A 72,089-nucleotide genomic window follows, 5' to 3' on the forward strand; every position below is an offset into this window, starting at 1 on the left:
GTACATACCCAGGACTAACACACACATTCCACACATGTACAAACACACATGCATGCATACACACACACACACACACACACACACACACACACAAACAGAAATTAAAAACCATATGCTAAAATCGTTGTGATTCAGTGAAGACAATATTAAGAGGAACATTTATAAATATGAATCATAACTCTGTCTTGAAAAACTGTGGATACAATCTAGCACTGATTATAAGTCAAAACTTGTGTTTACTATTAGTTAATGAATTGTTTGCTAGGGGACTTTTGAAAGAGGTACTAATTTCTACGGGATTTAAAAGGGCACCGAACAAGTTTGTAAGTGTTCTCCATCCTTGATTATGAGAAGCCACAACTTACTGCACATATCTATTAAAATTAATTGATATTTTTATATGTAATTCATCATAATACATAATTTTAGTAGAAAAACTGCAATACTACAATAACCATGCAATAAAATAATTACCATAACTTATTTAATAAAGCATCTGAAACATCTATTACTAATCTCATAGAGTTGACAAAAAAAATCCTGCTCTTAGTGGTTTTGAAGTTATTTCAAATGAATGTGTTAAAAGTATGTCTTCATTTACTAAAAAATTAAGACTTTTAGAATATAATAAAGCCTATGAAATGAGCAATTGTCTATCATCATAGTTTATGTATACATGCCCATTATTAATTCATCTTTCTATAGTGTCTAGGATTCAATATCACTATTATAAATATATTTATATTTGTTTAATATAGTTTCTCCATAATATGTTTTATCATAAAAATATTATGAATAATGTTATAACAAATAAGGTAACATACTTTTATAACAAATATATTTTTCCTCACTCATCAATATGGTTGATGTATTCTATAAACAAATAATTTTTGAAAATAATTAAATCACTTCTAAAAGATATGACTTTCATAAAACTGGTTAGGTCCTAGATGTATCCAGATAAAAAATTCATAAAAAATATAATATGTCCTACATTCCAATGTTTAAATTTGTATGCATTCTATTTTGTCTTCCCTTTGGGAAAAACTGAGATATATATATATATATATATATATATATATATATATATATACATATATGTATATATATATATGTATCATCCAATGCACAGTGATTATTCTATATACTTATTGTTTGAGTGGAAGTGTACATTGAAATCCCTCACTGGTATCAGCATTCTATGACTTTAAATCTAACTCTTGGATAAAAGAGAAACAATATGCTACGTGGTTCATCATACTTTAAGAAGCACCCAAGAATTTATGTGCAAGCCTAGACCTTCTAAATTATTGCAAGAAACGGCTCGTCATAAATCCTATAAATGTTTCCTCTGATTTTCAGTCTTTGCTAGTGGCTGCCATAATCCTAACAATTTCTATAAGTTACAGTGGCTTCATTTTTTATTTTCTCTAACCCAAATCTCAAAAGTGTTATGTTGCTGTAGTTTAGCAACAAATGGTACCCCATATCCTCCCTTTACCCATAATCTCTTCATGAGTGGTAATTACTTTGAGAAACATTTAACATAACCCATTATTTTTCTGTCCTTAGGACTGTACAAGGTATCTATCTAAATATCAAATGTATAACTCTTCCAAAAGGATATATAGAAAAAGTACTGCATTTAATCAGAAAATTAATATGACCAGGTTTTCTTTCCTTTCTATTTGAATTAGGAGGGGACATTTTTGTTGGATAATGATAAAATTATGTGGTTAGTTTCGGCAAACATTTTCCTAAATAATTTACAATGATGAGTAATTGTTATGATTTAATTTCATAAAACATGTACATATGTGTGACTGGGAGAATTTGTAGGACTACTTCATAATTTTCTATGATACAATAAAAGAAAATGGAATCATTACTGCAGAGTTAATTGTTGCACAAGGCATGACTAAAGGTCCAAGAGACGAAAGACATAGAAGTTTATAGAAAATCTTTTTATTGTCTGAATATGAAATGAGAAAGGAAAAAAAAATAAAAAAAACTAGATGCTACTGGCAAATCACTGTAGGTTTAGATACTAGGAGGCTGAGATCTGAGAATCCCGGAGTTCTCAGTTTGCAGCCAGCCCCAGTGGATCAGATGATAATGATAAAGTACCAATATTAAGCTAAAAAGCCCAGCAAAAGTACAAGGCCCTGACTTCAAGCCGAAGTAGAAGCACTAACAATTTTTAGTAAGAATTCATTCATAATAATAATGATATAAAACAAATATTATATTATCATTTTATATGATGTATATTATATACATTATATAATGTATATATTATGTAATGATAATATGATGTATGTAAGATATTATGTTTGTATATAATATTGTATATTGCATATACTCTATTATAATATATTATAATATGTACTATAACAGTATATGTTAATATTAGCTATTGTATATCATGTATGATATATAATAGATATCATATGTTATACATTATATTATATGATGTATAGTTATATATAATGTGTTATATATTATATACAATATGTAATGTTATATTATATAATGTGCAATATATAATATACATTATATTATATTATAATATAGTTATGCTATATTATAATTCTATTATTATATATCATATGGTATATTATATCATATTATATATGTGTTGCAATTATTATAACTGTATTATAATAATTATTATTATACTGAAGAAGCTGAGTCCTGGTGACCCGCATATGCAATTGTAGCTATTCAGGAGTCTAAGATTTTAGGATCACTGTTTGAAAACAGCCGAGGCAAGAAAATTTATGAGACTCTTATCTGCAGTTAACTACCAAAAAAACCTCAAGGACAATGTCACTTCCTGAGTCCAACACCCAGTATTGAGACACAAGAGAGAGACAGAGACAGAGACTTAAATAAATACAGAGAGACAGAGAGGAGAAAAAAGTATAGTTTTCTTAAGTGTAGTGACATATGAAAATTACTGACTTGACAACTGTTTGATAGAATCAACTGTTTCTATATTCTATTGTTACCATAACAATAAGACAATAACAGGAAATAACCCATGTACCTAAATGGATAGTTATCTCAATTTCTCTACAGAACATGATTTTTTAAAGCCAGACCAATGATCTAAAAATCACGGCCTTAGTCCACTATGCTTTCAACAACAAGATAAATGATACAACTTTACATATTCATTGAGTAGTTGAAATTAGAATACAATGTGTAGTGGTATTTCAGAATATCTATTAACAATATTCTTTATTCCATTAGAATAGAAAGAGGTAACAAAAATCTCATTACTATTTTAGGCACATTCATATAGTATTCTAGATGGCATAATAACTTAATATGTATATTTCTATACCATTCACTACATAGAAAATAGATCCTCTACAATCTCTCTTTCAAAACTGAATGTTAATTGATAGCCTCATCACACACACTGGAGAAGAAAGCCATTTATACCATGTTAATCTACTTTCCAAAAAGAAGATTTTTACATGATATCTTTGATAGGGGAATTTTCTCAAAGCAATTTGTCAAGTTGAATATGACCCTCCAGCCTAAGTGAAAATATCTAGTTGTTATTCATGAGAAGAAGCATATCAGTTTAACAAGGTTGGCTTATTATAGTAGAATGGCAATTCTAGATTTCATTGTATTACTTTCATATACATGTGTATATTGACATTTTCCCTGAGAATATTTTATTCATGAATGAGCTAAATTTTGAATTAATGAAACTATCTGACAATTAAGTTGCACTACTCATGGTTGCAATGCATACTTAAAGTAATTACTTTTCTAAAGAATAATGCAACAGGCTATATATGCTGTTGGTAGTAAATGGAGTAAATAGGCTTTGTGTAATAATTTTATACTAGAATGCTATTATGACAAATTTTAAGATTCAGATACACTGGTTCTTGCATTTATAAATGTATGTGTACACATGTATATCTATGTTTATAATGTATATGAGTATTTCTAACATTGTTTTGCAGATGATAAAAATAACTTTGGAAGACTTTAAACACTTGTGTAAGATTCCTTTTTTTTCTTTTTCTATTTTTTATTGTGGAAATGCATTACAGAGGGGTTACATACATGGGCAAGATAATGAATGCATTTCTTATCAAGCATTGTAGCCTCCTCCTTTGTTTCCCCTACCCATCCCTTCCCATCGTTCCTCCCCACCCTCCAACACAATTCCCCCCATCAACGTTGTAAAGGTCATTTTCGACATAACGACTTGTACATCTCATTGTAGCAATGGGTCCACCTGTATCCCTATTTAAATTATTTGTTTTCCCCCTTCCCTTCCACAAATTATACCGACATCAAATGGAGTGAAAGCAGGGATTATATTGTGGGGGAGGTGACATTGCCCCATTTGTTAGTAAATGGAAAGGCTTGGAAAAAATTATATTAAGTGAAGTAATCCAGGCCCAAAGAAACATAAGTCCCATGGTTTCTCTCATTTGCAATATCTAGTATATGTCTGAGTCAAGCAGAAAAGTTCAGATAAGTTAGGGAAATGAACCCTAAGATATCTATTTAAATGTACTTTTTTTCTTTCATGTGATTATTTGTCTAAGATCCTTAAAGAGAAATATTAAGGTCTATACAAAAGAGGAAAAAATGGGTGGTGCTCTGGTTGCTGATATCTATAATCCTAACTACTTGTGAAATTCAGATATGCGGATTAAGGACCAAGCCATTACAAGTAGCAAAACCCACGAGATTCTTACCTCTAAGCAAGCACTAGAAAGCCAAAAGTTGAGTTGAAGCTCATAGAGTTAATGTCTTTAGCAAAAATGTCTTTTTTCTCAAGTCTTAGGCGAAATGCTCTGGGATAGTGCCTAGGCCCTCAATTTAAGCCCAGAACTGGCACATATATACATATATATGCACACACACACACACACACAAACACACACACACACACGCAGAGGCAGGAAGAAACATCTCACTCTTTAGAGCATTCTGATTCTACCATACCACAAATATTTTTCCATGTCTGCCATTTAAAGAGCTTAAATTATGATCTAACATCCATGATGGTGATACTTAAGAGTACTTTCTATTTCCCTGGCATTGTTCTAAATTATGTTCCATCTATCAATGGACAATCCTAGTAATAACCCTGATACAAAGATTCTGTGATTACTTTCAGTAAAAACTAAGAAAAATATAAATGACTAAATTTAGAAAATTACTGAAGTTATCACAGCAGATAACTGGTTTCAGAATGCAGTTTTAGAGAATTACTCGATTTTATCCAAGTGTCTTACTTGTATGATCTAGATCGTATCAATATTGTCCTTCAGAATGTCCTAGATTAAGTTGGTGACTTAAGATTCCTCTTAACCAACTACCTGGCACTGCCCAGTTGATAACTTGGACTTCCTCATGTTAAACCATTCAAAGTTGCAATAATTTCATATATGTGGCCCTTTATTTCATAGGCCAAGTTTCCATGGTCCAATGATCAAAGGAAGTAGCATTGTTCATGGTTAATCATAGATAATTCCAGTAATAATATTTTTATTTCCTGTGTTGCCTCTTTAAGCTCTGCTCTTATACTATTTCCAAAGTTACGAGTGCTTCACAGGGGGACACAAATACTATTCAACCAGAAATCAAACCTTTCTCTGTGAAATGTGAACACCTCCTACCTCTACAGCTGGTGAAGAACAAAGTTATGATACTGGTTTTGGTTATCCTGGATACTGAAAAAAATTGGACCATTGCTACATAAAAGTGACAATGAATATCGAGTATGGTATTGCTTAATACCACAGTGTCTTGTAATTAGAGGCAGTGGAAAAATTATGACTACATAATCAAAGACATGACAAGATAATTATGGGCACTACTATAAACCCGGATTGAAGATCATCTCCAAAATAAAGAAAACGTGACTAGCTTTCACATTTCGGATTTTAAAAGTGAATAGAAGGCTGATGCATTAAAACATGGTCTCCAGGTTTTGATGCTATTGCCAGTTGTAAAGATCTTAGAGAAATGGGACCTACTGGGAAGTTCTCAGTCATGGGGATTTTGTCTTGTCCATTCCTTGCTCTCTTTTGCTTCTTAATATTCAGAGAAGTGTGCTTGCTCTGTCATGTACTGCTTTCACAATGTACAAGAAATGTTACAAGTTAGCCAAAACTCTGTGGTAAAAAACCTTTTCATCTTAATTTAATCATATTAGTTAGGAAATTTTATTACATTAGTAGAAAAAATCTAGTACAACATCAGAAGTTCTTGTGAGGACAAGGTGCATATGAAATGATTAGAAGAATAAGGAAGTAATTCTAAATAGTAATTAAAGCCAGGTGGCTAGTTGTGAGTTTTGATGAATACATATCTGGAAATGTTATAGTGATTTTTCTTAATATATTTAGATTATGTACATATTTATGAGAGAGAAAATCTGATATTTTATTTTATTTCCATTCTTAAGACTTTATAACCAAAAATGGTATTAGAATAGATTATTTTGTTCCATGTGATTTCAGTTATGGAACTATCAAGAAATATGACTTTCATAAAAGACATGAAGAAAAGAATTAAGAAGTTTGCAGTTATAGGTATGACAGGCATATGTTGGGTGGAAGTAAGACTTTCCTATTATCTTTATTTGGATAATATGGTGGGAAGTCTTAATTATCAAATTTCTTGGATTGAGGAAAACCTAGGAGATTGATAAATAATTCTGGGTGGTTTGGGGTAGACACGTTCAGAGACAATTACATGACAAAGGCTCTCACCTAAGGACTGCTTTGATGGTTTTGTAGCCTGATGAAACTGTTGGGAAGCCGTGCTGAGTTGGATGTTGGACCATTAGAAGTGGCTCACTATTGCATGTTCTCAGGGCGATGTACATCTTGCCCTGGCTCCATCTTATGTTCTTTTTCTGTGCTTCCAGGCCTACATCATGAAAGCTGCTCTCTTCTTTCTCATTCTTCCTTCAATGATGAACTGAAGCTTGTGAAAACATGAGAAAAATAAATCTACCTGAATTAATTTGATTATGTCCAAAACAAGCAGGCAGGGCGCTAAAACAGATCACATTGATATGTATGGGTGATATATGTATAGGTGTCAAGTTGGTAAGAAAAGAACAGTGGCATGAGTTTTATGTGTCCATGTGCATAAGCAATATTACCTTTCTGTTCAATTAAGCACTACTAATCTTGGTGCTGATGTGAAGGCATTTTTTTAAAGATGTGGATAACACATACAATCAATTGACTTTAAGTAAAGTAGATTACCATGCTTAAACCTGACCTCATCCATTTAGTTGATAGGTCTTAATTATAAAACTGAAATTTCCCTAGGGAATTATGGTCAAGAATGAAACATCAGTGCCTGGCCAGCAATTTCTGCCTTGAAACAGCTTGCACTACAGATTGAAGACTGGCCAAACTGCACAATTTACACCAGCTGATTATGTACATTCATATATATGCCTGTATGAACTAAAAAAAATTAGATACACACTCACACACTAGTCATAGAATTAGTCCTCTTTTCTATAAGTTCTACATCTATGGATTCAACTGAGAGCAGATAGAATATCATTATAAAATAAATTATTTCTTTACTAAGCATGATTATTATCAATAATCTCTAAGTAATAGAGAATAACAATGAATACAATTTGCACTTTATTAGATATTATAAATAACACGGAGATTATTTACAGTATGCAGGGCTGTGTTCACAAGTAATAAGTGAATACATCACTGTGTTGTATAATGCAATGGATTTTAATATCCAGAGGGTTTCCTGGAACCAATGTCCCCTGGATATCAAGGACCATCTATGTATAGATAATCTCCTACTAGCTGTTGTCAGCTAGAGAACCTTAACTGATACATACTTGAAGAAACAATGATAAACATAATATCCATCCATTAACTGAGATTTGTAGCCTAAAATGGGCAAGGAAATGTGATATGAATTTCTTAACTTCCGTTTATCCACCCCTGGTCTCTGCAGGATACAATCATGCTTCACATGGTTTTGCTCAGTGGGTAACATCTCTCTCCTGAATCAAAGTATTGCTATATTCATTCTAACTTCCTCTATGTGCTATTTGTAGAAAAGACTGACATGTAGAATTTGGGATCAAAAACCATTATCTCACTAGGAAAAAAAATGTTCATCGTAAGGATCTCTTCAGAGACTCCATCTTAGATCTGCTCTCTCTGCGTGTGTCCCTCTTCTGGTTATTCTAAATGAACTGTTCTGTATGGTGCATCTCTCCTATAGTTCTTACGTGATGACTTATTTTCCACTGATTCAGTTAGTCCAAGTTTTTTTTAATTTATTTTTAATTTTTTGTGAACATACTGTACAGAAGTGTTACAATTACATGGGCAAGATATTGAGTACATTTCTTATCAAGCATTGCAGCCTCCTCCTTTGTTTACCCTTCACATCCCTTCCAAACCTCCCCCATTCCCCGCTCCTCTACCCAATTCCCCCCTCCCATCCCCACCAAAGTTGTAAAGTTCGTTTTCAACATGACAACTTGTACTTCGAATTGTTGCAATGGGTCCACCTGTATCCTTGACGACTTGTTTTTCCCCATCTCTTCCAAAAATTAAAACGACATCAAATATATTGAAAGCAGGGGTTATACTGTGCGGGAGGGACATACAAAGCAACAAAGAAATAATCTTATTAATGAGTTAGAAACAAATGCATGAAAGAAAAAAAACATTTAAATACATATCTAAGGGTTCATTTTCCTAACATCACATTATGTGACCTTTTCCGCTTTAATCATACAAATACTAGATATTGCAAATAAGGGAAACCATGGGACCTATGTTTCTTTGGGCTTGGCTTACTTCACTTAATATAATTTTTTCCAAGTCTTTCCATTGCCTAACAAATGGGGCAATGTCATTCTTTCTGATGGAGGCATAGAATTCCATTGTGTATATATACACCACATTTTCTTGGTCCATTCATCTATTGAGGGGCCTCTGGGTTGGATCCATATCTAGGCTATGGTAAATAATGCTGCAATAAACATAGTTGTGCTGGTAGCTTTTGTGAGGTCTTGTTTGAAAAAATTTGGGTAAATGCCCAGAAGTGGTATTGCTGGGTCATAGGGGAGCTCTATGTGAAGTCTTTTGAGGAACCTCCATACTGCTTTCCAAAGTGGTTGAACAAAATTACACTCCCACCAACAATAAAATAAGGTTCCCTTCTGTCCACATCCCCTCCAGCATCTGTTGTTGTTAGAATTCTTGATTACAGCCATTCTAACTGTGGTGAGGTGTTATCTCAATGTTGTTTTGACTTGCATTTCTTTTATGGCTAGGGAGGTTGAGCATTTCTTCATGAGTCTATTGGCCATCCTTCTTTCCTCTTCAGAGAAGTTTCTCTTCAAGTCTTTAGCCCACTTATTTATTGGTCAGTTGTTTTGTGAGGATTTGTTGATGGGGGATTCAACTTTTTGAGTTCCAAGTATATTTTCAATATGAGACCCTTGTCCATTGTATGGCTGGTGAAGATCTTCTCCCAATCTGTGGGCTTTCTATTGATCTTGCTAGCTATATTCTTTGCCATGCAGAAGCTCTGCAACTTCATGCAATCCCATTTGTCCAACCTTTCTTTGATTGGTTTTGTTTCCATCTCTCTATTCAGAAAATTTCGGCCTGAGTCAAGGAGACCTAGGGTTTCTCCTATTCCATCCTGTAATGTTTTCAGAATGTCTGCTTTGACTGCAAGTTCTTTGATCCATTTGGAGTTGATTCTGGTGCAGGGTGATATATAAGGATCTAGCTTTAGTTTTCTACAAGTAGTTAAGCAATTTTGCTTTTTTTTAACTGAAGAGGCTGTCTTTCTTCCATTCTACTATTTTAGCTCCCTTATCGAAGATTAGTTGACATTAGGTCTGTAGGTTCATTTCTGGGTTTTCAATTCTATTCCATTGGTCCTGAGGTCTGTTCTTATGCGAGTAACAAGCAAATTCCAAACTCATTCTTCAAGGAAATGGAAGAGGCAATCCAAAAATTCATATGGAACAATAAAAGACCCCGAATAACAAAAACGCTCCTCAACAGAAAGAACACTGCTGGTGGAATATCAATACCAAATTTGAAACTCTACTATAAAGACTTAGTCCACGTTTTGAATTGTTGACCCAACTAAGCCTTTTATTTTAAGTAATAGCATCTTCCTTCAATTGCTTACAGAATACTAGTTTCTTATAGAATACTAATTGCTGTATCATTCTATATCAAAGCTAAGTGTATTTTATGCTATTTTTCTTAGTGAGTGAGCCATGTAATCATGTCTAGGAATTTTTAAAACATGACACTCTCCTTACTTATTTAAGTATTGACTTTCCAATAAATCAAAAGCTTGCTCTTACAAGCTGTAATTCAGTTTTCTTTTCTTATTTATTGTGAGAATACCGTACAGAGGAGATACAATTACATGGGCAAGATAATGAGTACATTTCATATCAAGCATTGTTGCCTCCTCTTTGTTTCCCCTTCCCATACTCCCCTCCCACCTCCACCTGATCCTCCCCTCATCCTCCATCAAAGTTGTAAAGGTCGTTTTTTCACATAACGACGTTATATCTAATTTTTGTAATGGGTCTACCTATATCCCTAGTTAAGCGATTTGTTTTTTTCTTTTCCCTCCACAAATTATACCAACATCAAATACAGTGAAAGCATGGATTATAACGGGGGGAGTGATATACAAAGTAACATAGAAATCATCTTATAAATATGTTAGAAACAATTGCATGAAAGGAAAAAAAAACAAAAAATCATTTGAATCTTATCTTGGGGTTCATTTCCCTAACATCAACTTATCTGACCTTTTCTGCTTGACTCAGACATATACTAGTTATTGCAAATAAGGGAAACCATGGGACCTATGTTTCTTTGGCCCTGGCTTACTTCACTTAATATAATTTTTTCCAAGTCTTTCCATTTCCGAAGAAATTAGGAGAACATCTTCACTAGCCATACAACAGACAAGGGTCTCAGATCTAAAATATACCTGGAACTTAAAAAATTAACTCTCCCCAAAACAAATCTTCAAAGAAACAACTGCCCAATAAAAAAGTGGTCTAAAGAGTTAAAGAGAAACTTCTCTGAAGAAGAAAGACAGGTAGCCAATAGACACATGAAGAAATGTTCAACCTCTCTAGACATAAAAGAAATGCAAATCAAAACAACTTTGAGATTCCACCTCATTCCATGTAGGATGGCGATAATCAAGAACTCTAATAACAACAGATGCTGGAGGGGATGTGGACAGAAGGGAACCTTACTGCATTGTTGGTGGTCGTGTAAACTTGTTCAACCACTTCGGAAAGCAGTATGGGGGTTCCTCAATAGACTCCACATAGAGCTCCCCTATGACCCAGCAATCCCACTTTTGGGCATTTACCCAAATGATCACAAATAAGACCACACTAAAGTTACCAGCATGACTATGTTTATTGCAGCTTTATTTACCATAGCTAAGATATGGAACCAACCCCGATGCCCTTCAGTGGATGAATGGATCAAGAAAATGTGGTTTATATTCATAATGGAATTCAATTTTCTTTTCTCTCTTATACTTGCAATGTCAATGTCCTTATTTTCATGTTGTAACAGTGCTATTTCTTCAAATATTTCAGTTTATATAGTAGTCATGTTATTTAAAGCATACATTAAAAGTGCTTCCCATATAAGAGACACTATGAATTAATTTATTTGAGTAACTACTACAAAGAGAAATTATTTAAAAAAGCAAGCTGAGCTATGAAGCATTACATGAAAAAATATCTAATTAATCAGTTTGAAGCATAGCCCATTGGAACTACAGTCAGTAAATATTTAAGACAATTATCATTAAAATAGAAAAATTTTCTACTACTTCAAAAATATTGTATAAATAGAGCTTTTGTTGGTAGTAAATTAAATCTATATAGGTAGACTAATTAAGGATATCAGAACATAATATGCTGATAACAATGTGGAAGACTAGGACAGACATGTACTGAGTTGCCAGAAGAAAATTACGTAAAATTCAAATGACTAATTAGATTTTCCTGTCCCACAGAAAAAAATAGAGCTAGAACAAACATCAGTCAACTATAGAGACATTTTTTAAGAACATTCCAAAAAATAAAACAAAAATAGGTTTTTAGCTTTATTATTCTTCTCTTAACTAAGAACAAATTGTCCCTGAGAGAAATGTATTGACTAAACATGCTCTACCCTTTCATAAATTAATACTCCTAGGATATCAGTTTGTCAGAATGAGAAAATAAACATGCATGTATGTGTAAAGGATTATTAAGGATAATGACCATGATGGAATCATAATTACACTTACAAGGAGACTTCACCTAATCCTTCCTCTTGGAAAAACAAAGGTGTTCTAATGATAATAAAATTTATCTACTTAATTTGAAAAGGAGACATGGATGATGGTGAACAGAAGGTTGACATGTAAAGAACTTAGAAAGATGCCACATTTACAAATACTCAAATTCAGTGTTTCACAAGAGACTCTAAGGACAATGTTCTTATTTTTAACACACAACAGCATGCCAAATGTCATAGAAGTGATGTCTGTACTTAATAAATCTTCCATTGCATATACACATCCTTCTAATAATAGATGCAGTTCTGAAAATTAGCATTCTAAAGACTTGCTGGGTAACAGTTTGCATGATGGACTTATTGATAGTAATAACTGGATCGGTGCCAATTCATTACCGGATTATATTTAATTCAGTATAATAATATTAAATTGTACGTGTGTAGAAATGATTTGCTATAAAAAGAAAAAGAATTGTGATTAAACATGTAAAGCTTTGAGGTAAGGTTAACGAGTTTAATCCTTATGTTTATTTTCAGTCCAAATATCGCAAGACCTAAGAACATCATGGTTAAAGCCACCTATATTTGTCACCCTCCTAAGGTCACAATTTTGAGAGAGATATACAGACCCGGACACAAAGAGACTCAGGACACTTAGAAAGGTACAGCAAATCAGGTCCAGTTGCAATATGCTTTTACGGTTAAGAGTGCCAATTTGAAGCCTGAACTTTTGTTTTTATTTTTTATTTATTTTATTTTATTTTATCTTTTTATTGTGAAAATAATGTACAGAGGGTTTACAATTACATGGTCAAAATAATGAGTATATTTCTTATCAATTATTGTAGCCTCCTCCTTTGGTTCACTTTCCCATCCCTTCCCATCCTCCCCCCGACCCCCCCCCGTCCAATCCTCCCCACTACCCGTTAATCGCACCAAAGTTGTAAAGTTCATTTTTTGATATAATGACCTGTACATCGCATTGTTGCATTGAGTACACCTGTATCCCTATTTAAATGATTTGTTTTTCCCCTTCCCCTTCGCAAATCATACCGAAATCAAGTACAGGGAAAACAGGGGTTATACTGTGGGGGAGGAACATGCAAAGCAACAAAGAAATAATCTTGTAAATGTGTTAGAAACAACCGCATGAAAGAAAAAAAAAACATTTGAATACATATCTGTGGGCTCATTTCCCTAACATCACCTTATCTGAACTTTTCTGCTTGACTGAGACATACACTAGATATTGGAAATAATGGAAACCATCGGACCTATGTTTCTTTGGGCCTGGCTTACTTCACTTAATATAATTTTTTCCAAGTCTTTCCATTTCCTAACAAATGAGGCAATGTCATTCTTTCTGATGGAGGCATAGAATTCCCTTGTGTATATATAGCACATTTTCTTGATCCATTCATTTACTGAGGGGCATCTGGGTTGGTTCCATATCTTATCTATAGTAAATAGTGCTGCAGTAAACATAGTCGTTCTGGTAGCTTTAGTGTGGTCTTGTTTGTAAACATTTGGGTTAATGGTCAAAAGTGGGATTGCTGGATCATAGGGGAGCTCTATGTGAAGTCTTTTGAGGAACCTCCATACTACTTTCCAAAGTGGTTGAACAAGTTTACATTCCCACCTACAATCCAGGAAGATTCCCTTCTGTCCACATCCCCTCCAGCTTCTGTTGTTTTTAGAGTTCTTGATGTTAGCCATTCTAGCTGGAGTGAGGTGGTATCTCAATGTCCTTATGAATTGCATTTCTTTTATGGCTAGGGAGGTTGAGCATTCTTCATGTGTATATTGGCCATCCTTCTTTCCTCTTCAGAGAAGTTTCTCTTTAAGTCTTTTTTGTGTGTGTGTGTCTTTTTTTGTGTTTGTGTATATACTGTACAGAGGGGTTACAATTACATGGGCAGGATAATGCGTACATTTCTTACCAAGCATTGCAAACTCCTCCTTTGTTGACCCTTCACATCCCTTCCCAGCCTCCTCCCTCCCCCACCCAGTCCCAATCCTTCTCCCCCCCTCCCTCACCCACCCCGCACCAACGTTGTAAAGCTCATTTTGGACATGACAACTTATACTTCTCATTCTTGCAACAGGTCCACCTGTATTGTTAAACGACTTCTTATTCCCCATCTCCTCCACAAGTTATACTGACATCAAATATAATGAAAGCAGGGGTTATACTGTGGGGGAGGGACAAACAAAGCAAAAAAGAAATAATCTTATAAATGCGTTAGAAACACATGCATAAAAGAAAAAAACATTAAAATTCATATCTAAGGGTTCATTTTCTTAACATCACATTATCTGATCTTTTCCGCTTGACTCATACATATACTAGATATTGCAAATAAAGGAAACCATGGGGCCTATGTTTCTTTGGGCCTGGCTTACTTCGTTTAATATAATTTTTCCAAGGCTTTCCATTTCCTAACAAATGGGGCAATGTCATTCTTACTGATGGAGGCATAGAATTCCATTGTGTATATATACCACATTTTCTTGATCCATTCATCTACTCTGGGGCATCTGGGTGAAAGACTTAAAGAGAAACTTCTCTGAAGAAGAAAGAAGGATGGCCAATAGACACATGAAGAAATGCTCAACTTCCCTAGCCATAAAATAAATGCAAATCAAAACAACATTGTGATACCACCTCACTGCAATTAGAATGGCAAAAATCAAGAACTCTAACAACAACAGATGCTGGAGGGGATGTGGACAGAATGGAACCTTACTTCATTGTTGGTGGGAATGTAAACTTTTTCAACCACTTTGGAAAGCACTATGGAGGTCTCTTTTAGTCTTTAGCCCACTTATTTATTGCCTTTTCTGTATGCCAACAATGAGAAAAGTGTGGCTGAAATTAGGAAAGCAAGTCCATTCATAATAGCCCCACAAAAACCTAGGAATTTACTCATCCCAAAAATGAAGGTCCTCTATTATAAAAACTTTAAAAACTTGAAAAATGAAATCAATCTGAACTTAGAATGTGGCAAAAACTCCCATGCTCCTGGATTGGAAAGACCAACATCATGAAAATGGCAATGCTTCCCAAGGCTATCTACAAATTCAATGCGATACCTATCAAATTCCAATCTCATTCTTCAAGGAAATAATAGAGGCAATTCAAAAATTCATATGGAACAATTAAAGACCCCAAATAGCAAAAATGATCCTCAACAGGAAGAACACTGCTGGAGGACTATTTATACCAAATTTCAAACTCTACTACAAAGCCATAGTAAATCAAAACAGCTTGGTACTGGCACAAGAACAGACCTCAGGACCAATGGAATAGAATTGAAAACCCAGAAATGAACCTACAGACCTATAGCCATCTAATCTTCGATAAGGAAGCTAAAAACATAGAATGGAAGAAAGACAGCCTCTTCAGTAAATGGTGCTGGCAAAATTGGCTAACTACTTGCAGAAAACTAAAACTAGATCCTTATATATCACCCTGCACCAGAACCAACTCCAAATGGACCAAAGACCTCGGAGCCAAAGCCGACATTCTGAAAACATTACAGGATGGATTAGGAGAAACCATAGGTCTCCTTGGCACAGGCTGAAATTTTCTTAATAGAGACCAGGAAACACAACAAATGTGTTGTTGGACAAATGGGATTGCATGAAGTTGCAGAGCTTCTGCACGGCAAAGGACATAGCTAGCAAGATCAATAGAAAGCCCACGGAATGGTAGAAGATCTTTACTAGCCATACAATGGACAAGGGTTTGATATCTAAAATATACCTGGAACTCAATAAATTTAATCCCCCAACAACAAATCTTCAATGATCATTTGTTTTTAATTTGGCAGTTTGTGAACTGACCAGGCTGCATTTTATACGAACTATTATTTCTTTTTAAGAATTTGAGGATCAAATTTAGCCCAGGGTAACAGAATGCAGCCCAGAATACTGCCTTACCTAGAGGAATGACTGAAGGAAATCTGCCATCAGCAAATTCCCCACACATTCCCAAACAGTGGGAAGAGTCTAGAAATGTATTTCAAACACACTACATTTGCTCCAGTGGATAGATTACAAAACTGGAGATCACTTCGTTTTACCATTTTTTCCTTAACAAATGCTTTAGTTTTCTTATCATTTAACTTCTGTTAAAAACTCTACATGAACTGAATACCAGATACTCACTAGGCTGAAGTCTGTGGATCATAGTTAGAAGCCAGCCTAGGCAAGAAATAAATCACATACACACAAAACAAAACAAATAAACCCGGAACTGGAGCTGCGGTTCAAGTGCTAGAGCATTGGCCTTGAGCAAAAATATTTTGGTAGGTGCTGGGAATGTGGCTTAGTGGTAGAATGCTTGCCTACCATGCATGAAGACCTGGTTTCGATTCCTCAGTACAACATAAACAGAAAAGGCTGCAGGTGATGCTCTGACTCAAGTGCTAGAGGGCTAGCCTTGAGAAAAAGAAGCTAAGGGATTGTGCCCAAGCCCTGAGTTCAAGTCCCAACCTGTCAAAAAAAATGCTTTCAGACAGCACCTAGTCTCTGAGTTCAAGCCCAAAGACCAGCATGAAAAAAAGACAAAAACGTCATTTCTACATAAACAAGATATCTATGTCCTAGGGTGCAAAATATTATTGCAGCAGCTCACAACTATCTAACATTATTATTAACAGGTTTTGTGAATTATTTTTCCTTCTTTAATAGAGTCAGGCTTCCAGTCGTTTTCCCTCTCTCCATTGTCAAGAAATCGGGGAAAGGTTGAGCTACAGAGACTAAATTTTAGACAATTGTATATGAAAGTTGAGGACTCTTTTTCTTCTTCACAATCACACCTTTCAGGGAAAATGTGGTAGAATTGGAAAAAAAAATAATAACAACCAAATGAAAAGCTAAGTTCTTACATTCTCTTACTTCAGATCAATCATAATGTAGATTTTCTACACTGAGAAAGGTATGAAAAAAGAGGCAATCATCTCTGTGACATCACTTAAACCAGCATTGTCATTTCTAAGAGAAATAGTCCATCTATTCTCCATTGCAAGCACTATAGAAGAAATAGAGATTTTTTACACAGAGATGGAGGGCAAACCATAAGGATAGGGAACAACAGAGCTCACAGAACATGTTTACATAACATGGTTCTCATTGTGAGTACTTTAGCATCTGAATTGTATATAACTACATCTTTAAGAAATTAAGTCATGGTTACACCTATTTTAAATGATTGTTGGTAAAATATTTGATCACTAATTTTCCAGTTGATCAACTGGCCAAATTTTAACTGCATCAATTATAGGTAAAAGTTGCAGCAGAGCAAACAAAATATTGCTATTATTTCATCATTTGAGCATAGCTTGTTCTTCATATTAACCAATGGTGATCAAGTACACAATTTTTCAATAAAATAAAATTTATTCTTAACCACACCCCCTCCTAACTACATCAAGCATAGGCTGCTACTCTATAACGACACAAAAATATGGCATACACCACCCAAATTAATGAACCTATTCTGTAACAAAACAAAACTTTTTTCTTTTTTTATTGTGAAAATACTGTACAGAGGGGTTACAATTACCTGGGCAAGACAATGAGTACATTATTTATCAAGCATTGGAGGCTCCTCCTTTGTTTCCCCTTCCCATCCTGTCCCATCCTCCCCCTGCCCCCCAAACCTCCCCACTCCTCCCACCCCCTCCCACCAGAGTTGTAAAGTTCGCTTTCGACAAATCTCATTGTTGCAATGGGTCCACCTGTATCCCTATTTAAAGGATTTGACAAAACAGAATTTTTAATTTGCATTCTATATTCCAATAGTTCAGGATAATTATGAGAGGAGAAGACAGAGATTTCTTTTTCACATTACAAGCTGTAGCCTTTGAGATTTGGGGATATTTAAAAATACTGAAACCTTGGAAGAATCTTTTAATATTTTTAGTACTATTTTGAAGTTTTCTCCAGGCACCAGTACCAAAAGATAAAGAATAAAATCTTAGTTCAATAAAAGGCACATCACAAATCTTTGTAAAACCCATGAAAAATACATTTCAAAAGAAAGAGAAGCTCCAGTCATCCCATAAGTATATACTAGAGGCTTCTGTTGTTTTTGTGGTTTCCTCAAGTGAGAAAGTTAAGAGAAATATAGGAATTGAAGTTATGAAAGCAGCTCAAAATATAATTCGGATGACTTCATGAAGGAAAATGGCATCAGAATCATATAGTTCATCCAATACAGTTGCACTACAGATATCAGATAATAGAAATACAACATTTAAATAATAACAGATATTTTCTCTTTTTTATCTTGCTTTCTTCCTAATAAGGAATTAGTATAGATTTTTGTAATTTTTACCCACACAAATTAAATTATTCAATGAAAAACTTAGCTTAAATAACTCCAAGTGTTCACACAATACATAAATTAGTGTTTAGTAGGTGATATCATCCAACACAAAGACAATTTTATAATAAATTACTGAATACCTCCTGTCACTTTTTGCACAGTTATATAAAAAACATACCTGCAACACAGCATCCTGAAGTCAGCTGTTTATGTTGGGATTACAGGGCTGCATGTGGTTGAGTATCAGCACAGCTGCCCAATTTGTAACAGAGAGTAATCTACCATATGTGTCTAGTCAGAAACATATCAAAATTCAACAACTGAAGTAAAATTACTCCTCAAGGTGTGCCCCTTTCAAACTTTTGTAAACTTCAACAATACAATGTGCACCATCATAAGACAGGAAGCACGTATATTTAATTGTATACAATGTGTATCAGTATTATTTATAAACATATAGTTCAAATGTGTTTCTATCAATACAAAATAGATAAAATTCACACAAATATATATGTTAATAATATATTCATTTATATTATATACAACTGTGTGTATATTATATATTTATATACTGGTAAACTTTATTATCAAGTAAATTGCAAGACTCAAGGTATTCACATACAAACAAGAAGTGGAAACATGGGTTATTGTTTTTGTTGTTGTTGGTTGCGATTGTTTTTCTTTTTATTGGGGCCAATGGGAGGGTGCAGAAATCGGGAAAAGAAACGTGAACAAATGCAACCACTCTTCAGTATACACTATGTGGAAAATACATTATGTAAATTCTCTGCAGGGATAGGAGGGAGAAACTTAGAAAATCAAAGGAAGGGGTGACATTTCCAAAAAAGTAATGTACTCATTACCTCACTAATAATGGCAATGAAATTATATTTTAAAATACCTAACTTAAAAGCACACAAATTATCAGAGACCTCGAAAGAGAATGTCTTCAAATTACATAATCACACAAGAAAAATATGTTTCCAAGAAGTACAGAGCATACTCTTCATGAAAATTTTTTCATAAGAATATTTTCTATTTTGCATTTGGGTGGTGTATTCAACGAACTTGTTGAATCTGCATTGACATATCATTGTTAATCAAAATCTATAGTTTAAATTAGGATTCACTCTACGTGTTGTACATTCCATTGGTTTTTAAATTTAATTTTACTTGATTCTTTATTTTGCCTAATCAAGACATGAACACACCAAGATATTAATACTGAGAGATGGAATGTATGTGTCTACAATCCCACTCAATACCTCTCTAAAACTACACTGAAACCAGTATAATTTGTGATTTCATAAGTAAATAAGCAGATCACTGAGGCTGCCAGCAAATCAAGATATCTTGGAATATTATGGGGTTATTATACCCAATCTATGAGTCTATGAACACATGCTGAGATAATGATACACCTAAGGCATTGATTACATAGAATCAGTTCTAGGCAAAACTAATGTCAGTGATAGTTTAGTTTTCCTTCGTTCTTTCTTTCTTGGTGGCTAAGGGCTTCCCTGAACTCTGCTCTCATTTAGAAATAATCCAGACCATTTTATAGTTTATAATAATATTTATTAATCAGAACCAACATCATAATGACATCAGCAAAATGAGTCTGAAAAATAATGTGTTAATATGTATTAATGTCTTGCAGTTTTGTTCTTCTATATAATATAGCTTGCTTTTGAGATGATTTTCTATATTTCAATTTTAAGTGTACAGAATGAATATGGCAGCAGCAATTTCATGCGAAGCTTAAATGAATGAGTTTCTCAGTAATCTAAGCCTCTTAGCACTTCTTCTAATCGTATACTTTGGAAAGGACTAAGAAATACACTTCCATTTTTGGGAAGCTAAAATGTTGACCTTTTAGTTACATCTAAAACTTTGAGACAACACCAGGTATGTATTCTGAGTTGTATCAGTATTCACCAGTGATTCAAACATCTAAAACAATACAATTAAGAGTTCTCTTTCTGAGCTATTTATACGAGGTAGAAGAATCTTTGAAATGTATATGTTGGTTTGTGTATAAATATACATTCATGAATTCATATATTATCTATAAGTTCTACAATGAAAATTCATAGCACACTAAAATGATACAATTGAGGTATAAATATGTATTATATATTTCACATATATCCTAATTTATCCTTGGGATAGTAATAAAACAACTAAACTCTAGTAAACAAAGTAAATATATTGATTAATGTTAGATTTTTCTCCTTTTCATTAACCTGGTCTTGAGTTTGTTTCTACTTTTTTAATTATGGAAATGGTTAATTTTCTTTCCAAGTCTTCAATTATTTAGTTTAAATCACGTACTTTTATTTTGAAATCAAACAGATGTCATTATTTTAGATGTCATCATGGTTATTTCTCTTTTTTAACATTTTCTTTAACTCCACTGTACAATTCAAAGATTTAGAGATGTCTAGTGCTTCTTCTGCTGGTTCATGAGTCAAAACACACCCATGACAGTGTTTCTGACCCTGGTCTCCGTGATGATTTCATTAGAGATCAGTGCACTAGGCCTCTCCAGCTCTGTTTTCTGCACTGGCTTCCTGACAAAGCAACTGCTCATTGGCGATCTTCTATCCCCAAGTTTCTGATTTGTGCCTCAATTTCAAATGGATCCTTTTCAAATAACAGGAAGATAATGATGGCTCTTGCATCACACAAATGCCGTAGAAGGAACATCTAGGTCCTGACACTGTAAGTATTCTGTGATTCCTGTTACAAGTGTCATTCTTTTCTCAGGGCTTCTTGCTTCTTTGGCTATAGGAATAGCTTCAGTGTTCTCTCTCTCTCTCTCTCTCTCTCTCTCTCTCTCTCTCTCTCTCTCTCTCTCTCTCTCTCTGTATCTTTTTTCTCTGTATATCTCCCTCCCTCCCTCTCTCCCTCCCTCACTCCCTCCCTCCCTCCCTCCCTCCCTCCTTCCTTCCTTCCTTCCTTCCTTCCTTCCTTCCTTCCTTCCTTCCTTCCTTCCTTCCTTCCTTCCTTCTTTCCTTCCTTCCTTCCTTCCTTCCTCGCCTTTTTTTCTTCTTTCTTCCCTTGCCTGTATCTGTATCTGGGCTTAAACTCAGGGCCTGTGCTCACACATGGCCTTCCTTGCTTATGGATGATGGTCTACCAATTTATTCCCCTTTTTAATTATTTCTAAATGAAGTATTATAGACTTTACTGTGTGGCTCGTTTTATTTTTTTAATATTATTTTATTTCATTTGAGAACATACTGTACAGAGGGGCTACAATTACATGGGCAGGATAATGCATACATTTCTTACCAAGCATTGCAGCCTCCTCCTTTGTTTACCCTTCACCTCCCTTCCCAGCCTCCCCCCTCCCCCCACCCAATTATACCCCCCTCCCCCCCACACCGACATTGTAAAGCTGGTTTTGACATGACATTTTGTACTTCTCATTGTTGCAACAGGTCCACCTGAATCCTTAAACGACTTGTTTGCCCCCATCTCCTCCACATGTTATACTGACATCAAATATAGTGAAAGCGGGGGTTACACTGTGGGGGAGGGACATACAAAGCAGCAAAGAAATAATCTTATAAATGCATTAGAAACATATGCATGAAAAAAACGAAAACATTAAAATACATATTTAAGGGTTCATTTTCCTAACATCACATTATCCGACCTTTTCTGCTTGACTCATACCTATACTAGAATTTGCAAATAAGGGAAACCATGGGACCTATGCTTCTTTGGGCCTGGCTTACTTCACTTAATATAATTTTTTCCAACACTTTCCATTTCCTAACAAATGGGGCAATGTCATTCTTTCTGATGGAGGCATAGAATTCCATTGTGTATATACCACATTTTCTTGATCCATTCATCTACTGAGGAGCATCTGGGTTGGTTCCATATCTTAGCTATGTTAAATAATGCTGCAATAAACATAGTTGTGCTGGTAGTTTTAGTGTGGTCTTGTTTGTAAACATTTGGGTAAATGCCCAAAAGTGGGATTGCTGGATCATAGGGGAGATCTATGTGAAGTCTTTTGAGGAACCTCCATACTGCTTTCCAAAGTGGTTGAACAAGTTTACATTCCCACCAACAATGAAGTAAGGTTCCTTTCTGTCCACATCCCTTCCAGCATCTGTTGTTGTTACAGTTCTTGATTTTTGCTGTTCTAACTGGAGTGAGGTGATATCTCAATGTTGTTTTGATTTGCATTTCTTTTATGACTAGGGATGTTGAACATTTCTTCATGTGTCTATTGGCCATCCTTCTTTCTTCTTCAGAGAAGCTTCTCTTTAAGTCTTTCGCCCACTTATTTATTGGGCAGTTGTTTCTTTGAGGATTTGTTGTTGGGTGGTTTAATTTTTTGAGTTCCAAGTATATTTTAGATATGAGACCCTTGTCCGTTGTATGGCTAGTAAAGATCTTCTCCCAATCAGTGGGCTTTCTATTGATCTTGCTAGCTATGTCATTTGCCCTGCAGAAGCTCTGCAATCTTATGCAATCCCATTTGTCCAACCTTTCTTTGATTTGTTGTGCTTCCGGGTCTCTATTCAGAAAATTTCGGCCTGAGCCAAGGAGACCTAAGGTTTCTCCTATTCCATCCTGTAATGTTTTCAGAGTGTCTGCTTTGACTTCAAGGTCTTTGATCCATTTGGAGTTGATTCTGGTGCAGGGTGATATATAAGGATCTAGCTTTAGTTTTCTACATGTAGTTAACCAATTTTGCCAGCACCATTTACTGAAGAGGCTGTCTTTCTTCCATTCTATTGTTTTAGCTTCCTTATCGAAGATTAGATGGCTATAGGTCTGTAGGTTCATTTCTGGGTTTCAATTCTATTCCATTGGTCCTGAGGTCTGTTCTTCTGCCAATACCAAGCTGTTTTGATTACTATGGCTTTATAGTAGAGTTTGAAATTTGGTATTGATATTCCTCCAGCAGTGTTCTTTCCGTTGAGGAGCGTTTTTGCTATTCGGGGTCTTTTATTGTTCCATATGAATTTTTGGATTGCCTCCTCTATTTCCTTGAAGAATGAGGGTGGAATTTTGATAGGTATCGCGTTGAATTTGTAGATAGCCTTGGGAAGTATTGCCATTTTCACGATGTTAATCTTGCTAATCCAGGAGCATGGGAGGTTTTGCCATATTTTAAGTTCTGTGTTGATTTCCCTTTTCAAGATTTTAAAGTTTTCATCATAGAGATCCTTCACTTCTTTGGTTAAGTTAATTCCTAGGTATTTTATTTTTTGTGGGGCTATTACAAATGGAGTTGCTTTCCTAATTTCAGCCACACTTTTCTCATTGTTGGCATATAGAAAAGCCATTGATTGTTTTGAATTACCATTCTTCCAATCTCAGCCTCCTGAGTAGTGAGGATTATAGATGTGATCCACCAATGCAGGGCTCTCATCTTTGGATTAAGTAGAGAAGATAATACAAGTACAAATGCAATAGAATAATGAATTTCAGATTCAGTCTAAAAATCCATAAAAATATATGCACATATGCTTTCATATATACTTAAGAACCTTAAGATATTAACAAAAAAAGCCTGTATGTGAGGATCATGGAAACATGAAACATATTTTCTTTACCTTTAGTCAGTAATTTTTCAAGGTTTCTAAATAGATAACATACTACAAATATTTCAACATTTCACTATCATAACTAAACCTCTTCATCTCAGCTCCTCTATGTTACCATAATTAAAACATATGTGGGCTATTTATGAGCAATATAGGTGTATTTTTTATGATTATATAGGTTCGAATAGCTCAGTTGCTATCAAATGCTGATCTGGCTTCTGGGGGCAGGTTCCTTGTTTCTTTCTTAGACGATGCCTCTTCATTCATCCTCATGTGGGAAATGGGTCAATGCTGTATCTTCCTTCCCATGTAAAAAGAGGTGCTCCCCCTCCTTTCTTTATTTAAAGCACAAACTCCATTCAAGAAGCTGGAATTTTCATAATTTAATGACTTTTCCCCAAATTCAGCCTCCTTTCACTTTCACAATGAGGGTTTGTTTTCACCCTATGTTTTGGAGGTAAACATTCACACTATTCTATACATTTTTAGAGAGCAATGCATATGATAAATATAAATAGATCAAACAAAGATTGATAAAGACCTAAGCATTCAAAATCTCTTCAAGCTATCAGGAGCCACATGGTATTAATATAGAATTTAATAGCAATTTGTATAACCACTGGGGTTACAGATTGCTAGGATAAAAAGCCATAATAGCATAAAAAATTACAACATGCAAGCCAAAGGATCTGGAAGTTCATTTCTGAAAACCTAGTTACTCAAGAAGCTGAGATCTTAAGTTGCAGTTGGTAGCCAGCCTGGTCAGGAAAAATCAGGGGACTGTCTCCTATAAACTACCACAAAAGCCATAAATAAAGCTGTGGCTCATGTAGAATGCTAGAAGCTCAAGGACAGCATCCAAACAGGATGTTCAAGCCCCAGGAGTGGGAAAAAATGTAACATGCAGCACAAAGGTAGAAGGTTGTAAGCAACTCTGTAAATTTACTGCAACTTAAAAGGTTCTCTAAGTCACTCTATCAGTTTCCTGATTGGATCCACAAAAGTGAGTAGTCATGTGATGTTCACATTTTTTTATCCTTAGTCATTTGTTTCAATTTCCAAATTTGATTAGACTAGATTTTATTGAAAAACCAGAATTAGAAAGAATTAAAGTCATAGAAAAATGTGGACAGACACACAAAGAAAGTAATGCAAAGAACTGTCCATATTTCCAAGCAATTAAGGATCTTGCAACATCCCCAACATCCCCAGCCAAACAAAGAAGAATGATGACAGTGTAGGAATGGTAACACTGTACCTGTGCTCTCTTAGTATGCCCCGTAGGGCTTAATTAAACTGACAAAGTTGATAGATTAGTAGGACAAATACAAACAAATTTAAATGCTATGTGACCTGGATTAAAAAAAAATAAAGTAACAGAGCACACATGCTTTCATATGAAGTGAAGAGAAGAAGTTATATAAAATGAAAATAAATGAATGATATGGACAGTAAAGAGAAGATAGTAGTTTTGTTTGTTGTTGTTGTTGTTGTTTTTGCCAGTCCTGGGGTTGAAGTCAGGGCCTGAGCACTATCACTGGAGCTCCTTTTGCTTAAGGCTAGCACTTAAGCCAAAGCACCACCTCTGGCTTTTTCTGTTGATGTGGTACTGAGAAATCGAACCCAGGGCTTCATACATGCTTGACAAGCCTCTACCACTAAGCCACCTTCTCATCCCCAAAAGTAGTTTTAACAAATTCCCCCCACCCCAGAATTTTCATTTCCGTCACTCCAGGTCTAAGAGTTTGTTTTTATTATTTTATTTTATTTTTCTGTTCTGGGATTGCAATTTTTTCATGGGAGTTTTTAATCTCCTGGCTTTGGAAGAAGGGTGTTGGGTGTTTATCTGCTATGGCATGTAGCTTTTCTGACAACAATCATAAAACCCACCAAAGCAGCATATTTGGGGGAAGGGGGTGTGTTCTTCTTCCTTCCATCAACATCTATGAAGATACTCCAACTTCTTTCCTCCGAAGGAGTCATAACAATTATGATTGTTATCAGAGAATTTCAACGCATTTCTTTATTTTTTTATCTTTGAAATAAGACTTCTTTTTTTAATACATTTTTTATTGTGAAAATACCATACACAGGGGTTACAATTACATGGGCAAGGTAATGAGTACATTTTTTATCAAGCATTGTTGCTTCTTCCTTTGTTTCCCCTTCCCATCCCTTCCCATCTCCCCTCCCCCAACCCACCCCTGTTCCCCGCTACCCCCTTCCCCTCCCCAGCCAAAGTTGTAAAGTTTGTTTTTCAACATAACATCTTTTACATCTCTTTGTTGCAATGGGTCTACCTGTATCCCTATTTAAACAATTTGTTTTTTTCCCTTCCCCTCCACAAAGTATACCAACATCAAATACAGTGAAAACAGGGGTTATATCATGAGGGAGGGACATACTGTTTCTCTTCAGAACATATAAATCTTTGGCCTTTTCATACATTCTTTATTGTAAAAAAAAATGTACAGAGGGGTTACAGTTACATGAGCAAGGTAATTAGTACATTTTCTAACAAGCATTGTTACTTCTTTATTTGGGGGCAATACTGGAATTGGAACACAGCACCACACACTTGCTGGGCACGTTCTCTGCCAATTGAACGATACTTTGTTTCCTTTTGTCATAATTTTTGTCGTTTTTTAGAGTGTCATGTGCTTTTTACCTGAGCAGACATCTGATGATTAGCCTCCTACTGACACCTCTAAGGTAGCTGGGGTTGCACCAGCAAGCTGTTGTCCCAAGCCACAGAATTTATACAACCATTAAACATACTTTGGATTTTCCTAATTTGATCATAACATAATGGAAATTGTAAGGTATGTTTTGTGAGATCCAGCTACCTTTCCTAAACAACTGCTTTGAGATTCATTTATGTTACATAGATTTATTTCTGGTCTATCATAATAGATTTGTATGTCCTTTTATGAAATTATATTGGCTTGGTTATAGTAGCTTGTAATATATATCTTAAATCAGAAATGTGGCCTTTATTCTGATACAAAAAGTTTAGCTTAAATATGACTCCTTTTGAAGAATTTACTCCATCCAATTACACTCCTGCATATACAATTGTTCAGTCAGCTTGATTCTGTACATATACATATACCCCCATGTATGTGTTTATATGGGAGTTTGTATTATGCATTCACAAAAACACAAAAATCCACATGTGATGGACTGGGAAAAGGGCTCAGCGGTAGAGTGCTTGTCTTGCATGCATGGGGACCTGGGTTCAATTCCTCAGCACCACATAAGCAAAAAGAAAAAAGCCAGAAGTGGTGCTGTGGCTCAATTGGTAGAGCAGTAGCCTTGAGCTAAAGAGCTGAGGGACAGCGCCCAGGACCAGAGTTCAGGCCCCACGACTGGACCCCCCCCAAAAAAAAAAATTCACATGTGAGAGAAAATATGCTTGGGCCTGAATTATTTCACTCAAATCCACATGTGAGAGAAAATATGCTTGGGCCTGAATTATTTCACTCAGTATATTTTCCAGATATCTTTTCACTGCAAAAGACATAATTATGTTCTTACCTAATGGTTGCAGAAAATTCCAGTGTGTGTGTGTGTGTGTGTGTGTGTGTGTGTGTGTGTGTGTGTGTGTGTGTGTGTGTGTGTGTGTGTGAGAGAGAGAGAGAGACATTTGGGGTTAGATGAGGGGTTTGTGGAGGGAGAGATGGATTAATAATAAAGGAAACAGGAAAAATACAGTCAGAATACTCAATGTACATATGCAGTAAAGCAAATGGGAAATGGGAAATGAGTGGTTACATGTGGGATTGTCGAGAATGGTAGCAGAGGTAAGTGATCAGGAAGCACTGGAGAGGGCTGGGATGTAGCTCAGAGGCAAAGCACTTGCTCAGCAAGTGCAACATCCTGGTTCAAATAATTTCAAAATATTAAAAATAGTCGGGCACTGGTGGTTCACGCCTGTACTCTTAGCTACTCAGGATGCTGAGATCTGAAAATCACTGTTCATAGCCAGCCTGGGCAGGAAATTCCTTGAGACTCTTCTCTCCAATAAACCACTAGAAAACTGGAAGTGGTGCTGTGACTTTAGCAGTATAGTGCTTGCCTTGAGCTGAAGAGTGAAAGGACAGTTCCCAAGGCCAGATATATATCAAACTAATGCTCCCTGGCTTGGAATTCGTGCCGTTTTTTTTCTGCCAGGCCTGGGAATTGAACTCAGAGACTGGGTAACTCTTATGCACTGTGGGGGACAAGGAAACTCACCCTCTTTGAAGACAAGTAATTCAGGCCTGTTCCCTATGCCTGAATTCAATCCCTAGCCCTGTTAAAGTAATATTCATCCACATTTGAAATAATTAATATCTACATACTTATGTTTATTGAAATTGCTTTGAGTGTATTTATTTTAATTTTTTATTGATTCATTATTTTTGTTGACTATTATTTCACTTATGTATTAAATTGACTATATCTTATGAGAACTATACAGATTTGCATATGTATTATGTATCTTAATTCAGACCCAGGACATTCACTGAAATTCTATATTATATCATCCCATGCTTAGAAAAACAGAAAGAATACACCAACCAAAGTCTAATTTATCCCTAGGCACCCCAGTGACTCACATCTGTAATCCCAGCTACTCAGGAGGTGAGAAGTAGAAGATGAAGTTTTAAAGCCAATCCAGGCAGCAGAGCCTGAGAGACATCATCTCTAATTAACTGGCAAAAATCCAGGCTACAAGTATGGCTGAAGTGTTAGAAAATCAGCTATGAACAACCAAGCCAAGAAAGAGCAAGCTGAGTTCAATTGCGGGGAGAGGGGGGTAGGGGATAAAGGGGAGAGAAATCCTCCAAAAACAGAGAACTAAACAACACACAAATCCCACCTAATTTATGGTACCAACAAACAGAAAAAAATATCAAGCTTGTGCAGTTGTATAAATTTACATGAGCACATATGCTATTAGGTATACTTCAAAGCCATGTTTTTAATAATATATGTATATATAAAAATTAATAATGTATATATATGAATAAACTAAGAAACCAGCCAATGAACAAATACTTCTGAATTAGGGCCTTTATATTTATATTAGTGTGACTATAAATTATTTGTACTAAAAGTATATTCCAAGTTTCTTTCTGCAGAATCAATCTTAAAATGTTTCTTCATGCACCAGGCGTCAGTGGCTTATGCCTATAATACTAGCTACTCAGGAGGCTGAGATCTGAGGATGGCAGTTCAAGGCCAGCCCCTGCAGGAAAATCCGTGAGACTCTTATCTCCAATAAACCACTAGAAAACTGGAAGTGGCGCTGTGGCTCAAGCTGTAGAGTGCTCGCATAGAGCTATAGAGTGCAGGGATAATGCCCAATCAGAGTTCAAGCCTCACCACAGACAAAAAAAAATAATACAGAAGTTTGTTCATACAAAATTCTAACATTCTGAGCTTTTGGAAACTTTTCTTCCAAGGTCTTATGCTGTTCAGGCAACTACTCCAATACTGAGCTACATCTCATTAGCAATGTTTTGTTTTTCATTTTACAATCCAGTTTATTCCCAAAATGCTTACAAGTACTACTGTCCTCACAGAAGTGAGTTTATATTCAGAAACTCAACCTTTTGTGGTATGAAGACTCCCCTAGTGTCTTTCGTGGTAGGCACTGAGGAAAACTCACACGACACAATTGCAGACATTTTATAATTATAGAAATAATTCTAAATAGAAATAACATAAACTATTGGGCACGGGTGGTTCATGCCTGTAATCCTAGCTACTCAAGAGGCTGAGATCTGAGGTCTTTGAGACTCTTATCTCCAATAAACCACTAGAACCCTGGAAGTGGTTCTGTGGCTCAAGCGGGTGAGCGCTTGTCTTGAGCTGAAGATCACAGGGAAAGTGCCCAAGCCTGGAGTTCAAGTCCCATGACCGATGAAGAGAAGACGAAGAAAAAGAAGAAAGAAGAAGAAGAAGAAGAAGAAGAAGAAGAAGAAGAAGAAGAAGAAGAAGAAGAAGAAGAAGAAGAAGAAGAAGAAGAAGAAGAAATAACATCAACTGTCCCAAAGTTCTAGGGAGAAATTATATCCTAATTTTCATTCTCACTCTTCATGGCAGATGGTCAAAATAGAAAAACCACTGTGCTATGCTGAAATGTAAAAGTTTAAACCTCTTTAAAAAAAAAACTCTCATGTTATAAAATCAAAATGTTTCAAATAAAGGCAAAGTGAGCTTAAAACAATATTAAAAATGCTCATGAAACTCCTTGGCTTGGAATGTGCCATTTTTTCTCTTCAAGGCCTGGGATTAGAACTAAGGGTCTGGGTAACTCTGTTGCACTGTGGGGGAAGGGGAAGCTCACTGTGCTTGAAGACCAGAAAGTCAGGCCTGTTCCCTGGGCCTGAATTCATGCCCCAGTCATACTCCTTATATACATTTTAAAGATAGGATTGAACTTCCATACAGTTGTTCAGTCTATATCATGTTTGGTGTGGTTATTCATTGTATTTTTTGTTTTATTCATTTATTTACCGTTTGTTTTATTGACTTTGATGACACCTAACCATGTATTACATTGTTTACATCCTATCCCATAGCATCTAGATTTGTAGACTTGTTCTCCATCATGCCTGACACCCAGCACTCTCCCAGAAAAGGAAAACAAGTGTCACACTTGGCTTCTTACTCCAGGTTGAAATTTTTGGCAGGCACTGAGATCAAGCCCCAGAGGTGGCCAAAATAGCTATACATGGATAGGCAGTCGGTAGTATACCAATAAATGCATATTAGTACAGAGTGTCAGAGCCGTGTATCTAGTATTCAATGACATCTACTAGGTTCCTAACCAGTCTTAGGTATTTATTATGCCTTCATTGAAGTAATATTATTCTTTTCATGCCTAATTAACCATTAATTAAATGTAGTCTGTGTCCTAGGGTTATTGTGTGTAATTTGATACTCAACCGCTACACAGACTACTCATTTAATCAGAACTTTTAAGCATGGGCAGGAGTTTCTTGTGATCTCTTGCCATTGGTAGGTGTCAGGACTGGAATTTGAACTCAGGGACTCTGTTGCGGGGTTGAACTATGGCTTTTCTGACAGTTCGCCAGCCCTCAGCAATGACAAGTCACCTGTGCGTGGCAACCATGTCATTCAGACACAGGATAGTCACCGTGCAAGGAACCACATCCAAGAAACCAATTACCATGTGCAGCTTGCAGCTTTTTTTTTTGGTGACATTTTCATTTTGGTTTCCTGTCAGAACTAGGGTCTTAGGATCCCAGGATCGGCTTTGGTTCCTGAGGCTGTACCCCAGCTTAGTGTGATGGAAGCTGAGACAGAGCTGGGACGATTGAGTTCAAGCCATGTGCATGGCCAAAAAAAAAAAAAAAAAAAGAAAAGAAAAAAATACAAAATTAAAAAATTAAGACAATTAAAAATATAATAAAACGATTACTTATCTCCCTGGTTTGCAATTCGTGCCATTTTTTTCTGCCAAGCCTGGGAATTGAACTCCAGGTCTGGGTAAATAGGCAGCACTGTGGTGAAAGGGGAATCTCACTATGCTTGAAGACAAGAAAGTCAGGCCTGCTCCCTAGGCCTGAATTCAAGCCTCAGTCCTGGAAAACATACTCCTTATATACATTTTAAAAATAGGACTTATACTTCCATTCAGATATACAGTCCATGTCATGTTTGGTGTGGTTATTCATTTTATTTCTTGTTTTATTCATTTATTTACCATTTATTTTATTGACTCTGATGACACTTATACCATTTTATTACATTGTTTATATACTATCACATAGTATCTAGATTTGTAGATGTGTTCTCTATCATGCCTTACATCCAGGACTCTCCCAGAAAAGGAAAACATGTGTCACACTCGGCTTCTTATTCCAAGATTAAATTATTGGCAGTGCTGGGATCTGAACTCAGGGCCTAGCAGGCCCAATTCATGAATGGGTGAGTGTGAGAACAGCAGCCTCTAGCCAGTGAAGCTGTCAGATGGTTCCCATGCACTGAGATCGAGCCCCAGGTTTGTACAAAACAGCGATACATGGGGAGGCAGACGGTGGTATCCAAAAAATATATATTGGTAAAAAGTGCCAGTCTGTCTATGACTGAATGACATCTACTACGTTCTGACCAACTCTTAGGTATTTATTATACCACCATTGAAGGAATATTATACTTTTCATGCTTAATAAACTATTAATTAAGATCAAGTAACATTCTAGGAATATTGCATACAATTTTAGACTCGACTGATGCACAAACTACTCTTTCAATTGTATCTCTACTGATCTCCTGACATTGGTAGGTGTCAGGACTAGGATTTGAACCCGGGGCTCATGTTGTCAGGTTTGCTGTAGCTTCCCTGATAGCCCTCCAGACTTCAGCAATGTCAGGTCAGGTCCACTTTGCAGCCCTGTCATCCAGACCCGGGATGGTAACCGTCCAAAGAAAAAAACGTAAAACCCCCAGCCCTCTGCAGCTCACCACATTTTGTGCTTTCCCACTTTTTTTTCTTCTTACAAACCCTCTGGGCCTAAGATCTCAGGATTGGCTATGGGTACGGAGGCTGCACCCAGCCTAGATGATTGAGGCTGAGGTAGAGCTGCCACGACCTTAGTTCAAGCCCCGTGGTTGGGGAAAAAAAAGAATAAATAAAAAACTAAGTAAGTAAGTAAGTAAATATAAAAAAAAAATCTCCCTGGTTTGGCATATCTGCCAGTTTTCTTTCTAGCCTGGGATTTGAACTCAGGCTCTTGGTAAATCAGTAGCCATGTGAGGGAAGGTGCAGAGTTGCCACTACTTGAGTTGAAACCCCATGCCAAGCCAAAAATTAAAAAAAATTAAGTCACTGACCTTGGCAGGGTGAGAAGTTGTGGAGATGGGAGGGAAGGTATGGTAGGGGGAAACAAAGAAGGAGGCAACAATGCTCAATAGGAAATGTACTCTTTACCTTGTTCATGTAATTGTAACCCTCTGTACAGCATTTTTACAATAAAAAGTGTACAAAAAAAGAAACAACATAATGCTCAGAGAAGCATTTTGGGAGTAAGGGAAGGATGTCTGAATAGCTGTGCAAAATTGTACACTGCTTTGTTTTTTAATATTCACTATAGAACTGAATAAACATAAGTGCTTTTATTAAAAAAAATTAAGTCACTGTCTTGGAACTGGGACCAGTATTTCTGCCATTACTGGGATCTGATCTCACCGTCCAGGTAACTCTTTTGAACCATGGGTGAAGGCAAGGCTCACTGTCCTTGAGGAAAAGAAATTCAGGCTAGAGTTCCCAGGGACTGAATGCAGGCCCTGCAATAGAAAAAATATTTCTAGGGGCTGGGAAGTTGGCTCAGTGGTAGAGCACTTGCCTTGCATGCCTGAGGCCCTGGGTTCGATTCCTCAGCACCACATAAGCAAAAAGAAAAAAGCCGGAAGTGGTGCTGTGGCACAAGTGGTAGAGTGCTAGCCTTGAGCTGAAGAGCTGAGGGATAGCGCCCAGGCTCAGAGTTCAGGCCCCATGACTGGACCCAAAAAATAAAAAGAAAAAAAGAAAAACAGAAAAGAAAAAGAAAAAATATTTCTACATATGTGTAATATATGATATAAACTTACATATGTCTGCTAACTACATATTATGATTTTTATTATTGATTTTGTATTTATTTATTATTTGATTCATTTATTGTTTATTGTATTTACTGTTATTATACACATATTTATTTTAAAATTATACAAAATAATTTAAGACATTGACTCATTTTTCCTTAATACTATATTAAGTGTTGAAACATGATACATAATTAAATGGAGGCATTTGTCACAGTCTTCACATGTTTAGAGTCTCTCTCAAGTATGAGATTTGACTTCTTTATCTATGGACATCTTCCTGTAGGGATATTTTAGATGATTTATACTGAGAAGCCTTTTCATGAGGATAGGCAAGTTGAGGGATAAAATTGCAAGGGTGGGGTTAGAAATGTGGCTGAGTGGTAAAGAGCTTGCTCAGCATGCATAAATGCCAAGGTTTGAATCCTCAGTGCCACATACTCAGAAAAAGCCAGAAGCTGTGGAGTGGCTCAAGTGGCACAGTGCTAGGCTTGATAAAAAGGAGCTCAGAGACAGTACCAAGGCCCTAAAATCAAGCCCCAGGACTGGCAAAAACAAATGGCCAGATTCCAGTGGCTCACACCTGGAACTCTAGCTTCTCAGGAGGCTGAGATCTAAAGACCACAGTTCAAAGACAGCCTAGGAAAGGAAAGACAGTTAGACTCTTTTCTCCAATGAACCACCAAAAGACCCCACATGGTGCTGTGGCTCAAGTGGTAGTGTTCACCTTGAGCTGAAGGGCTCAGGGACAGTGCCCAGGCTTGAGTTCGAGAAACAAAACAGGAAAAAGTGGGGGGATAATCAAAGTACTTTTCTTATTTGCTAATTATGAGAACATTATCTGGAAAATAAACGCTGATGTACACCAGAATTGGTGTCTGAGTTCATTGTTCAAGTGTAGCAGATCCATATGCTGAGGCTCTCTGTCTCTAGCATTATAACCTTGTGTCCTAGAGGGTTCTGAAATGTTCAATGTTGAAAGGCTTAATATGCTCCCCAAGCCCTTTGTGATAAGCAGTTGACTTGTATTGTCAATGTCATTACAGTTCTGAACCTAGCAAAGCACCAGTAGCTCATGCCCATCACCCTAGCTCAGGAGGCTGAGTTCTGAGCATCACAGGGTGAAGCCAGCCAGGGCAGGAATGTCTATGACACTTTGACTTCCACTTCTGCAAGATCAGATATTCAACAGCTTCTTATATTTCCTTTGGTAATGAGAAGTTATTTGCCCCTAAATGTTCTTAGAGTTCTCGAGCTATAGAACCAGGATAAAAAACATCATTGACCCATCCTGGGTTTAAATGAAGTTCTCAGGATCCAACCTGTAGCCCTGTTAGCATGATGACCTCCAGTGTAACACTGTATTTGAGGAACAGAAAACAGTTTCAAAAGCCAGGCTAGGTGAAGAAACCTAGGCCTGCTGGACTGGGAGGCAGAATGAACACACTCAAAAGGGAAGTAGGCTGCAAAACCACTTCATTCATTCCTGGCACAGCCAGCAATGGGAGGAAACCTGAAACATTTGTTAAGAGTTACACCAGGATCAGGCTTTTCTCAGCCTCTTCAAACAATGACTAATTAACCTTCCTCCCTCAGGTGAAGGGAGCCTCAGGTTATCTTTAGTTTAACAATCAAGAGCCAGTTTAGAGGGGGATAAGGGAGGAACAGAGTAGAAAACCTTGCTCACTGGTTTTAGGGAGTGGGTTTTTGACTCTCCATCTGTCAGATTTAAAGGCCCTTCTTCTACCTCTGCCAGTGCTTTTTCCTTCCTTCATTCTCCACATCATTAATGCAAATCCCCAGTCCAAGGAGAGAGGTAGGGCTGTTTCTTTTCTGTCTCTGAACACCTGAGTTAGAACCTGGCTCTGCCTTCTTGGCTTTGGAGCCCTCGGCTTCCTGAGAAGTGGGACAGACAAAGTCTTCCTGCTCTGTGGTTGTGTGAAGGCAATGCTGGTGGCATGGCACACTGCAGAAGGCCTCATCACTGGAAAGTATTCCCTTCGTTACTCCTGACATCCAAGAGCAGGTTCATCTATCTATCTATCTATCTATCTATCTATCTATCTATCTATCTATCTATCTATCTATCTATCTATCTATCTATCTATCTATCTATCTATCATCTATCTATCTATCTATCTATCTATCTATCTATCTATCTATCTATCTATCTATCTATCTATCTATCTATCTATCTATCTATCTATCTATCTATCTATCCATCCATCCATCTATCTATCTACTTAGGTATCTACATACCTACCTAGCTATCTCTTTGCCATTTCTTGGGTTGAACTCAAGGCCTGGGCACTGTCTCTAGCATTCTATTACTTGAGCCACAACATGCTACTGAGGAAACAAACCCAGGGCTTCTTGCATCTTAGGCAAACACTCTCTCAGTAATCCACATTCCAGGCCCCTATCTTTTTCTTAGTGGTAATTTTTACATAATTATGCTACCAGCCAACATCTCCAAGTTTAATTTTCTGAATACAGGTTATTTCTACAAAACATAACCGTCTCTTCCCCTACCTGATTTTTGACTCTACTGGCCTTCACCTCATAATAAAATGTAAATAAAGGCTACTGTGAGCTTAGGTGGGCATCATATAAGGTCACATGACTGGAACCCTGGAAGAGAAAAGCCATGGGCCAGAAATGAAGAGAATGATGCAGTATGCACAAGAGCATATCTGAAAAATAAATCTGTAAATAAAAGCAGAAGCATTTCATACGGTCTGTTTGCACTCAGGGAGGTAATATACACACATTAGTAGTTAGGGCTCTCATTTTTTTGGCCTTCTCTTTTTGAAATTTTTTGTGGTCATTCCAGGGCTTATACTCAAGGCCGGATGCATTCAGATGTTTTGCTCAAGGCTGAGGCTCTACCACTGCAACAACTCCACTTACATCCATCTGGTCGTTAATTGGACATAAGCGCCTCCGAGGCTTTCCTGCCTGGTCTGGACTGTATCTACTACTTGGCTTTATCAAAGCTGGAGCTCTACCATCTGGGCCACTGCTCCACTTCTATTTTTCTGGTGGCTTATTGGAGATAAGCCTCTCACAGTCTCTCCTGCTCAGGCTGGCTTTGGATTGTGATCTCTTGAGGAGGCTTCAAGCGGCTTTCCTCAGGGATTCACCAAGAGCAGATTCACAGAAACCCTTAGTCTAAATCTCGAGAGCAACTAGAGTAAAACAGACACATGAAGATGCTTCTAGTGTGTTCTAGATAATTAAAGTGGGAGACAAAAAACACTCACACTAATTAGATCATTTTATAGGCAAAAGGAACAATGCAGACAGCATGAAGATTGCTCCAGCTTTCGGTCCTCTCATCCTGAGGCAATAAATTCACTGCAGCTCAATGCTAAGTTACAGAACTGGTATGTCTTGTGGACATTTGCTCCCAAATCCTGTGACACTCATTTCTCACTTTTGGCTTCCAACCTCTGACCAGAGGAGAAGATGACAAGAGAGATTCCTTCTCAGAGAAAGCATCTATAAAGAACTTTTGGTAGTTTACTTATAAATTCAAACCATTGGAATGACCTTGTGAAGAAGTCAGATTATCCAGATTAAAAAATGAAGAAGAAAAGGAAGGCAGGTGCCAGTGGCTGCTGGCTGTAATTCCAGCTCCTAAGGAGGCTGAGATGTAGAGAATCTGAGTTTGAATCCAGCCAGCATAGGAAAGTCTATGACACTGTTATTTCTAAAAGATCAAATTAAAACACAGAAGTGAGGCAGTGACTCAAGGTTAATGCACAACCCTTGAACAAAGGAGCTCAGGGACAACCCCTGAAATATGACCCTTAGGGACCTGCCCCCCCCCAAAAAAAAGAGCCGGTACATCATGTCTTTTGTATATATGGATGTATTCCTATAGGTGAAGCTCCAGAGTATCTATGATGATTGGCACCAAGCTAGGAAATTTGTATTCAATACAATTATTTCATAACACAGAGACTGCTTTCATGACAGTACATATTTCAGGCTTCCCTTCACTGTTCCCAGTGTAGGCTGAGGGTTTCTCTGCCTCCAAGGCCTGCTGGAAGAAGTCTCTCTCATTGTCTGGATATGCAGACAAAAGGCCTCACTCCTGTACAGCTGTGTAACAAACAATTCCATCAGGGCCACTTAGTGAGGAGGAGTGTGGGAGGACTCTGACGGTCAGGAGAAAAAGTCCTCTTTGTACCCAAAGTTATCTCTCCCCCCAGTGCTCCATGTTGACAGGAAGCCTTCATTTGTGCTACCTCCTGTGGCAGGCCAAGTTCTGTTCACTTATCCTGCCTTCATGAGACAATATAACTGGTGTTCAGATACAGTGCTCAATATAATTCAGTAGTCCTTCTGGCAGACAATCGGGCAAGGGGCCTTATGAGATGTTTCACTGATGGCGATGATGGGCCTATGACATCTCTTCTAGGTTTGCAGAAGCTTGAGAAATCCAAGTGTATGCCAGATATCACAACGCTCCCTGTCATATGGGGTTGGTGAAGCTCATCAGGTTTTGAAATCTTTGACCTCTCCTACTTGGGCCCTGGGTGGCTAGGTTTTGGGTTGAACACAGGGCCTGGTTGCTGATCATGAGCTCAGTGCAGAATCCCAGTGCTTTACCATTTTGTGTCATAGCTTCACTTCTGGTCTGCTTGTGTGTGTGTGTGTCCATGTGTGTGCACACTTACACCAGTCCTGGAGCTTGAACTCAACACCTGAGTACTGTACCTAGTTTCTCTTGTACAAGGATAGCCCTCTCCCACTTGAGCCACAGAGACACTTCAGGCTTTTTTTTTTCTAGTGATGTGGTCCTGAGAAATCATGACCAGGGTTTCATATATGAAAAGCACTCTACCCCTAAGGCACATTCCCAGCCCTCTACTTCAGGTTTGTTAGTTAGTTTCTTTCTTTTTTGTTGTTATCAGTTGCAGGAGATGAAGTCTAGGCCGGGTGGTGTCCCTGAGCTCTTCAGCTCAAGTCTTGTGCTTTACCACTTGAGCCACAGAACCACTTCAAGTTTTCTGGTGGTTCATTGGAGCTAAGTGTCACAATGACTTTCCTTCCCAGGCTAGCTTTGAACCATGATCCTCAGATCTCATCCTCCTGAGTAGCTAGGATGACCAACATGAGCCTCTAGCACCCAGCTTCCACTTCATGTTTCTTAGTGATGAATTGGAGATATAATCTCATGGGACCTTTTGTGTCAGGGATAGTTTGGAACCCAGATCCTCAGATTTCAGTTTCCTGAGAAGGCAGGATGACATACATTGGCTATAGAACCCTAGGCCATGGCATTCTGCTGCAAGGGGCTCCTTGGCTCCACATGGTAGAGTCCTAGCCATGAGCCCAAGAGGTAAGGGTCAGTGCCTAGGCCCCGAGTTCAAGATTCATGACTGAGGAAAAACAAAACAAAAAAATTTTCTGCAGGATACAACTCACCCACTCTTTAGTAATACATAATTTCTTCCCTGCCATCAGGACATATCTGAGCCTCAATATTCTTGTCTGCATAATCATCTCATTTCAAAGAGACTCACTTCCTGATAGGGCTGGGTTTTATAGCCCCCGAGCAGCTTGGATGATGGGCGTAAGCCAGCAGCCTCTGGTTCCATGTAGCTGGGTTGCAGCGGCTAAGTTTAAGGTTAAGTGGTTAAGTTAAGTTGTTAAGTGGCAGTTGTCAGCGCCAGACTTCTAGCTTGCTTTGTGATGAGTTGTTTGAAGTCCTGCCCTTCTGTACTTGCAGTTAGAACATTCGACCTTTTTTTGCGGCAGTCCTGGGCCTTGAGTAAGGGCTTAGACACTGTCCTTAAGCGTTTGTGCTCCAGGATAATGCTCAATTGATTGAAAGACAGCAGAACTTCTGGGTTTTCTGTTTATATGGCACTGAGTAATCTAACCCAGGGCTTCGTGCTTACTAGGTGAGCACTCAACCACCGAGCCCCAGGAGGAATAGAAATTGCATATGAAGAGAGATGTCTGTATATTATTAATTTATAGATAATTACTACCATTTATTACGTATTAAGTTATGTCTCCTTAATGATTTGCCTCTGTAGAACAACTAATAAAACATTAATTAATAATTACTTAATATCCTGTTATTGTTTATAATATATGTATATACTTCCATACATATAATTACATATTTTATAGAATGAGACAGATGTTTATATATAATTAAATTTTGCATCATGTGTTACAGCCAATTATTAGGTATTTAGTTATGTCTCCATGTAATTTTTATTCTGTTAATACTTAATAAAATAGTAATTTTACTTAATTCACGTTCTATAACTATTGTGTCTAATTTTATCCCAGAATGATTCACTACTAATTCAATGTGTTTTTCATTTATTGTCGTGACAATCCTTCCGCCTATGACATTTCTTACCTTTATGACATTCTCTTACATAGCATATAGATTTGCATCCAAATTATACATCCTACCTGACACTGAGCACTTTAAAAGAAAAGGAAAACATGTGTCACGCTCGGCTTCTTACTCCAAGATTACATTTTTGGCAGTGCTGGGATCTAATCTCGGGGCCTAGAAGGCTCAATTCATGAATTAGTGACTGTCAGCACAGCAGCCTCTAGCCATATTGCACTTAGTGTACTTATTCATTTTATTTTTTATTCATTTATTTACCATTATTTTATTGAATGTTATTACGCATGGAATATTTACTACATTTATTGTATAGGATATAAATTTGCCTATGTATGAAACTTCACACCTGACACCCAGGCTTTTCACAGAAAAGGAAAACATGTCACCCTAGTCTTCTTACTCCACGATTCAATTTTTGTGAGTGCTGGCATTTGAACTCACGGCATACATGGATCAATTCATGAGTAGGTGAGTGTCAGCACTCCAGCATGGGGCATATGGAGCTGACAAGCAGGTCCCAGCATCTGAGATCCAGCCCCAGGTGTTGACTAAACAAGAACAGATTGACATGCTGATGGTAGTACACAAATAAATATATATCCTTAAAATGTGCCAGAGATGTCTACACATTATTCAGTTATATAGGCTATATTACTACCAATTCTTGGGTATTTATTATGCCTCCATGTAATTATTGTTGTTTTCATCCTTAGTGAATTTTTAATTAAATCAACCGCGGTCTCGAAACTATTGCATCCATGTAACTAATAGTACTCTTTGAATGTGTCAAAAAGTATTCATTAAAATCCATTGGCCTCCTAAAATCACTCTCTAATTTTATACTAGTATCATTCAACCTTGATATTCATAACCTTCCATCCGTATTCCTATGAATAGGAATGAGACTCTTAGGATCTCCCTCCATTGGTAGGGGTCAGGACCGGGCTTCAAACACAGGTCCTATGTTGCTGTGTTGGTCTATGGCTTCCCTGGCAGCCTGCCAGCCTTCAGCAATGCCAGGTAACAAACAGTTTTCAGCCATGTCATTCAGACCCAGTATGGACAACTTGAAAAAAAAATGTAAAACTGGCAGCCATCTTCAAGTTGCTGGGATTTTTTCTGTGTCATTTTATTTATTTATTTATGTCCTGTCAGCCTTTGAGGCTCAGGAACCCAGGTTTGGCTGTGGATCCCATGGCTTCAACATAGCCTAGAGTGATCAAAGGTGAGGCAGTGTTGCCATGCCCTGAGTTGAAGCCCTGTGCTTGACAAAATAAAAATACATACATACAAACATACAAACAAACAAACAAACATACATACATACATACATACATACATGCATGCATACATGCATACATGCATGCATATAAACATACATTTAAAATATTTAAAAAATTATGAGGCTCCTTGGCTTGGAATTCATGCCATTTTCTTCTGCAGGACTTGGGGTTTGAACTCAGGGTTTGAGTAAATCTGCAGCACTGTTGGCGAAGGGAAAGCTCACCATGCTAAAAGACAAGAAAGTCAGGCCTGTTCCCAGGGGCTGAATTCAAGCCCTAGCACCCGAAAAAATAATATTGATATACATTTTAAATACATGATTTATATTTACATACACATGTTTACTACATATTACAATTAGTGTAGTTATTCATTTTATTTTGTGTTTTATTTATTTCTTATGTATTTTAAAGGGTATGATTAAATGTATAACATTTTTTACATTCTATTACATAGGACATAGATTTGAATATGTATTATACATCATCCTCAGACCCAGGACTTTCACTGATAAGGAAAACAAGTGGGACAATTGGTTTCTACCACAAGCATTAAGTTTTTGGTAGTTCTGTGATTTGAACTCTGGGCCTCGAAGGCCCACTTCATGAATGGGTCAATGTTAACACACCAGTCTGATGCAAGTAAAGTTGGCAGGCAAATTTGATGACCTGAGATCAAGCCCTAGAAGTGGCTAATATATAAACAAATAGATGTGTAGATTTCAGTGTGTGTGTGTGTGTGTGTGTGTGTGTGTGTGTTTGTGTGTATGTATTTACGTATGTATATACATCTATAAATAAATGTATACAGAGACAGATGAACATTTAAGTAGATTCTAGTGTATTACTCTATATGAAGTGATGTTTTATATGTTCTATTACTATAAATTATTTGGTCTAAAATTATGCCTCCATCAATTAATCACGGTAGAAAACTTACAAAGAATCAATTAAATTAATCATTGACCCATATTTATTGCATACAATCTTATTTTATAATTATTAGCTAATTAGTAATTCAATTAGTACATGTCAAACGTACTATTAGTTCCTATAGAGAGGAAAGAGTTTTCTAGGATCCTCAGACATGTGTAGGTGGCAGTCCCACGATCAAACTAAGGGCCTAGGTGTCTGGGTTGGGCTCAGGGTTCACCGACAGACTGGGAGCCTTCGGCCATGTAACTTCACATACAATTTTCGAGCCAAATCATTAAGACCCAGGATGGTCACAGTGCAAACGAAACAAAGGTAAAATGGTTGTGCAAAACTTACTGATTTTTTCCTCCTCCATTTTTGTTGGTTTGATGCATTTTTGCCAGTGTTGGGAGTTGAACTCAGGTCCTAGGAAGCCTGGATCATATGTGGGTGTAAATGCTGCACCCCAGGCTAAGGTAATCATAAGTTAAGACACAATACAGTGCTTCCTTGTGCAAAAGTAGCTCATGGACAGTGCCTAAGCTCACAGTTCAAGCCTCAGAACCTGCCACAAAAAAGAGCCAGTAAATCCATGTGTCTGTGTATGTATGCATGTATTTTTATCAGTGAACATCCAGAGTTGTTATGAAGAAAGGTTTGCATAGAATGATTTCATAGCACAAAGAGTGCTTTCAAGACAGTGTATGTTCCGGGGCTCCCCTCACTTTTCCCAGTGTAGTCTGAGGGTTTCTGCACACCCAAGGCTGCTGGACGAAGTCTGCCTCATTGTTGTAACAAGCAGACAAAAGGCCTCACTCCTGTACAATTGTTTAACAAACAATTCATCCAGGGCAATTAGTGAGGATGAGTGTGGGCAGATTCTGAAGGCCAGGAGAAAAAGGCCTCTTTGTACCCCAAGCTATCTCTCTCCCCAGTGCTCTCTTTTGACAGGAAGCTTTCATTTGTGCCACCTCCTGTGGCAGGTCAAGTTCCCTGCACTTATCCTGTCTTTGTTCGACTATGTTCCTGTGTTGAAACAAATTGCTACAATTAATTCAAGGGTCTTTCTGGCAGACAACAAGTTAGCTGAACCTAATGAAAAGATTCCTAATCGGCAAAGGTGCCTCCCTAGGTTTCCTGAAGCTTGTTAATTCTAAGCACTTGTGCAAAATCAAAACGCTTCCTGTCATCTATGGCTGGTGAAGCTCATCAGGTTTTGAAACCTTTGACCTCTCCTAGTTGGCCCGTGGGTGGCTAGGTTTTGTGGTTGAACAAAGGGCCATTGTGCTGACCATGAGCTCAGAGCAGAAGCTCTTCGCTTTACCACCATTTGGTGTCACAGTTCCACTTTTGGTATCTGTTTTGTGTGTGTGTGTGTGTGTGTGTGTGTGTGTGTGTGTGTGTGTGTGTGTGTGTGTGTGTATGTTTGTGTCTGTGTGTGTGTGCGCACGTGCGCGTGTGCAAACACCAGCCCTGGAGCTTGAACTCAGTACCTGAGCACTGTACCTGAGTTTATCCTGTATAAAGATAGTGCACTACCACATGAGCCACAGAGCCACTTCAGGCTTTTTTTTCTAGGAATGTGGTACTGAGGATTCAAACCAAGGGTTTCATACATGCAAAACACTCTATCCCTAAGACACATTACCAGCACTCCACTTCAGGTTTCTTTCTTTTCTTGTAAGTTGGAGGAATTGAAGACTGGGACTGGGTGCTCAAGTCTAGCACTCTACCACTTGAGCTACAGTGCCTCCTCAGGCTTTCTGGTAGTTCACTGTAGAAAGCATCTCAAGGAATCTCCTGCCCAGGCTGGCTTTGAACTGTGATCCTCAGCTCTCAGGTTCCTGAGTAGCTAGGATGACAGGCATGAGTCACCAGTGCCCAGCTTCCACTTCAAGTTTCTAAGTGGTGAATAGAAGATAATAGTCTCATGGGACTTTTGTGTCTGGGATAGTTTGGAACCCAGATCATCAGATTCCTGACCAGGCAGGATGACAGACCTCAGCTAAAGACACCTAAGCTGTGACACTTTGCTGCAAGGGGGTGCTTGGCTCCACGTGGTAGAGCACTAGCCATGAGCACAAGAGGAAAGTCAGCACCTAGGCTCTTAGTTGAAGGTTCATGATGGAGAAAATTAAACCAAAACTATTGTCTGTAAGAGACATGTCACTAGAGTTCAGTACATACATAAATTTGGCTCTTCTTTGGGGACATATCTGAACCTCAACTTTCTCACCAGCACAATCATCTTACTTGTTGAGCTGTAACAAGGAACAGATGAAAGAAAACCCCCCTTGAAGGACTCAGCACATAGCACCCTGTGAAGGAATCCGCACACAGCATCCCAGGAAGGACTTGTAAACTTCAAATTGAGAAATTGTAATAAAGTGGATTGAAAACTACACGTAAATATTTTCTGAGTCTACACATATAAAAGCACACAAGAAGAAGGGTCTAGTGTGGGCTAGGATGAGATTAAATAGGTTTCCTCTCATAGTTCTACCTTGCCTGAGTTGCCTAGTGTTTCCCTTTGTTTCTTACTATAATAAGGCCTGGGACATTTGTTTCGTAGTTTAGCACTGATCCAATGTCTGCAGCATTGAGTGAGGCACTCACACCTCTCATGCCTGAGATCTGAGTCTCTTGAACTTTGAAAACAACACAGGAACACCTTTCTTGTTCCTGAGCCACAGGCCAAGTGAGCTGGCTTCAGCTGTCAGTTACAGTTCCTTGGCGCTCAGAATTGCATTATGAGGGAGGTAGTGTCATCTCTCAGAGCCCAATGTTCTAAGCTGCTTTCTCACATAAGACCATCCCAAAGACAAACTGGAGGCTGAAATCTCCCCTCCCACATCACTTTATACACATATGGACATTGTTAAATCCCAACATCCTCAGCTTGGACTAGATACAGGCATTGTCTCAGCCTCAAAGAGCCCTTCCTAGGTCAGATTCAGGCCTTATTTGTCACTATTCTTCACATCCTGCACAAATCATTTTGCTTCTCAGGGCCCTATCAGCCTGCCATGTGCTTCTTGCCTGTATTCCTAGGACATTGTTAGGTTTTTGTTTCCTAATCTTCTGTTTGCTCTTGAAGCACCTGTGTGCTGTCAGTTGGAAAAAAGATAAGTACTTAGATGTGGGAAAAATCAAAAAAGTATTGAAAACAAACATTACACATATAGTCAGACATTTTTACAGGTGTACAGTCTTGTAAGACAAGAGTATTTTTGATACTTTTATCATATTTTATGACAGATGGGAAGGGGAGAAGGCAAGAGGTGCTGCATTGTATTCTCATAATTCAATGATTATTATTTTAAAATACCGTATTTGAAGAAATGTAATATTTAAAGATAAAAACTGTGCTCCTGTTCTTTTTATAAGCTAGTCGTTTATAAAGCATTCCTCACTAAAGTCTTGTCATCTGTGTCCCATGAACTATCCTCATCTTTCAAAATAACCAAGGAAAACCCTTCACAAATAAGTGGATTGTTGTCCAATCTCTGGATAAGAATTTAAGATACAACATTGCCTGTGATTTTGTGCGTGTACGTGTGTACGGGAGTGTGTGTGTATGTAGGTGAAGGTGTGTCTGTGCATATGGGTGTTTTAGGACTTGAACAGGGACTATATGACAATCCTGAGCATCTTTACCTTGACTGTAGTGCTGTACCAATTGTGCCACAGTTCCAATGCAAGCTTTTCATAGTGAACAGGAGAGGAGAGACTCATAAAAATTCCTGATCAAGCTATCTGAACTAAATCTCACGTCTCAACCTCCTGATTAGGTAGAGTTATAATTATGAGTCTCCAGAACCTGGTGATAAAGCACTGTTACTGGAGAGAGTGGGATTGCATGTTTCAGTCCAGCTTCACAACACTCTATATCATGAAACAACAACAGCAAAACCCTATATCAAAATACAATAATAAGATGTAATTAGAATACAATTTAGTGATATAGTCTGCTAGCATAACTTTCAGGAAAAGTTGGTCTTAATGATTTAGCAACACAAAACTAACCAAAATGAGATAAATTCAGTAGATTCTATGAATTTTTTAAATTCCATCTTAATAATTTCAAAACATTATAAGGAACAAGAAAAAATTCATACTTCTAAGGAGAATGTTAAAAAGATAAAAGATGGAAGATTATGAAATGGAATATTCTACACTGCAGGAATATTATTGTCATGGTGAATATATGGTGGTATTGTTATGGTGAATATATGATAATGTTCTTCAGAGGAGCAATAGATAAATATATACTTACTGCACACAGTTTAACTTGTCTATCTCTATCAACTTCCAGTCTTCTAGTGCACATTATCAATGTATTCATGTTTATGGTGTATTCCAAAAAATAACTATCAGAGGCAGGAGTTACCAAAATACATTAGCTTCAATGTTTTAGGAGATAAACGTGTTAATCATATTGACTATTTTATATAAATTAAACATGTAATGTGTTATCATTGTATCTCTAAGTATGTAAAACACTACTTCAAAGTGAAATGAAATACAACAAGGTTTTGAAGGCATATGCCTATAAAGCAAGCTATTTGGGACATCAGTTCATGACCAGTGTAGTTTTACCTGCAATGGTCCCCAACCCCTGGCTCTGTGTGATGGGATACATCTATCATCACAGGTCCATGGGGAGCTGAGAGCAGGAGGATTTGAATTTCATGCCATACTTGGCAAGAATTTCCACATGGCTCCATCTCAACCAAAGAAGGTTCAACACTCCCCCACCTAAGTGAAAATAAAAATTAGAGCATCATAGTATAAGAAACAAACAATATTAAAACATGTCAATACAAACCATCATGAACAACACACATCTAGTGTTTGTTTCTCATACCTGTAATCCTAACTATAGCTAGGATTATATATGTGAGCCAGAAGAACTAAGCAGTTCATTATTTTAAAAATGACTATTTGAGTGTCTGCTTTGACTCCGAGTTCTTTGATCTATTTGGAGTTGATTCTGGTGCAGGGGGATATATAAGGATATAGTTTTAGTTTTATACAAGTGATTAACCAATTTTGCCAGCACCATTAACTGAAGAGCCTGTCTTTCTTCCATTGTATTTTTTACCTCCCTTATCGAAGATTAATGACTGTGTCTATAGGTTCATTTCTGGGATATTAATTCTATTCCATTAGTCCTAAAATCTGTTCTTGTGCCAGCTCTTTTGATTACTATGGCTTTGTAGTAGAGATTGAAATTTGGTATTGATATTCCTCCAGCACCATTCTTTCTATTAAGGATCATTCTGCTATTCGAGGTCTTTTATTGTTCCATATGAATTTTTGGACTGCTTGTTCTATTTTCTTGAAGAATGAGGTTGGAATATGGATATCCCATTGAAATTGTAGATAGCCTTGGGAAATATTGACATTTTCGCGATGTTGATCCTTACAATACAGGAGCACGGGAGGTTTTTCCACTTTCTAAGTTCTGTGTTGATTTCCTTTTTCAGTTGTAAAACTTTCATCCTAGACGTCCTTCACTTCTTTGGTTAAGTTAATTCCTAGGTATTTTAATTTTGTGGGGCTATTACAAATGGAGTTGCTTTAATGATTTCAGCCACACTTTTCTCATTGTTGGCATACAGAAAAGCCATTGCTTTTTGAGGGTTAATTTTATACCCTGCCTCTTTGCCAAAGTTTTGAATCATCTGAGTAATTTGTGAGTGGAGTCCGTGAATAGGAGAAACTTAGGTCTCCTTGGCACAAGCAGAAATTTTCTTAATAGAAACTCAGAAACACAACCATTCAAAGAAAGGTTGGACAAATGGGATTGCATGAAATTGCAGAGATTCTGCATGGCAAAGGGCATATGTAGCAAGATCAATAGAAAGCCCACTACTGGGAGATCTTCACTAGCCATACAACGGACAATGGTCTCATATCTAAAATATACTTGGTACTCAAAAAATTAAATCCCCCAATAACAAGTTCTCAAAGAAACAACTTCCCAATAAATAAGTAGGCTAAGACTTAAAGATAAACTTCTGTGAAGAGGAAAAAAGGATGGCCAATAGACACATGAAGAAATGCTCAACCTCCCTAGCCATCAAAGAAATTCAAATCAAAACAACACTGATACATCCTCCTCACCCCAGTTAGAATGGCTATAATCAAGAGCTCTAATAACAAGAGATGCTGGAGTGGATGTGGACAGAAGGGAACCTTACTGCACTGTTGGTGGGAGTATAAACTTGTTCAACCACTTTGGAAAGTAATATGGATGTTCCTCAAAAGACTCCACATAGAGCTCCCCTATGACCCAACAATCCCACTTTTGGGCATTTATCCAAATGTTTACAAACAAGACCACACTAAAGCTATCAGCACAGCTATGTTTATTGCAGTATTATTTATTATAGCTAAGATATAGAACCAACCCAAATGCCCCTTAAAAGATGAATGGATCCAGAGAATGTGGTATATATACACAATGGAATTCTATGCCTCCATCAGAAAGAATGACATTGCCCCATTTTTTAGGAAATATAAAGACTTGGAAAAAAATCATATTAAGTGAAGTAAGCCAAGCCAAAGAAACATAGGTCCCAGGGTTTCCCTTATTTGCAATATCTAGTATATGTATGAGTCAAGCAGAAAAGGTCAGATAAGGTGATGTTAGGAAAATGAGCCCTAAGTTATGTATTCAAATGTTTTTTTTTCCTTTCCTGCATTCGTTTGTAACACATTTATAAGATTATTTCTTTATTGCTTTGTATGTCCCTCCCCCACAGTATAACCCCTGCTTTCACTGTGTTTGATGTCGGTATAATTTGTGGAGGGGAAGAGGAAAAACAAGTCGTTTAAATAAGAAAATCTATTCCCTATTTTAAAACATATATCAGTTTAGTGGATGTTAGTGTTATCAGTATAAATTATGCATGCATAATATTTGTAATGCATTATATTACATAACATATAAATGATATATTTATAATGTATGTATAATTACTGATATTCTATAAATACTATATGTTTAAAACTGGTTTTAGTATTATATTGTGAAGGATACAAAGAATGACAACTTTATTTGAATAAATATATTTGTATGCTTTAGTCACATTATTTTTTTCTGTGTCAGTACTGAGGCTTGAACTATTGTCTGGGTGTTGTCCCTGAGCCATTTAACTCAAACTGGCTTCATATAGCTATATGTAGATTTCAGCCCCTAAGTAGCTGGGATTACAATCATGAGTCATATTATTTTTTTTTTAATTCCATCCTTGGCATGTTCTTACATAATTATTTTTGAATGTTCAATTATATTATGATATTTCATTTCTAAACCAATTCAGAATAAATAACTACTTATTGGGTAAAACTATTTGTTGCAATAGAAATTGTAAGGACCCTACTTTACTATCAATTTTCAAAGATATTGCTAGTTTAATACCTGGACAGACGAGTAGAAAAATTAAATTAAGTGTTCATAATAAATGTACTATATTATATTACATAACATGTAAATGATCTATTTATAATATATGCATAATTAAGGATATTCTATAATTACTATAAAAATATATGTATAATACTGGTTTTAATATTATACTGTGAAGGATACAAGGAAAGAAAACATCCCTATCTTAACTGTCTCATTTTCAACGGTAGACAAACTATGCTATAAAAATATATCTTCAAGAAAGCACACCTCTGAAATCACGTGTTCATCTTCATCGCTATGAACATCTTCTAAGATTGGCTACACTTATCCACTAGCGTCAGTTTACAATCACAAACACTTTGTGATACTTTCTGGATAAAGTTGCTTGTCCTCATTCTCATGAACCTTTCAGTAACTTCAGTGCAGAACATTTTCTCCTGCTTAGCCTGTAGATGATATCATCCTTTGTTATTTCCCATCCAAGAAATTGTGGCTAGCAGGCTTGAGTATTGGTATATTCAGAAGTTCTTTGGTTGTGAATTTTTCCTTTCCTTTCTTGGCAAGTGAGCTGGAATAATGAAAAACATTTAAGGCAATGTGTTTTACTGTAAATAAAAACATACTGATTTGAAAATACTACAAATATTCATTCTTTAAATTTATTTTTAATTCAAACATAATAGGGATGGTTTTAGTGTTGCATGCATTTAAATCTAGCTATTTAGATGGCTGAAAACAGAGGATCATAGTTTCAAGCTAGAATAGGTTAACAGACCATGAATCACTTATCTTCAACTAAGAACCAAAAAGCTAAAAGTGGAGCTGTGGTTCAAATAGAAGACTGCACCTGTTGCTCAGGCCTGTAATCCTAAGTACAGTGGAGGCAGAGATATGAGGATTGTGGTTTATAGCCAGCCCTGGCAGGAACACCTGTGAGATTCTTATTTCCAAAGAACCACTAGAAAACTGGAAGTGGTCCTGTGACTCAAGTGGTAGAGTGCTAGCTTTGAGCTGAGGAGCTCAGGGAGCTGCCCCAGTCCCAGAGTTCAAGCCAAACGACTGAAAAGAACCACCACAAGATGTAGACTGAATAACACCCATTGTCCTAGGGAGCATGGCAGAGAAGTCAGGCCGAGCTTCCTGTCAGCTGGGAGTCATAAGCAGGTCACCCAGCTTCTCTGTGCCTCAGTTTCCACAGCTTCAAAACTGAACAAAGTGAAGGATCCCGTTACTCATGGGGATTGGGTATTAAAGAAAGAGAGTCATGTTTTGTTTCATAATCCCATACCTGTCACAACATTAATAACACAAAACCATCTGAGATCTTTCTGGGTATATTCTGTCATATACTCACAGAACTGCCAAGAACCGTATCTGACGGCCCCACCCTCTGTGTCTGGCCCTGCTCTAGAGATCACTCTGTATTAATCCCTTGTTTTCTCAAAACTGTCCCAGGAGGAGATTGAAGTCCAATGGTTGAGGCCCAACCCAGAGACTCACCTCTGGGCAAAAATGGGCTGCTGTGTACTGAGTTTGTGACAATCCATCTAAACCAATGACTGAGCGTGGCACTACATGTCTACCTTCCCAACTACAGAGGACCGACCCTGGTGGGTCATGCCTGTCACATACATGAGGACTGTGATCCACCCCAGCCTGAGCATATATTAAGTCTCCATCTCAGAAATGCCCAAGACAGAATAGCTGGTAAAAGACCTGACTGGCAAGCCTAAAGCCTTGAGATCAAACCCTAATATACCAAAAAGAACCAGAGTCACAGTGCCAGAGGCTCATGCCAATAATCTTAGGTACTCAGGAGGTTGAGATCTGAAGATCACAGCTCAAGATTTAAAATAGGGCTCGCCTCGCCCATCAGAGGTTATGATGAAAAGACCCAGAGTCTGACCGATGCTGTTGCACTCCATACTAGCAGGACTCATATCTTTACTAAGTGTTGGACATGCTCTCTTTCCTCCGGGGAAGCCATCCCCTGCAGCTGCACTCCTAGGTCCCCCCAAGCTCCCAATCCCACCAACCAGGCCCAAAGTAGTACACAGTTCCAGGGCACACAGATCCCTTGTTCTTGTAATTCAACAGTGCTGTGTCCCATTCAAGCATCTCACCCTTCCAGGCTCCCAGACCTCAGCTATGAAGGCCATGCATGCCCAAAAGATAGCAGGTAGAAGTTACCAAAGCATTCAGCCTCCTTGTTACCACTCACTTCTACACACACACACACACACACACACACACACACACACACACACTCACACACACACACACACACACACACACACACACACACACACACACACACACACACATCCAGACTGGTGACAGAAGACTCATCCATGTAGCACCTGCAATTTGCCAACTGATCACTCACCTGAGCACAGTCAGGCTGTACAAGGAGAAAGATGATCTCTCTCTCTGTCTCTCTGTCTCTCTGTCTTCAGGTGAAAGGATGATCGAGCACAGAAGACAAGGGTTCACACAGAAAGGGGGGGTCTATCTTCTGCATCCAAAGCCTCCCATCCCCAGAAAAAGGGAAAAGACCCCAGAAGGCAGGTGTGGACATGCTGCTCCACACCAGGTTTCCACCAGGGAAAGGAAGGGTGCAGATGTACGTCTGTGTGTCTCCCACTGCTCCAGGTCAGGGGCTCTGTGGTGTCCACTCCTCACCCAACCCTGCATCTCCCCATTTCCTGGGACACCAGACACTGGATATGGGGATGGGATCCTCGGGTCAACACCCACCCCCACTCCTGGGGCACATTTATGGCAGGGCGTGGGCCAGAGAGGAGGCGCGGGTCCTGGTCAAGACGGGGGGTGATATGGGGTCGCAGGGAGCGGGCCTGTGTGGCCACCACTCACATGTTCTGCTGGCAAAATCTGTTGGCAGCTGCTCCAGGTGGGGCAAGCAGCAATGGCAGTGGTATGGTCGACATCAGGCCCAGAGCAGAGGACAAGGGTGCCAGGACCAGGTCAGGGCAACAAGCTAGCTAGAGGTGCACCATTGCAGACATTGTCTGAGGAATCCAAGAGGCAACATGGGTTTTAGCCAGCAGCACCAGGTTTGAAATGCTGTGCCACAGGGAAGGGGTGGAGGGGGCCAGAGCGCAGGCGTGCACATGGTAAGCCTGACAAAGGCCTCTCCTCCTAGGCCTCGAGTCTCTTGCTCATCACTCAGCTACCTCTACCTCAACTGCTGCTAGTGGTGTCAACCAACAGACGGAATCCCAGCGCTACTGGGTAGTATGGAATGTGGGCATGGCCACCATTCTTATATCCCATTGGTCAGAAAGAACCATGAAAGAATGAGGGTGTGGCTGGAATCCTGTGATGCAGGCAGAATGGGTGGAGTCAAGATGATGGCAGCCCCTTTCCCAGGGAACTCTGTTCAATCCACTTGGGGACAAGAAGGTTACCTGCTTTAGCCGGATGGCTGGACAGATTGTGGTGTATGTCTGTTTGTTCCCAGTCCCAGACCTTGAACTCAGCATCTGGGCACAGTCTATGAGCTGCTTTTGATCAAGGCTAGCCCTCTACCAATGGAGCTACATGGCTTTACTTCTGGTTTTGTTGGCACAATATGGACAGGAGTCTCAAGGACTTTCCTGCCTAGGGTGACTTTGACCATGATCCTCCTATCACAGCCTTGTAAGTATCAAGGAGGACTGCTGAGAACATTTTTATATCATTAACATTTTGACAACTGAAATCTGTTAGGAACTTTAGCACTTTTGAAAAAAAATGGCCTTTGTGTCATCACAGTTCATTTGCGTATGTCATTGTGATTTCATTCTCATATCCACACTATAAACTCATGGCAATTAAGATCTGACTTGCCACTGTGACATCACAAACCCTTTGTGACATCATCACCAATGTGACATCAGACTATCATAATGACACGTTCAGCTCATGGTGATATCACCAAGCTACACTGACATCATGGCATTATGACATTGCATTGCCATTTTGCTGTCATAGACACATTGTGAATGTATATCCTATTATTTCATTCTATTTTAAATGTGGCAGATCAGTTGCTATCAGAAACATATTGTGACCTCATAAGCATTTAACATTATAAACCCTGTGTGGCGTCATATCCAGTATGATATCACATTGTTGTTATGATATCTTTAGCTTATGGTGACATCACAAAATGACAATGACATTATAGCATTTGCCATTATATCATTGTGACATCATAGTCACATTATGAATGCCTAATCTGTGATTTCATTGTATTTGAAATGTGGCATGTGTGTGGATATCAGAAACTCATTGTGATGTCATAACCTTTGTGACATTAATATCCCTTTGTGACATCAATTTGGCAATGTGACATCACAATGGCAATGTGATGCTTCTAAGGCACCATGATATCACAATGGTGATGAACTCACAATGGTTTTCTGATATCAACCAACATGCCACATTAGATATAGAATCAAATAACATAAAGGGCAAACACAACGTGTCTATGATATCAGAATGACAATATAATGTTACAGTGCTATGATGTCATTGTAGTTTTACATGTCAAAATGAGCTGATGTTGTCATAATGGAAACATGATGTCACAATTATGATGATGTCAGAAAGAATTTTTTGTATTTTAATAGTATGTCTGATGTCAGTTGTCATTAGTTCCCCATGAGGATATGAATACAAAAAATGTTCTGTGATGTCATAGAGGCCATGTGTGTTTTCAAAGGTGGTAAGAGGTCATAATAGCTTTGGAAGGCACACTGTGATTCATAATATCACAATGGAAATGAGATGTCCCATTGGGTTTTTGATGAGGTCACAATGGTTTTGTGATGTCACAGTTTATACTATCAGAATGATATATCCAATTTCAATTACTCTTAATTCAATATGAGGATACCAGGTGATAGATGAAGCTTCATAGTATGAGGGCATACTATGTGAAAACCCAATGGGACACTGATTTCACAATGACAATGTGATATCTCAACATCATGTTATAATAATGTTTTGATGTCACAATTGGTGACACCATACTGATGAGGAGGTCACAATAGATTTGAGATGTCCCAAGGAGTTGGTGATGTCACAGTGGCATGTGGGACCTCAGTTGTCATACACCATGAGTGTATGGGTTTGGGAAGGGATTCTGATGTCCCCAAAGTATATGTAGTCAAAAAGGTGAAGAACTAACAGTTCTGAGATGTCACAAAGTGACACAATTTTTATGATGTCCAGTGGTGTAATATCATGATGTTACCCTGGATTTTAGATATCTCATGTCATATCTGAAATATGAAGTCAAACACAGATTTTCAACTCACAAAGGGCCTAAAATATCACAATGACATGTCACAAATGTTGTGAGGACAGTAGAAGTATCTGATGTCACAGTGGGTTAGTGATATAACAAAGGTAATGTGGTATGACAAAGAGATTTTGATGTCACAAAGGAAATGAGTTCACAATGGTTTCCTGATATCAACCCATATGGCACATTTGAAATAGATTGAAATGAAAGAATGGCATTCACAATGGGTCTATGACATCAAAGTGACAATGTGATGACAAGGCAGCAATGTTTGATAAGATATGTACTCATTACCTTAGTCATGTAACTCTAATCCCTCTGTACAATATATTTACAAAAAATGTACAGAAGAAAAAAAAGAAAAAAATGGTATAGTGTCATTGGGGTTTGGTGTTATCACAATGAGATGATGGTGTCATGATGACAATGTGATTTCACAGCTGTAATTATTGCACAAAATATTTGTGTTGATACAATGCTATGTGTGATCAAAATTTTCACTATGAGAATATGGGTACACAAAGGGTCTGTGAGGCCACAGAGGTCATGTGTTTTTTTAAATGTGATAAGACTTCACAATTGCTTTGTGATGTCACAATGTGATTGTGAAGGCACAACAATAATGTGATGTCACAATGAGTTTGTGATGTCACAGTGGTGATGAGATCACAATGAGTTTGTGATGTCACTATGAGTTTGTATTATTACAAAGACATGTCCAATTTCAATTTCTACTAGTTCACAATGAGGATCAATTTCAAAGAAAGAATCTTAAGATCCAAAGACCATGAGTTTTTAGTCATAACTTGTGTGATATGCTGCCCTTAGAATATTTTAGGCCTTTAGTAAGCTTATATTGTTTTCAAACTCATAATAATTCAGGTATGACATATGATATCAGAAATTGACTCTGAAATTATGAATATTGTGACATCTCATTGATAGACATCCAGACCATGGTGTCACATTGTGAACTCACAAATCTGTTTGGATTTCATTACATTTGTCTCAACACATGACTTTGGTGACTACACAGTCCCTTTGTGAACTCATATCCTCATTGTGAATTAATGATATTTGAGAATCGACATGCCATTGTGACATTTCCAACCAATTGTGACAGCACAAACCTATTAGAGTAGAAACACATTGTGATCTATTAGCCATTGTGGTAGCACAATACCTTTGTGACCCTACGTTTCCATAGTAATATCACTAATCCACTGTGAAATTACAATCCTCTCATACCCAATCCAGTTATGAAATGTGATACCCGAAACCAGTGTGACATTTAGATCATGGTGACATCACACTGATAGATAATATGAGCATTTGTCACATTCTGATAACACGCACATTAGGACTTCATCACTTTTGAGACAATGCATGCCTTTGGAGACATCACAGTCCCTTTGTGAGCACATATCCTCATTTTGAGTTGAAAATTGAGATCACATGTGTCATTTTGATGTCACCAACCCATTGTGACATCACCTCTTATAAACTCATTACTAGTGTGGCATCACCAATTGTGGTATCAAAACATTTTTAAGTAATCATATTGCAACATCACATTGCCATAGTGATATCACTGTTCCATTGTGTTTTCAATAACCTAGTATGTCTTCATAGCATTTTAGAAAATTCAGGGCCTTTTATATTTGTCGTTTTCTGTGAACTCTTATCCTCATTGTGAAATAGTAGCAACTGAAATTGGGCATGTGATTATGAGATGTGACTTCACAAAACTTTGATTTCATCACCAGTGTGATATCACAAACCCATTGTGAGCTTTCATAGATATTTGACATCACTATCACATTGTAAAATCCCAAACTTATTAGGACCTCTTAGCACCTTTGAAAAACACATGGACTTTGTGACATCACAGTCCCTTTGTGTAACTATACCCTCATTATGAACTGACAATTGATATCAGACATGCCATTTTAACATCATGAACACTTTGTGACAGCACCAGTGTGACATAACATTCTCATTATAACAGCATCAACTACTTTTGACATCAGAAAACTATAACAAGATAGTATTATGAGATCACATTGTCATTGTGATGTTATAAACAGATTGTGAATGCCTGTTTTTATTCTTTTTTGTTGTGGTAGTTGGTCATGGGACTTGAAGTCTGGGCATGGGTGCTGTCCCTACTCTACAGCTCTAGGCGAGCACACTATCACTCGAGCCACAGCACCACTTCTGGTTTTCTAGTGGTTTTTATTGGAGATAAGAGGCTCATGGACTTTCTAGCCTGAGGTGACTTTGAACTGCAATCCTAAGATCTCAGCCTCCTGAGTAGCTGGGATTGCAGGCATGAGCCACCCGTGCCAGGCTTTGTCATTCCATTTAAAATTTGACATGTGTGTTGATATCAGAAACATAATGTGACCTCATAACCATTGTAACATCATAAATCAGCAGTGACATCAAATTGTCATTATGACACCATCAGCTCATTGTGACATCACCAAATGACAATGGCATCATAGCATGGTAAATCACAGTGACATCGTTATGTCATAGACATAACAGTGTGAAGGCTTATTCTGTGAATTCATTCTATTTCAGAAACCCATTTGACCATATAACCATTGTGATATCACAATCCTTTGTGACATCACATTGCCATTGTGACATCATTAACCTGCTGTGCCATCACAAGCCAGTCCTGTCCTTATAAGTTTTGTGACATTGTCATATGTTAGACCCTTTGTGAGCTCATAATCTGTTTTCAATCTCATATTTCTGATATGACATGTGATATCAGAAATCCCCTGTGACATCATACTGGCAGACATCATGACCATTGTGTCACATTGTTACATTACAAACCTGTGAGAACGGCATCATATTTGTGACAACACATGCCTTTGGAGACATTACAGTCCCTTCTTGAACTTATATATTCATTTCCAATTAATGACCATTGAGATCTGCCATCTGACATCATGAACCCATTGTGACATCACAAACTTATTGTGACCTCATCACGAGAATGGCATCAAGAAATAATTCTAGTATCAAAACATTATTTTGACATGATATTGTGGTATTGCCGTTGTGATATCACTATCCCATTGTGTTTTTACAAACCTATATGGCCACATCACATCTTAGAAAATTCGTGGCCTTTGAGACTTCAAGCTCTTTCTGTGAACTCATGTACTTATAACCTCTAAGACAAGGAGACAAACCATGTAGTCACATTTAATATAATAAAACAATTTACAATAGCAAGAGGACTGAGATTACCTTATGCTGGCCTGGATAGCCAGGTCCAAAAGCAGCCTTGAACACCAAACCTGAGACCTCCAATGGGCAGCGCAATCCTTTCTTAATTGGTCTGCAAACCACCGGCCAAAAAATTATGATCTCCGAATCTCCAAATCTCAATGGGCAAGGCTTTTTACTTTTTCATTCCTCCCTCCTTCACTACAGACCTGTCCTTCCTTCCTGGTCGTTCCCTTTTTCCCTTCCACCATTTCCTTATTCTCTTCAGGTGTCTCCAATCTCCACAGGCCTGCTCTACTCTGACCCAGTGACCACTTGCCAAACTTCTGCTCTCCTTCATCTTCCTCTCTTCTCAGGTTTTTTCCTTCCTGTTGTCTCATCACTTTCTACCATCCAGGTAGCTCCCATTTTTATCCCCACTTCCAATGCTCTGAAAATGCAACCTATATATAGGTTGTACCCCTCCTCACTCTAACGGGTCTCCTGCCTAACAATTTTTAATCGTCTCTTCCCAATCTGCCCAATGCTCAATCACTTCTTGACAGCTCACCATGTGAGGCCTGACACCTCCACCTTTGGCGGCATTCCCCACATTCTCCTGTGGGCCAGGCCAAGAATTTACAATGATTATAGGCTCCCACAGATAATTCTGGCAACACTGGTTATTACAGTATCCTAATAATGAATTAGAAGAAATTGAAGTTGTATATATCATTGTTATATTAAAACTTGATGAGATATCACTAATGCATTGTGACCTCATCACAGCGGTGACATCACAAACTCATTGTGATATCACATTGCCGTTGTGCCACCATGATCATATTGTGACATCCCAATCCTATTATGACCTCAGAAGCTTTGAAAGCATGGCCTTTGTGTCATCACAAGCCCTTTGTGTACCCATATCCTCATTTTGAGCTGAGATCAGACATGCCATTTTAACATCGCAAAACTTTTGTGACATCATCACCAGTGTAACATTACATTGTTATTATGACACCATCAGACAATTGTGACATCATAAAACAACAATGATTTCATAGCATTATGACATCACATACCCATTGTGATGTCACAGATACATTGGAATGCCTATTCTGTGATTTCATTCTATTTCAAATGTGGCAGGTGGGTTGATATCAGAAATAGATGGTGACTACCTAACCATTATGACATCACAATACCTTGATGACACCACATTGCCATTATGATATCACTAACCCACTGTGACATCACAAAACTGTCCTATCCTCATAAATGTTTTGACATGCTGCCAGTGTGATCTCTGGCCTCCCTGAGCTAATAATTGTTTAATTCATAATACATCAGGTATGACATGTGATATCAGAAATCCCGTGTGACATCACAACTACTGTGACAACACATTGCCAGATGTCATGAACATTGAGTCACATTGTGACATCACAAACCTGTTAAGACTCATTACACTTGTGCCAACATATGCCTTCGGATAAATTATCCCTTGTGAACTTATATATTCATTGTCAATTAGAGGCCTAGCATGAGATTGTAACATCACTATCCCATTGTGAAATCACAAATCTATATGACCTCATCACCTATATGGCATTACCAACTATTTGTGACTTCAAAATAATACTATCTTATGTAATGGTAACTTTATATTTCCAATGGGATATCTCTGTCCCATCGCATTTCCACCAATCTCTTATGTACTCATAATATTTTACAAAATTCATGGCCTTTCTGACTTCTAGCTCCTTATGTGAACAACTATCTTCATTGTGATCTAGTAATATCACCATGTAATGGTGATATTACAAATTCATAGTGACATCACTATCGAAGTGTGACCTTATCCCCACTGTGACATCACAAACCCATTTTGACATCATAGTTCCACAGTGATATCATGATCACCTTGTGATATACCAAACCTGTTGTGACCTCTTAGCACCTTTGAAAAAGCACATAGTGTTTGTGACATCACAGTCCCTTTGGGTAATTATATCCTCATTGTGAGCAAAGGACAACTGATATCAGACAGGCCGTTTTACCATTACAAATGCTTTGTGACATCATCTCCAGAGTGAGATCACATTGTTGTTAGGATAACATCAGCCCATTGTGACATCCCAAAATGACAATGACATCATAGCATTATGACATCACATTTTCATTGTGAGGTCATAGAGACAATGTGCTTGCCTATTCTGTGATTTCATTCTATCTCAAATGTGGCATATAGTTTGATTTCAGAAACCCATTGCGACCACATCACCATTGTGACAATACAATCCCTTTCCGACCTCATATGGACATTGTGATATCATTAATGCAATGTAACATCACAAACCTGCCTTGTCCTCATAAATTTTGCAACAAGCGACTACCTTGACTTGGGCTGGATGCCCAGAGCTAAATTCAGCCACAACCATGAACCCTCAGAACTCCAAACAGAAGCCCAGCCATTTGTGAAGTGGTCTGCAAACAACCATCCCCCAAAATAATGATCTCCAAAACTCCACACTTCAAAGGACAAGGCTTTTTCCATGCTCTTCATCCTCCTTCTCTCCAGACTTGTCCTACATTTCAGGTCTTTTCATTTTTTCCTTCCACCATTCCCTTCTTCTCTTCAGGCTGCTCTACGCTTGACAGTCCTGCCCTGCCATATCCAGGTGGCCAGCTGCCATCCTTCACCTCCTGCTCTCCCTCAATTTCCTCTCCTCCCAGGTCTTTACCTTCCTACAGGCTCATCACTTCTTTCCTTCCAGGCCTTTCCCCTTTTTCTCTCCCTTTCTGTTGCTCTGAACCTGCAGCCTATATATAGGCTGGGCCCTTCCACCACTGCGATGTTTTCTGCATAACAGTTTTCAATCATTACTTCCCAAATGTTCATGCCCAATGACTTCTTGGTAGCTCACCATGTGGCGCTTGACATCCTATCTCCTTTAGCAGAATGCCCTGCCCCCTCCAGTGGCATGCAGCCACCCTCTCTGGTGGTCGAGACCAAGATGCCATGATGATTATCTGTTCCCGTGGATTATAAGGGCACTACTGGTTTTTACCGTGTCCTCATGGTGGTCTAGTAGCAATTGAAATTGGACAAATAATTGTGATATTAAAAGTCGTGGCATAACTAATCCATTATGATCTCATCACCAGTGTGACATCACAAACACATTGTGACATCACATTGCTGGTTTGACACCAGGATCACATTGTGTCATCTCAAATCTATTACGACATCTTATATCCTTTGATAAAATACATAGCTTTGTGAAATCACATTCCCTTTGTGTACTCAAATCCCCACTGAAATATTGACAATTGAGAATCAGACAAGACATTTTAACATCAAAAACAGTTTGTGAGTTCATCACAATTGTGAAATCACTTTGTCATTTTGACAACATCTGCTCATTGGGAAATCACAAAACTAAAATGATATGATAGATTTAGATCTTCACATTGTCCTTGTGACATCATAGACACATTATGAATGCCTTTTCTGTGATTTCATTCTTTTTAAAATACGGCCTGTAAGTTGATATCATAAAGAAATAGTGACCTCATAACCATTGTTACATTACAATCCCTTTTTACATCAGGTTGCCACTGTAATATCACAATAACCACATATCACAATATCACATAACACCCCGTGACATCACAAACCTATCCAGTCATCATAAATTTTGTGATATGCTGCAATTGTAATTCTAAGGCCTTTTTGTCCTCATAATCTCTTGTTGACCTCATTAAATTTCACATATGACATTTTTAAAAATTAATTTTAATTTTTAATTTTTGAGAACATATTGTACAGAGGGGTTACAAATACATGGGCAAGATAATGAGTACATTTTGTATCAAGCATTTCAGCCTCTTCCTTCATTTACCCTTCACATCCCAGCCTCTCCCCACACCCCACCCAACCCGGACTCCCCCCCAGCCCCCGCACAAAAGTTGTAAAGTTCGTTTTTGACATGACACCTTGTAATTCTAATAGTTGCATCAGGTCCACCTGAATACTTAACCGACTTGTTTTTCCCAATCTCCTCCACAAATTATACCGACATCAAAAATAGTGAAAGCAGGGGTTGTACTGTGGTGGAGGGACATACAAAGCTACCAGGAAATAATCTTATGAATGAGTTAGAAACAAATGCATGAAAGAAAAAAAAAACATTTAAATACTTATCTAAGGGTTCATTTTCCTAACATCACATTATCTGACCATTTCTGCTTGACTGGGCTGGGAAGTTGGCTCAGTGGTAGAGCACTTGCCTTGCATGCTTGAGGCCCTGGGTTCGATTCCTCAGCACCACATAAGCAAAAAGGAAAAAGCCGGAAGTGGCACTGTGGCTCAAGGGGTAGAGCGTTAGCCTTCAGCTGAAGAGCTGAGGGACAGCGCCCAGGCCCAGAGTTCAGGCCCCACAACCGGACCCAAAAATAAATAAATAAATAAGGGAAATATTGCAAATAAGGGAAACCATGGACCTTTGTTTGTTTAGGCTTAGCTTACTTCATTCAATATAATTTTTTCCAAGCCTTTCCAATTCCTAACAAATGGGGAAATGTCATTCTTTATGATGGAAGCATAGAATTCCATTGTGTATATATACCACATTTTCTTGATCCATTCATATAATGAGGGGCATCAGGGTTGGTTCCAGATCTTAGCTATGGTAAATAATGCTGCAATAAACATAGTTGTGCTGGTAGCTTTAGTGTGGTCTTGTTTGAAAACATTTGGGTAAATGCCCAAAAGTGGGATTGCTGGGTCATAGGGGAGCTCTATGTGAAGTTTTTTCAGGAAATTCCATACTGCTTTCCAAAGTGGTTGAACAAGTTTACATTCCCACCAACAATGAAGGAAGGTTCCCTTCTGTCCACATCCCCTCCAGCATCTGTTGTTGTTAGAGTTCTTGATTATAGACATTCTAGCTAGGGTGAGGTGGTACCTCAATGTTGTTTTGATTTGCATTTCTTTTATGGCTAGCGAGGTTGAGCAATTATTCATGTGTCTGTTGCATATCCTTCTTTCTTCTTCATAGAAGTTTCTCTTCAAGTCTTTAGGCCACTTACTTATTGGGCAGTTGTTTCTTTGAGAATTTGTTGTTGGGGGATTTAATTTTTTGAGCTCCAAGTATATTTTAGATATGAGACCCTTGTCCATTGTATGGCAGGTGAAGATATTTTCCCAATCTGTGGGCTTTCTATTGATCTTGCTAGCTATGTCCTTTGCCATGCAGAAGCTCTGCAACTTCATGCAATCTCATGTGTCCAACTTTTCTTTGATTGGTTATGTTTCTGGGTCTCTATTAAGAAAATTTCATCCTCAGCAAACGAGGCCTAGGGTTTCTCCTATTCCATCCTGTAAAGTTTTCAGAGTGTCTGCTTTGACTCCAAGGTCTTTGATCCTTTTGGAGTTAATTCTGGTGCTGTGTGATATATAAGGATCTAGTTTTAGTATTCTACAAATAGTTAAGCAATTTGCCATCACCATTTACTGAAGAGGCTGTCTTTCTTCCATTCTATTATTTTAGCTACATTATCGAAGATTAGTTGGCTATAGGTCTGTAGGTTCATTTCGGGGATTTCAATTCTATTCCATTGGTCCTGAGGTCTGTTCTTATGCCAGTACCAAGCTGTTTTGATTACTATGTCTTTATAGTAGAGTTTGAATTTTGGTATTGATATTCCTCCAGCAGTGTTCTTTCCGTTGAGGTGCCTTTTTGCTATCCGGGGTCTTTTATTGTTCCATATGATTTTTTGGATTGCCTCTTCTATTTCCTTGAAGAATGAGGGTGGAATTTTGATAGGTCTCACGTTGAATTTGTAGATAGCCTTGGGAAGTATTGCCATTTTCACAATGTTAATCTTTCCAATCCAGGAGCATGGGAGGTTTTGCCATTTTCTAAGTTCTGTTTTGATTTCCTTTTTCAAGATTTTAAAGTTTTCATCATAGAGGTTCCTCACTTCTTTGGTTAAGTTAATTCCTAGGTATTTTATTTTTTGAGGGGCTATTACAAATGGAGTTACTTTCCTAATTTCAGCCACACTTTTTTCATTGTTGGCATACAGAAAATCATTGATTTTTGAGGGTTAATGTTATACCCTACTACTTTGACAAAGTTTAGAATCAGCTTGAGTAATTTGGGAATGGAATCCATGGGATTTTTAAATACAAGATCAATTCATCCGCAAAGAGAGAGAGTTTTATTTCTTCTTTCCCTATTTGGATCCCCTTTAAGTTTGCATCTTGTCTTATTGCTGTAGCAAGGCATTCTAATACTAGATTGAAGAGAAGTGGAGAGAGTGGACATCCTTGTCTTGTTCCTGAGATTAGAAGTTATGGCTTTACTTTTTCCCCATTAAGTATAATGCTGGCTGTAGGTTTGTCATATACAGCCTTTATTGCATTGAGAAATGTTCCATGGATTCCTAATTTTTCCAAAACCTTCATCATAAAGGGGTGTTGGATCTTGTCGAATGCTTTTTCTGCATCTATTGAGATAACCATGTGGTTCTTATTATTGCTCCCCTTGATGTGATGAATAATATTAATTGATTCGCATATATTGGACCAGCTTTGCATCCCAGAAATGAATCCTGTTTGATCGTGGTGTATGATTTTTTGGATGAATTGTTGAAGTTGATTGGCCAAAATTTTGTTGAGAATTTTTGCATCAGTGTTCATCAAAGAAATGGGTCTATAGTTCTCTTTCTTGGATGAGTCCCTGCCTGGTTTTGGGATGAGGGTTATGATGTCTTCATAGAATGTGTTCGGTAGTGAACTTTCTCTTTCAATTTCATTGAAGAGTTGGAGGAGTATTGCTGTGAGCTCTGCTTTGATGGCCTTGTAAAATTCCGCTGTAAAACCATCTGGTCTTGGACTTTTCTTAGCTAGGAGACCTTTTATTGCTTTTTCTATTTCAATGCTTGATATGGGCCTGGTAAAATGGTTTAACTTATCTTGGTCTAGTTTTGGCATGTAAATATTTGCTAGGAAAAGGTCCATTTCTATCAAGTTCTCATCTCTGAGTTTAGTTATTTGGATGTGTTCTCTTCTTTTTCTGATAAGATTTGCTAAGGGTCTGTCAATTTTGTTAATTTTTTCGAAGAACCAACTCTTTGTTTTGTTGATTCTTTGTATAGGTTTTTTGGATTCTAATTCATTTAATTCTGATTTAATTTTAATTATTTCTTTCCATCTACTGGATTGGGGTTTATCTTACTGCTCTTTTTCAAGGAGGTTTAGATGTGTCATTAAATTGTTGGTTTCAGATATCTCCAATTTGTTGATGTAGGAGCTCAGAGGTATAAACTTGCCTCTGAGTACTGCCTTTGCTATGTCCCAGAAGAGCTGGTAATTTGTGTGTTCATTTTTGTTGAATAGTATGAGCATTTGAATTTCCTTTCTAATCTCTTCCATGACCCACTCATGATTCAGCAGTGTTTTGTTCAGCCTCCATATGTTACCGGACTTTCTTTGGTGGCTTTTGGTGTTGAGTTCTAATTTTATTCCCTTGTGGTCAGAGAGAATGCAAGGTATAACTTCAATGTTTCTGAATTTAGACAAGTTTCCTTTGTGGCCTAAAATGTGGTCAATTTTTTAAAAATGTTCCATATGCTGCTGGGAAAAACGTGTATTCTGATGCTGCTGGGTGAAATGTTCGGTAGATGTCTGTTAAATCTAGTTGATCTATGCAGCTGTTTAAATCTGCGGTTTCTCTATTGAGTTTTTGCCGAGTTCATGTATCTAGTGGGGAGAGTGGTGTGTCAAAATCCCCAACAATTAATGTCTTTGGATCTATGTGGACTCTGAGAGAAAGTAGTGTTTCTTGGATAAATTTGGGTTCTCCATTGTTTGGCGAATAGATATTTAGAATTGTAATATCTTCCTGAAGTGGAGATCCATTAATTAGTATGTAGCGACCATCCTTATCTCTTCTCACGAATTTTAATTTGAAGTCTATTTTATGTGATATTAGGATTGCAACTCCCTCCTGTTTATGGGGGCTGTTTGCTTGGTAGATTTTGCTCCAGCCTTTAACATTGAAAATGTGTTTGTTTTTATTGGCAAGATGTGATTCCTGATAGCAGCAGATTGAAGGAACTTCTTTCTTAAACCAACTAGACAGTCTATGTCCCTTAATTGGAAAGTTATGTCCATAACGTTAATAGATAGGACTGAGAGGTATTTGGGACTTACTGCCATGTTATCAACCTTCTTGGGGGTTGCTAAAACTGTGTTCTTCCTATGGTTCTTGGATTCTCAGTTTGGGTGCAGGTTCTTGGCCTTTATTGTGGTCTTGTTGGTTTTCTATGTGTAGGACATCTTTAAGAATCTTTTGTAGGGCTGATTCGGTGGAGATGTATTGTTTCAATTTTTCTTTGCTATCGATGGTTTTTATTTGGCCTTCAGTTATGAAGGAGAGTTTAGCTGGGTACAGTATTCTTGTTTGATAATTGTTTGTTTTTAGGGCATGGCATACATCATTCCAAGCTCTTCTTGCTTTGATTGTCTCTGCTGAGAAATCTGAGGTGATTCTAATTGATTTCCCTTTATTGGTGATTAATCTTTTCTCCTTGACAGCTTTAAGGATCCTTTCCTTGGTCTGAGTTGATCCTGTGTGTATTATAATGTGACTGTGGGATGTCCTATTCTGGTCTGGTCTATTTGGGGTTCTAAAAGCTTCTTGTATATGAATAGGCCTATCTTTTTGCATGTTTGGGAAGTTCTCTGCTAGGATCCTGTTAAACAAATTTCCTAGACCATTAACTTCTATTTCTAGGTGCTCTTCTACACCCATTATCCATAGATTAGGACTTTTGATATTTTTTTCCAAGTGTTGGATAGACCTATCATATTTCTTGGACTTTTCTTGGATGGTTGTATGTTCTTTCTCTGTAATATCTAGGCTGTCTTCAATCCCTGAGATTCGGTCTTCTGCATGGTCTAACCTGCTGTCAAGACTTTCTACTTTGTTTTTTATCTCTTTTCCTTCTAATTGGTCAGGTTTCATTGCTTCAAATTCTTTGTTAAAACTTTGTTTTAGATCTTGTATGAACTTCTTTACTTTCTTAATTTTGTGTACAGTGTTTATTCTCCAATCACTTAGTTGTTTGGTTATGGTTTCCTTGGACTCCAATTCCTTCTGTTGGTTTCCTTTCAGCATTCCCTTTGTGGTCTCCCTGTCTTCCTTCAGCTCTTTGTTAATTGGTTCCATGAATGCCTTTAGTGATCTTTTTTTATTCTTTTCCTGCTCTCTCAATTCCTGTATTACTCTTTGATTAGCTTCCTCCCGTTCATGGGATTCCTGTAGTTCTCTTTGAGTGTTCTCAGCCTGCTCACACCATTCCTCCCTTTCTGTTTGAGTATTCTCAAGCTGCTCACGCAAATCCTGTATCAGTTTTTGAGTAGCTTCCTCACACTTATGATATTCCTGTATAAACTTTTCGATTGCCTCCTCTCTCTCCTTATCATGCTCATACAGAATCCTTTGTAAGTTTTCAATCTTTTCATTTATCATGTTAGCCAACAGTGTTTGTAGAGCTATTGGGGAACTCTCCTCTGGATTATTCATTATCTGTTCTGTCCCATGATTATCAAGATTGAGAATTGAGATACCCGGACTTGCCATTTTTCTTGTGTTTTTCCGGCTTACTCTGCCCATTTGAGATATAAATAGCACCAGTTTTGTGCTAGAACAATATCTTAAGGCAAGCATCCACCAAAGTCTGAATTTGCACAGTCAATAGTCTACAGATACAATCTAGTTCAATAGATACATCTATTCAATATCAAACAACTATATGTTAATGGGCTACGAACCGCAAAGAAGAATTTGGAAAACCAGAAATTATTAGGGTTAGGGAGCAATGTGGGTAAAAAATAGGAATAGATTGATGTGGGAAATCACAGGGAGTGTTAACTAAGTCCTAATCTCAAAGCAGGAAATAGGTTGGGTAGGAGAAAGTAGAAAGAGAGAGAAAAAATGAAGAAAGGGAAATGGAAAAGAAAAGAGACCAGAAAAAATAGAAAAATAAAAATTAATAATATTATGCCAGAATTCGACAAGAATCTATTTAGAGAAGAATGTGAATATAATGAGAGAAGGGGAGCGATATAAAGGAGATGTGAAAACTTAAAAATAAAATGCTTAAAATATTATGTAGGTATAAAGAAGTGTTACTGCTCTTAAGGAATTTAAGTCTCAGCGGTATTGAATTGAGTAATAAATTTGTGGATTAAGTGTGTACACAGTGGAGGATAGGGTCTAATAGTCAACTACAGGTTTATCTGAGGATGTGCAGGACAAGAATTAAGTCATATAAAGAAGAACGAAAGAGAGGAAAAGGTGAAAATGATAAGAAATGAAGAAAAAAAGATCAGAAGTTCAGTAGAGCTAAACAAAAAACAAAAAGATAATTAAAAAAGAAAAAAAAAGAAAAAGAAATCAAAAAAGAAGAAAAAATGCACACACGTATCCCTAAAATAAAAATTGTAAGAGGGAAAAAAATATACTGGAAAACATTTTTTTTTCAATCAAGGCAAAAATTAATGATTAAAAATTTTTAGAAATGAAATTTTTTTAATATAAGGTACCAAAAAAAAAAAAAAAAAAAGAAAGAAGAAGAAAAAAAAAAGTTCTTTGATTTTTGGGGGAGGAGTGGGAAAAATTCTGTATCTCCCTTGTGTCTGTAACCAGCTTTTTGTTGGAGTCTTTTGTCTGCTTTTGGTTCTTTGGCTTGTTTGGTTACTTAAGTCAGTTTATTCGAACAGGCAGAAAAATGCTCTGCTTTACCCAGGATTTTGTGATCCTCCTCCTAGGCTAGTTCAATGGGAGTCAGATCTGCTTTGAGTATCACAAAAGAGGGAGAATCAATGATGAGGCTAGGTTCTGGGTAGAGTTGAAGCCTTTCAACAAACAGTAGCTTTTCCTGGTGGCTAGTTTGTGAAAGATTCACAGAGCCCAGCCTGGAGCCATTCTCAGGGTTTCTGTTTACTGGATTTCAATTGATTGTCGAGGCTGCTAAAGGGAGGGGCAGCCTCTGGCTCTGATTACCCAGTGAAGAATGCCATTACTAGGGCTGGCGCCTAAGCTGGGTGACTTTTCCCTGGGTGGAGCTGAGTCTGGCAGGTCACGCCGCCGTTAAGTTCTTGTGACCTGCTAAATGATTCATTTTATTTCAAGGCTTGAGTTGGAGCTCTTTGTCAGTATCCAAGATGGAGATCTCCAGTACGGGGGGGGGGGGGGGGTGGCATTCCTTCCTCTGCTCCCTGAGAAGGAGTGAGGACATCAGGCTTCTACTCATGCCGAGTCTTGGTTCCTGGGTCATCTCTGGTCTGTGAACTGCAGGATGAATATGTCTGCTCCTTGTTGGTTCTTGCTGGTTTTGAGTAGAATCCGCTCACCCGCTGCGTCTGGCTCCTTCGTCCTGGACTCTCTGTTTCTCGGGTATGGCGCCTGTGGTTGCAGCTGCCACCGCTGCTGCTGCTGCGGCCGCTGCTTGCAAGAGCTCAGATCTGTCTCCTTGCCTGGATTTTCCCTCTCTGGCCTGACTCTCTGTTCTGTGATGGCACACTTGGTGTGATTCTCTGGCTTAGGACTGTTCACTGGAACTCTAAAACTTCTTTCTATGGGAGAGCTTGTTTAGACTCCAGCTTCTCCACCATCTTCCCAGGTCTGACTTTCTTATCTTCAAGTACAGTGATCTTCTCCTTCATCCACATTGCTGCAGATTTACCCAGATCCTGAGTTCAAATTTAAAGCCTGGAAGATTAAACATCACGAATTGCAAGCCAGGGAGCTAAATTTTTTATTTTACTTTTCTCAGTATGGGCTTGAAGTCAAATTGTGGCAACTCTGCCTCAAATTGGATCACCCTATGCTGGGGTACAGCCACTAGACCTACAGCTGCTTCTGGGATCCTAGATCCTCAGGTCTTGCAGGGAAAGCAATGCACAGAAAAACTGTGGCATTTTTGTTTTCTTCCTTTGCACGGTGTCCCTCATGGGTCTGAATGACACTGTTGCAAAGGGTACTTCACCTTGCATTGCTGAAAGCTGCCCACGTGGCAACATAGGCCCTGATTTCGAATCCCCCTCCTAACACCAACCAATGGCAGGAGATACTAAGAAAATTGTTCCCAACCATAGGAAGAACAATGGAATTTTATCAATGTCAATGTTCAATGAGTTGATCATGAATGATGCTACTATAAATTTAGGCAGCATAATTTCAAGAAGCTAATTTATTTAATATTTATGAAGCATAAAAAGAATATTATTACTTACAGGAATGCAATAATTTCAGGACACTGATTGATTTCATTAATAGTATAAGGATGAAAACAATAATATTAATTACATGGACGCATGATTAATACCCAGGAATTGGTAGGAATGTAGTCTATATAACTGAATAATATATAGACATCTTTAACACTCTATATAAATACATATTTATTAGCGTACTTCCATCTGCAGGTCAATCTGTTCTTATTTTGCTAACACCTGGGGCTTGATCTCAGTTCCTAGGAATAACCTTTCAGCTCAATGTGCCCAGGATGGCATGCTGACACTCACCCATTCATGAATTGGGCCTTGTAGGCTTGTAGGCCATGAGTTCAGTTGCCAGCACTCCCCAAAAATGAATTGTGGAGTAAGAAGTCCTGAGTGTCAGGTATGAAGTGGAACACATATGCAGACCTATATCTTATGTAATCAATGTTTTATGTGCCATAATAGTCAAAATAAATGGTCAATACATGAATAAAACAAACAAATAAAATAACTGCACTGAATGCAATATGGAGTCAACATATGAATGTAAATATGAATCATATATGTAAATTGTACATGAATAGGATGTTTTCTAGTGGTGGGGATCTATTTCAGGCCTAAAGAACCGACTTGAATTTCTTGACTTCAAGGAGGCCAGCTTCCCCTTCCCACACAGTGCAACACAGTTACCAAGACCATAGGTTCCAATCCCGACAGTCCTGACAGAAAAATGCCACCTTTATATTATGTAATAGTATAGTAATTCTTAGGTATTTCATTATTCCTCCATTTTATGAATGTGATTGTTTAAATGCTTCAAAAAGCATTAACTAACATCGATCAGTTTCCTATAAAATAATTCTTTATAATTTTATCCTAGAATCATTCAAGAACTGCTCTTTCAATCATGACATACATCATATTCTATTGGTAATCATATGGACAGGAATAAGTTTCTTAGGATCTCTTTCCATTTTGAGGTGGCTGGACCAGGATTCCAACTGTGGGCTATAGCTCCCACCACTTAAACCCGAGGATAGGGAACTCATCAGTCTGTCCAAGAACACCAGTAAGACAAATGATTAGGCAGGCACCAGTGGCCCTCAACAGTCTTCCTTGATACTTACAAGGCTGTGATGAGAGGATCATGGTCGAAGTCACCCTAGGCAGGAAAGTCCAACTTCAGTGCCAACAAAGCCAGAATCCCTGTGGCTCCAGTGTGGAAGGCCAGCCTTGAGCAAAAGCAGCTCACAGACTGTGCCCATATCCTCAGTTCATGGTCTGTGACTGGGAACAAACAGCCATACACAATGATCTGTGCAGCCATGCGGCTAAAGCAGGTCACCCTCTTGTCTCCAACTGAATTGGACATTGTTCCCT

The sequence above is a fragment of the Dipodomys merriami genome, unplaced genomic scaffold (assembly GCF_024711535.1).
Source record: "Dipodomys merriami isolate MVZ:Mamm:240054 unplaced genomic scaffold, mDipMer1.0.p SCAF_426, whole genome shotgun sequence".
Classification (NCBI taxonomy): Eukaryota; Metazoa; Chordata; class Mammalia; order Rodentia; family Heteromyidae; genus Dipodomys; species Dipodomys merriami.